General features: G+C 41.0%; 1 protein-coding gene across 2 annotated transcripts; it reads right to left on the reverse strand.

Moving 5' to 3' along the window:
- Positions 1 to 6596: 6596 nt before the first annotated feature.
- On the reverse strand, positions 6597 to 40278 carry SEL1L (SEL1L adaptor subunit of SYVN1 ubiquitin ligase). Of its 2 annotated transcripts, XM_086612642.1 has the most exons (21): positions 40191 to 40278; positions 32707 to 32744; positions 32126 to 32348; positions 29493 to 29660; positions 28761 to 28866; positions 26829 to 26991; positions 24955 to 25008; positions 24814 to 24873; positions 24110 to 24191; positions 23635 to 23789; positions 22799 to 22855; positions 21743 to 21811; positions 19514 to 19591; positions 18278 to 18340; positions 17399 to 17486; positions 16997 to 17145; positions 16276 to 16441; positions 14442 to 14516; positions 12830 to 13002; positions 9093 to 9221; positions 6597 to 7651 (listed from the first exon to the last, which is right to left on the reverse strand). In XM_086612642.1, the coding sequence occupies exons 1-21, from the start codon at positions 40261 to 40263 to the stop codon at positions 7448 to 7450; spliced, it is 2373 nt and encodes a 790-aa protein (XP_086468768.1). In that variant the 5' UTR covers positions 40264 to 40278; the 3' UTR covers positions 6597 to 7447. The 2 variants fall into 2 exon arrangements, with proteins under 2 accessions (XP_086468768.1, XP_086468767.1); XM_086612641.1 differs by lacking the exons at positions 32126 to 32348; positions 32707 to 32744; positions 40191 to 40278 and having other exon boundaries at positions 14442 to 14513; positions 29493 to 29649.
- Between the last annotated feature and the right edge of the window lie 31811 nt (positions 40279 to 72089).

The following is a 72089-nucleotide window of genomic DNA, read 5'->3' on the forward strand; positions in this document are numbered from 1 at the left end:
GTGATTGAGGGGTGGACCTAACTATGGACACTATTGCACAGGTTATTCATGCATGTGAAACACGTCCTGCAATCAAGCAAGCCAAGCGGTTAAAACCTCTCTGGTATGGAGGGCGTTGGTTGAAATATAAGTATGGGGAAGCTTGGCAAATTGACTATATCACACTTCCACAAACTCGCAGTGGCAAGCATTACGTGCTCACAATAGTGGAAGCAACCACTGGATGGCTGGAAACCTATGCTGTGCCCCATGCCACTGCCCGAAACACTATCTTGGGCCTTGAAAAGCAAGTCTTGTGGCGGCATGGCACCCCAGAGAGAATTGAGTCGGACAACGGGACTCATTTCCGTAACAATCTTATAGACACCTGGGCCAAAGAGCATGGCATCGAGTGGGTATATCACATCCCCTATCATGCACCAGCTTCTGGGAAGTTTGAACGGTATAATGGACTGCTAAAAAACACACTGAAAGCAATGGGTGGTGGAACTTTCAAACATTGGGATACACATTTAGCAGAAGCCACCTGGTTAGTCAATACTAGAGGATCTGCCAATCGAGCTGGTCCTGCCCAATCAGAACTTCTACGTACTGTAGAAGGGGATAAAGTCCCTGTAGTGCACATGAAGCATATATTGGGGAAGACAGTCTGGATTATTCCTGCCTCGGGTAAAGGTAAACCCATTCATGGGATTGCTTTTGCCCAAGGACCTGGGTGCACTTGGTGGGTGACGCAGAAGGACAGGGAAGTCCGATGTGTACCTCGAGGAGATTTGATGTTGGGTGAAAACAGACTATAAATGAATTGAGTTGTGTGATATTAATTGCTGAATAACCCTGTCGCTGCATACCATCATTGCTATGGTTGTCACATTATACTAATGCCATTATATTAAGAATCATCCAGGTTAATGAAGAATGAACTTCAACAGAACCGGAAGCAACTTCCTCGAGATCAACATCTTTAACCTGCAGACGGCGGACATAGACTGTTACTGGATACACCAACTATGAGCTCCAACTGTCACATGCAACAGAGACTACATCATCTGTTCTACCGACTGAGCGAATTCCACATCATTTTTCCTGCCCTGAGAGACTGCTACAACAGATGAAGCTCAGAGTTACAGACTAAATGAACTCAACACACATTTCGGAGGGATGACCTATTAACTAAGAGAATAGTATATAAGTATAGTATGCATATATATAGTATAGTATATATATAGTACATAAGGTTTGAACATGACATGCATGGTAGGGAATAAGGGGTGAATACTGCCCTGGTTTTAGCTGGGACAGAGTTAGCTCTTCTTTTTAGCAGCTAGAAGAGCTCCATGTTTTGGTTTTACTCAGAGACTCGCTCTGAGAAGAATGTTGATAGCACACTGATGTTTGTGGTTGGCACTGAGGTCTCAAGGACTTTTCAGCTGCCGTGTTCTTGCCAGTGTGCAGGAGCACAAGATAAGGGGGGAGCATGGCCAGGACAAGGAGTCCACGACTCTCCTTATGATTTGTACTTGAACTTAAGATTGAGGGCCAAACTGGCCAATTAGTATTCCATATCATGCAGCGTCATGCCCAGTATAAGAGTGAGGGACAGCAGAAAGAAGGGCTTTTGCCCTTCTGGTACTCTCACTTTCAGACTCTCGGGGTGTTCTCTCTCTCTCACTCTCTGTCTCGGGGCCTCCTGTTCGCAGTGTGGGGTTTTACCTGTTTCGGGATTGCAGCTTTGGAATGAGACGGGCCTCGGTCAAGGGGTGGTCAGCAATTACACTGTACATCACTCGTTTGTATATGTTTATCCTTGTGTATATCCGTGTATATATATATTGGTAGCGGTAGTAGTAAATTGTTCTTATCTCAACCCACGGGTCTCTTTTCTTTTTCCTCTTTGATTCTCTCCCTCATGCCTGGGGGTGGGGGAGGGTGAGAGAGGGACTGTGTAGGGTTTAGTTGCCGGAGCAGCCTAACCCATGACTATATATATATATATATATATTACAAAAGCTTTAAACAGTTCAGGGAAGGTAATCCTTTACCAGGTCTAAATTTCTGAAGCTCCTGCAACCAAATGCTTAACTCCTTTGTCTCTCAATATGTATGTGTAGGCATACACACACACACATGCAAACCTTCCCATGACCTTCAGCAAGGCCAAGTGCAAGGTCCTGCACGTAGGTTGGGGCAATCCCAAGCACAAGTACAGGCCGGGCGGAGAAGGGATTGAGAGCAGCCCTGAGGAAAAGGACTTGGGAGTGCTGGTGGATGAGAAGCTCAACATGAGCCGGCAATGTGCGCTGGCAGCCCAGAAAGCCAACCGTATCCTGGGCTGTATCAAAAGGAGCGTGGCCAGCAGGTCAAGGGAAGTGATTCTGCCCCTCTACTCAGCTCTCATGAGACCCCACCTGGAATACTGTGTTCAGCTCTGGAGTCCCCAACACAAGAAGGACATGGAGCTACTGGAACGAGTCCAGAGGAGGGCCACGAAGATGACCAGAGGGCTGGAGCACCTCTGCTATGAAGACAGGCTGAGAGAGTTGGGGCTGTTCAGCCTGGAGAAGAGAAGGCTCCGGGGTGATCTTATAGCAGCCTTCCAGTACCTAAAGGGGGCCTACAGGAAAGCTGGAGAGGGACTTTTTACAAGGGCGTGTAGTGATAGGACAAGGGGCAATGGATTTAAACTGAAAGAGGGGAGATTTAGGTTAGATATAAGAATAATTCTTTACATTGAGGGTGGTGAGGTACTGGAACAGGTTACCCGGAGAGGTTGTGGATGCCCCATCCCTGGAAGTGTTCAAGGCCAGGCTGGATGAGGCTTTGGGCAACCTGGTGTAGTGGAGGATTTCCCTGCCCATGGCAGGGGGGTTGGAACTAGATGATCTTTGAGGTCCCTTCCAACCCTAACCATTCTATGATTCTATGTGGCAATGATTGAAAGTGTGGAAGTTACTTCTTTCCTAATCTCTGAGTCCAAGTCCGAATCACCGTTTAATACCTGACAATACATTCTAATTAAACAGAGGTTGCAGGTTTACAAACTATACTTTCTATTAATACTTTAATTTTAGATGAAGTGTTTCAGTCTTAGACTGAGAGCAAAGCAACATAAAACCAAACAAAACCAACCAAGCCAGGAAACCAAAACAAATCTACTCGTTTTTGATCCAACAGTATTCAGTGGCTCTTTCTTAAAAGAAAAAAAAAAAAGGAAAAAACAAAAAACCACAAATAAACCACCCCCCACAAACTCCACAAGTATTTATATACCTGGTCCTTTATTCCCACCATAGAAAACAACTTCCTTTCGACTACAGGCTACAAGTAAAATAAGGTATCTATCTACACTTCTGAACCCACCTCACTTGAGCACATCAGCAATCGCATCTCAAGCCACAGGCTCTTTTGTAAGATGACCTCACTAAGCTTGAGCTACATCAGTCAGACTCAAGCTGGTTTTACTACCAGCAGTTCTGCTTCCTACCTGCAACAAGTGCTACTCGCAGCGGCAGACAATATGGGAAGCCATTGTGGTTTTTTTTGAAGAGGAATAGAAATGAAAGAAGTGTGAGTATCCTTATAGGAAGGGATGCATTTAGCAGTGGCATGTATCAGTGCATATTGACATCCTCTGTTATCATAACCACTGTGAACACTGAGGGTAACCACACAGGTGGTATCTTTATTTCACAAGATTAAAGATACAGTACAAAATGAATCTGTACATCTTTCTATTAACAGAATTTGTTTACACAACTATATTACATTTGACCAGCCTTTATACTGATTTTAAATACAAAATAAATTTACAAAACTCCTACAAGACCCTTTAAAGAACTGCAGCTGATAAAAACAAAGGGTTCCCCCCAATAGTCTCTATTTGCCATATGCATTTGCAGTAGTTCAAATCAAACTAAATCTTTTTAGTTTAATATTCTCTGAAACAAAAATAGAATTTCAGTTCATTCTTGCCTATCTAAAAAGGAAGCAACTTGCAAAGGTATGATCTCCTTTTATAGGCTGAAACTAGCATATAATAGGTGGGAACTAGATAATGCATAGTCTTAAAAGTCCTTTCACAATCCATATTTTAATATTCTCCTCCAAAAAGAATAACATTTGATAGGTTGTTTGTGTTTGGTTTTTGTCTTTTTTTTTTATTTTAGTAAGAGCAGCTGACTTACAGAAGATGACTAAAAAGTGAGTAAAATTGTCTCCTAAGAGTCTCATTGGGATGTTTGTATCAAAGGTCTTATCTTCCATTACATTGTCCTACGACAGACAATATAAAGCAAGGAAAATTATTTCAGACAGCTCTGGAACAAGTTTCACCAGAGCAATGAACTAGAATCCTGTTTTCTCAACAGCTCAGCATTTATTTCAACCAGCAAGAATAGCTAGTGCGTTTGATTAATAATTTGAGATGCAGAACAACATTTTCCCCCATATCTTTCCACGTTTTTCCTACATACAAAACTCCCACCGACAGCAGTTACTGCTCTGTAGTTTCATTCTCTGTGCAGGGAGAGAAGAGCATGAGTCTAGGAAGGTCAAACGGGCAGGCTCTGGCCTATGTTACTACAGACAAAGAAAACAATTTTTCCATTCAAAGCATGCTGAACATATCCAGAAAGGCTTCTCTTAAATCAAGTTTCCCTTCTAAAATACTCCTGCATATAAACTGTAAGACAACCTGTGTGCTACCAAAAGGGAATAGTACTTCACTGCAGTAAACTGAGCAACCCAGCTCCTTCAGGAAAAAAGCTGCTTGATAAACAAGAAACATATTGCTAGTAAGAGTTAAATATACTTCCCTCAAAATGCAAATTTGGTCACAGAATAGCTAGGGATTGTCACAAAAACTTAAGTCATGTCGTAGACAACTGATTTATAAAACTTATTCATATCTTTAATCCCTGAGTTAACTTGCCATTACTTATGGTAAGTACCTTTTTACTACTACCACTTCATTCAAATGAATGTCATCTGAAAAAGTTAGTGGTAGTAATTTGGTAGAAGAGGGAAAAAAACAGGAGAAAGACTTCCTTATTGCTTCTTCAAAAAGCAGTTCTTCAAAGTGAAATATCTTGCTCATCTTCAATCATTTTCTTCTGCTGATTTCTTAGATGTAAAAATGCATCAGGTTCAAAGTCAGCTATAAGACTGTCACGCAGCAGCAACGATGAGACATTCTCATGCAAAGAGAATAGCGCTTTTAGAATGTAGTTCTAGTAGATCAAATGGCCAAAACATTTTAATAATGCAATAACAAAAATTGTTAAATACCCTAAGACACCAATACCAATGAACCAATGGTATTTAACTGAAAAACATTTTCCGTGTAATCTTTAATTTATTCATGCCAAGCTAAAAAGGCAAAAATACTTCAAAGGGAGTGTCCAGAAGTCACAGATATCTTAGAAACGCAGCTGGGGAGTGCTGTACATCTTAGACACTACATTTAAGTTCAATACTGTTCCATCTGCTAATGATGATTAAGACTGAACAAGACATTCCTCTATCATATGCTGCAACCCTTCAAACTAAAATGAAAGATTTGCCTTCACATAACCAGCATAAGCATTTTGAAGTACTGAGTAGTTCTACCTGTATTTTAATACTAGTCATCCATGACATTTCAGTTTACAAAGACTGGAATGCTTATATTCTTTCCCAAACTACAGATCTATTGTGCAACAGTCTCCTTACAAATGTCTTAAGTAAATCTCAGTTCTAAATAAAGTGTGTTGATTTGTTGCTGCCAATCCACTGGAAAACAACATTTGCATGAAAGGAAGCCCTTAACCCTTCAAACACAACAGCTTTTGTCAGAAAGCAGCTAAAGCCTCCTCATTTGTATTTCATTCAGCTTTAAGAGAGTAGATTCTGAGGGTTTAATCCTAGTACAGAAACAAACACTTAACTGCCACTGGTAAATAAGAACAGAAACTTCTGCATTTCTTGCCCTTAAGCTACTCCCCCATGCTTGCCACCCCCAACTCCTGAAATTATAGTCCAATCAAAATCGTTACTAAGCGAAGATTCCTCTTGCAGTCTAAAAACATGAGTCCACAGGTTGTATTCTTTACATGCATTAAAAGGGCTCTGCACTGACCTGGTGATATCAGGAAGCCATAAACCATTTGTCTTCTTTCTCTTTGGGATATTCTTGTTACAAGGGATCCTCAAGATGGCACCGCCAGAGATATTATTTTTACTTTCTCACATAGGCCAGGTAGAAGAAAGGTTCGCGACAGCCAGAGCACTGCTGTAATCTAAAATAGGATTTTAATCAGTCAGCCAAACTTTGGAGTAGCATCACTGGCATAAGCCCATGCCCTTTTGTAGAGAGTATGCATCTTTGGGGCCCTTTTTTGTAGGTGCATTAAACAGATGCAGGCATGAGACACCACATACGTTTCCTTCTCGCAGAGATCACTTAGAGGATTGTTGAAAATTAAATATAGAACTTCCACCTCTAAACCCAAGAAAAAAATGTAAGCTAACTCACTGAGATTTCTGGATCTGCCCTTTCTTCAGTGTCCACAATAATACTGGTGCTTTCTGCAGTCTAGACTTCGACTCTTTGTAAGTTTAAGTAATTTAGGAACACTAACAATTTGGTTTTATGTCATGACATATTGCAAAGTACACAGGCTCCAAAAAATTTTTAGAAGGATGCCAGATATGGGCACTGTGTGGATAGTTTTCAAGTGATGGAGCTTTACAGACTCAACCTGTCCCAATCCTCCTCCTGGGCTACATACGGTCTGCTGAGAAATGTCTAATCTAAGGGGAATGGAGGAAAATACTCAAAAGAAAAAAGCACAAGTGGAGTGGCATGTTTGCTGGCTTAGTTTTACAGAGTTTATAAATAATCCATGTTAAATCATTCAAGACATCATAGAAGACCAAAGTGTAAGAAATACTAAGGAATAACGAAATAAGGATTGTAGAAATACTTGGGATGCAGATCAGAATATAAGTTCATACAGCTCTAGTCTTTTTAGAGGTTGAATACAGTTCAACTTCTTGGACTTAAATTGGCCATAAAATTACTCTTGTTATTACTTTTATATAGGGCAACTGCCATCAAGCAGGCAGAAACCTTCCAATGCTAGCTTTCTGCTCTTTCTAGGAGACAAAAAAGACTCTGAATAGAAGAACTAGATACAGCAGGCAACGTTTTTGTAGTAGCACTCTCATGTTTCCATGAAAAAAGCCATAGTGTTACTCCATTGGCACTGAAATAACATTCAAATCAGTTTCAAAAGAATTTTCTTATCCCTGAAAAAAGGCATCACTCTAAGCAGCTTTCAGACTTTTTTTTTTTAAAGAAAACTTCTTTTTGCCTCTTCTGGGGGAGGGACTGTTGATCCAAGTTCTAAATCACAATGAAAATTGTTCCTTTTGGAAAAATCCAGTTCTTTCACTGAGGCTTTTGTTGCTATTGTGGTGGCTGATGCTCTGGTGGTGGTTCTTGTTGAGGCACAGCTGGCCGCAGTCCTGCTGGTCTGGGAATTGCCTGATGTTGCCTTTGTCTGTAGGCTATAATTGTTCCCAGAAGCAACGCGATGATGGTCATAAGGTAAAGGTCCCACTCAGGCCCCAGCAGCTTGTCCATATCAATATGTGAGAATACTTCCCTTATCTAAGAAACAAAAGTCCACATTATCATGTCAAAGAGCAAGTATGGGAAGTTACTTTGATTTTAAATTTGACTTGTAACATTTTTCATGTACAAGTATCAGTTTTAAAACTTTAGTAGCTCTTTTAATCTCTGAAAAAAAATAGTATCACATCAGTGACATTCTTAATTTCCAGGAACTAAATGCCAATAGGACTAAGAACCATGCTATATAGGATGAGCTATTCCATTTTCTGTTCTAGAGATGAAGGTTCTTGATAAGTAGCTTTGTGGCTTTCACATACAGAGCATTAAAGTACACATTTTAAATAAGAATGAGGTATGTAACCATACTAATTGTCTTAAAGAAAGAAGAGCAACTACCACATAGGGAGAGAGGGTGAACTGATCAGTCCAGCCAAATTGGAAGCCATCAGCAGCCTATCATGAATGACAGAACATTAAGCCCCAGGATACTTATGTGGTACCATGCTGAGATTTGCGCACATAAGGTACAGGGAAGTTAAAGTGACTTACTGGTAGTTTTGACTGAACTGCCTTTTTAATCAGACTTCCATTTGCATAAGCATTAGCCAACATACACTTTATGCTTCCCTACTGTATCTGATGGCACTACAGAGTCATTGTCAATTTAAGTCTGCATGAGCAGGCTTAAAACTTGGAACGCCCACGTTCCGCACAGTAGCTTCTGCAAGTGCTACATTGGTATTTGTTCAATTGATTTAGAGTATTTTGACTGTCCACCGCTGAACGTCCTCAGTCTCCAGACTCTTGAATTTTGTCAAATTTAGCTGGATTGCTTGAACTTGCATTTGCTCTACACTGTAATAACTTTTATACCATTTGAATTATTAAGTAATCTGAAAGGCAGTAAGATGTCAGAATACTGGGAAATACTTCAGACACTATATGGAAAGAATTCATCTACATTCCAGGCAAATATTTTTTTCAGTGCCATCACTCAGCAGAAACTCTGCACAATAGCTAAACTATCTAATATAAATTATATTTTTTCCCCCCATAGAAATCAAGCACAATGCAGGTGAGATTGTTACAGCTGAATATAAAACAGCGTGATAATTAGGACTACAAAAAAGTATTTCTTTTTTCCTGAACAGGGATTATGTCATTGTAATCATCTGCTTAACTTTGATAGCAGATAGTCATGGATAAGAACAGTCAAACAGGTTAGGGAAATTCTCTTCAAGGGAAGAACAACACAGGAGAGCACTGGCTGTGCACATTTCAGTTTCACACAACTGCACAAACAAGAAATAGAAATCACAGCTTCAGTAACTTTCTTAATATGCAACAACACAAAACACAACTATCCTAAGTTTTCACAAGACTCAAGTAAGGCTGAAACTTAAGTAAGACTACAACTTAAACTTTTAAAAATGGAAAACACATTTGCCATTTTTTCTTTCAATTTTGCATTACTTACATTGATTTCTCGTACATACTGCAAAGAATAAATCACTCCAAGCTTGCACAGTGCTAGGAAGACTGGAACTTGAGCATCTGGGCTTGCTTCAGCTGCCATGTCATAGAATCGTTTTGCAAGATGAATATCCTAAAGTTAAGAATACACAAAGCTCAATTTTGAAGAACTTGAAAAATTAACCATAAAATGTAGAGCTTTTTCTATAAGCTATTGTATACTGTCATTTGAATATAAGGTTTTTGGTCAAGTTAAACAAAAACCATTCAGTAAAACTTCCCCTATTTTTCTCAGGGGCGTTCACCTTTGAATAGAGAAGCAAAGGGAAGCTTCCATCTGAGGATGAAGCTATCGTAACCGACGCTAGAATTGAAGCTCACAAAGAGATTAGTATTAACGTATTCAACCCAGGCACTGCAAACTAAGGCATATATTTAGGTAACTCCAGTACACTCGAAGGTTTCCAACACCACGCTGAACATGAAAGACTCACAAAATACAAGCCACAGAGGAGTACGCAGCAGCAACTCCTCCCAGTTGTACTACAGTATGCCTGCTGCATAGTACAGCTTCTAACCATTTCTGCACATTCTCCCAAATTAGACTCTACTCCTTATCCGAAACAGACATAAATTGTATTAGTGAGGGCAGCCTGGCAAAAGCATGAACACAAACAGCCAGCAACTTTAGGAAGAGCTTAAATTAGTGTTCAGTTCTGTGGTAGCTGGAACAAGAAGGTGACTGTTGCAAGAAGAACAGAGGATACGTGTACCTGAATAGTTTAACTTTCCTTGTTTGTTCAGGGTTTTTTTTTTGGCTCCACTTCAGATGCGTACTGTGCAATGTTAGGATACTTGGATACAAACTGCCTACGTTCACTCAGTGATGTGAGGGACAGGCCTGTGTAAGACTTACCTTTGGAAGTGTTCCAAGTTGGACACTTAAAATAAGAGAAATCTCCAGGACTTCATGCCACATGTTCATTTTATAATTTTATCCTGATTGTGAAATACCATGAGGATTTTCTGCTCATTGATACAGTAAAGCTTAGGTCCATAACGCATGTCGAAATTACAGCAAGAAAATCAACACATAATGTAAATGAGACATACTAGCTCACATTTTAGTATTTTAACTCAGTAGAACAACACTGAATACTCCTCGAGCCTGAAAAGGCTGTCTTTTGTATAACTATTTAAAATAGTTTCCTCTCCTCCTTTGTACTGTGCTAGTATCAGTGTAGAAGCAGATGGTTTATTTTCATTTCTAATTAGCAAGCACTTCATTCTGCTTATACATTCTTCACTCTCACTTGACAGACAAGTGAGAGAACTGTAGGAGTCTGAGCTTTAACACACAAATAGAACTGAAATATCATGCCAAATTTTAAGAGAAGACCATGAGAAAATTAACTCAAGAAAATCAATCTGTTTTTATTTTGAGCAGTATATGGAAACAGTCTTCATTGTGACATGCAGGCTCAGGAATTGGACGACATTAAATCTACAAAAAGTGTGTAACAGTGTACATGTGTAGAGATTTCTGAAGGGGCTTAATGTTTGGCATTGACCTGGTATGAGTCTGAAAATCATCTATGTACAGGAAGTATAGCACAGAATCATATACGTAAGAAAGACTATTTATTCAGTAAGGAGAGAATAAGGCAAAAGCTCGTTGGGGAAAAAACCCAGTAAGAAATACCAGATTATCCAGATTGAACAGTGACTTGAATTAAGTTGTGCAGGCCTCCTTACTAGATCATTCTCCCTAACTTCAGAGTGCTGGTAGTCTTAAAGACATGGACATAGGTGGGGAGAGAGTAAGAATACACTCCCCTTTCTTCAACAGAATAATTCTCCAATTTGTTAGATACTATAGTGCTAAAAATCTTTACACATCTCTTCCACAGGCCTCTAGTGGAAGAACAGGCTTCAGTGGTAGACATCACCTGCTACACTAGGAAGCACAACTTTAACTGCCATTTTCAGAGGTGCTCGAAATTCAGCAGTTTCCATTCTGGAAAAGGAAAGTCAAATATTCTTTTGCTTTATTCAAAAATCAGTCTTAGCCTTTTTCAGAATATCCTAGTCCAGCGCCATTTTAGTCTTACCTAGTCAGTCCTAAATCTCCATCCTCTCATCTTTACAGTTGTGAAGTTTTAGGACACAGCATGCACAACACATTACATATCCAGAATTCCTAAGACTGGTTTTATACATGGAATTTCCTTGCTTATACATTCCCAGTGCTTCTTTCCTATATCTATATTAACTATCTCCATTTCCCTTACAGTTCAACTCTTCTTTCCATAATGCATCTGTATGAGAGGAAAGTATTATTCACCTACATAAAGCAAGGCTGCATATGCTCATCACAAGCCCCTGTGTATCCATTTCAGCTATCTATGTGTAGCCATCTCTGCTTCAGGTTGGAGAATACTCTGTGCCAATGACAGTATTAGGATTCATTTTTTCTTAAATTCTTAGCAGTTATGCTGAACATGATGTAAAGACATTTCCCAAGTTTTTATTACTTGCTCTAAATTGGGTTGTTTCCAAGGGAGAAGATAAAGAAATAGAAAAAGGTCTATGTCTGAAACGTTTAGTTTTGTTTTTTTTTTTTCTTTAAAGAAAACCTCCTAACTTTAGCACTGTTGCTTTTAGCTGCGGGCTCATTTTCAGAAGTTAACTCATTTTGAAGACTCAGTTAAAAAGAGAGAACAGTCCTAAAATAAAATTTGAAGATAAGCTTCAGAAATAATGCTGCTTGTTTACTGTATTCTCACTTCCACAGCTAGGTCAAGTAAGCAGTTTTCAAATGTTGGTTGCTTCCTGCTGCCAAAGTAACAATATTGACCTAAGACTTGTCCTTCACTATTCTGACTTTTTGCCAATAATTTAGAGGAAAGGAAGGAAAAATTGGTCTTTTAATAGATCAACAGAATAATTAAAAGGTGCATACTTAGACAAAACACAAATGTTGAAGCTTTCTGAAAATAAGGAAAATGAAACATTTTCTTACAGTTTCAGGTAACCCAGAAGATATTACTAAATTCATATATTAATTGCATGAACTACAGTAAGGTAGGCTGCTCAAAATTACTATGTGTTAAAGTAATGTAATTAGTAATTGCATACAAGAGCATGTTGCTCTGGATTCCCTAAGTTTTAATTAAGTCATAAACAGCAATACACCATAGGCTTCCTAAGAGAACCAGATACACTGCCTTCTTTTAGGCAATGTAATTTGTAAAGCGCATTGTGGCCTAGCCTAATTTGAAAAAAACATAGCTAATAATCACATCGTTGTGGGTGCTTATGGTTGGTTACTTGAAGATGCACATAACTTGTTCTCAAAATGGTATGATATGGAAAACAAGTCAACCGGTTTCAGAGGACGAGAATAATCTTGTACTAAAATACTCTGAACCTGGAATTGATTTCCATTCATTTATTACACTTCAAAGTCTTGGAAGCATTACTTGGCATATGGCACTCTTTTTGCCAATCTTCACAATTTCAGGCAAATATTTTTTTCCCTGTCTATATCTCATTTCTTCACATAAGTAAGTCTGAAGTGGATATAGTCATCCATTTGCTATTAGAAGAACGTATTTGGAGACATGCTAATTCCTACTAAGTACTTATAAAGTGCCCAAAGCCCAGCAGTGGTTATGGACTTAATGCAATATTAGTAAGTGTACTGTAATGAAGCAGACTATCAGCCTACATCTTACTCACCTGCTTGATGCCCAATCCCTTCTCATGCATGTAGCCCAGATTAAACATTGCTTGGGCACTGTGCTGTTGCTCTGATGCCAGTCGATAGTGAATAAATGCAGTTTCATAATCAACATCAGTACCAAAACCATAAAAATGGTAATCTCCAAGTTTAATTCTTGCAACAGTGTATCCTATAAATTAGGAAACCACAAAAAAAGATAAAATAGATAGGCAAATAAAGCCTTTTAGTTTCACATGAAGATGCAATAAGAGCGTTAGTACTACTTTCCACAGTTTGCACAAACTGTTTCCCTTTCCCCCCACCCCTCTCGCATAAACAGCTTTTTTTGTTCATTTGTTTGGGGTTTTTTTTTTGTTTTATTTGTTTTTAAAATTGGTTTTAGCTAACCAAAACCACAACAAATTTCTGTTTTCAGAAAGTCCTTTCCCAGTAATCCTACCAACATTCTTATTGCTATTTAGTGCCATTAGTTGAAACGTTGTATCATGTTCTTCAGTCACTTACTACAGAAAAGCTTTTTATTTGTTATATGGTCATTAAGTGCTTCAGCTTTGTTTTTAAAACACTGAAAACTTGAAAAATAAAGTCTATCATGATCATCTGGTAACTGATTACTTAACCATTCCCATCTCTCAATGTCTAACTTTCTACTAAAAGCCAAGCAGGTCTAAAGATTTTCAGACAAAACTCTCGGGCTCCATATGCATGATACACTTGCTCTTAAGTAAAAAGCTAGTAGACAGACATTAATGTAGATGCACCCATATGAAAGTTAGAGACCTCACACTAAGATATTTAGTGATTAAGTTTAGTTTTGCTTATTTTTTCCTACAGAAAAGCTGGAGAGGGATTTTTTTACAAGGGTATGTAGTGATAGGACAAGGGGCAATGGATTTAAACTGAAAAAGGGTAGATTTAGATTGGGTATAAGTAAGAAATTTTTCACTCAGTGTGGTGAGGCACTGAACAGGTTCCCCATCCCTGGAAGTGTTCAAGGCCAGGTTGGATGAGGCTTTGGGCAAGCTGGTGTAGTGGAGGGTTTCCCTGCCCATGGCAGGGGGGCTGGAACTAGATGATCTTTGAGGTCCCTTCTGACCCTAACCATTCTATGATTCTGTGATTCTATGATCACAAGCACCAGAGTTTTAACTTGGGTTGGCTGGACATCAAGACTATATTCCTCAACACTGAGCTTTGCTTGCTTTGAATGGGCAATTACATTTCTTATAAACGATGACGAGTACAAAAATCCTAAAGCGTACTTTGTATCTATTTTTCCTAGTGGATTTATTTTTAGTCAAGTTGGTGTAAACACTACTAATGCCATTTAACACTGCTCTATAATTCCATATGGAACGGCAAAAGAAACACACTGTACACTTGTGTTTTAATCTTCAAGATCTCAGAACAGCTCAGAACTGCAAGCTCATTGTAATGACATTATAGCTACCAGTGGAACAAAGAACAGCAGCTCCCCTGTGTGGAATATAACTAAAGCTGAACAGAAGGAGGTAAGCTTTCCCTCCTCTGTTTCATAAAAAACATGAAATCAAACATTAATGGGTCTACTAAAAATAAACTAATTGGAATAACGAGGTACAGACATACCTTGAGAAGCTGCTCTATTCCAGTGAAGCAAAGCTCGAGGATAGGTTTCATTTTCTTCTACTATGCTAGCTTCTTCTAGAGAATAAAGTAATTCAGTTAAATAGGAGCCGGTACATGCACACAAGACCACAAAGAAAACCTATGCTTATATTCAGTCTGCTGAAAGGAATTAAAAACTTGAGTAATCTGTGCTATAGCACAAATGAAATTCAGCTAATCTAAAACTTATAAAAAACCCTTTCATTTATATGGTCTTTCCACAAGACCTAGGAACAAATTGTACCATTTCACCCTGAAATATTGCTTACCAAGTGTCTCTCCCATTCCCTGCTCTAGGAGATTCTGAAGCATACTTGAGGAACGCCAGAAGATGCGTCAGTCTCACTGAAGTGTTCAAGGCCAGGCTGGATCAGGCTTTGGGCAACCTGGCGTAGTGGAGGGTTTCCCTGCCCATGGCAGGGGGGTTGGAACTAGATGATCTTTGGCGTCCCTTCCAACCCAAACCATTCTATGATTCTATGATTCTGTGCAAGTCTTGAGAGCACACAATTCAGTCTCTGACAAAGGTGCACTCAAACACAAGGTTAATGTATAAACTATTTTAGTTTGACCATTTAAAAAACAAGACTAGTCAAGTAAAATGAAGACTTAAACTTCTTAACCAGCCAGAGACTGCATATTTTACGCAGCAGTGCTACAGCTATTTCAGAACAGGTGTTATTTCACTTGTCCATGTCATAAATTGAGGGTTGCTGAAGTATCAGAGATTCAGACAGTTCAAGGGATTTTTTACTTTCTTGACTTGTAATTTAAGTATGGTCTCAGCTACACTATCTTACAGTTGACATACAGATTTTCTGTATAAAGCATATAAAATAACTTTAAATTCATCTCCAGTCAAGATGCAAATACATCTGGCTAATGACAATCGGAATTTTAACCCAGGGAAAGATGCTATTTCTTTGCAAGAATGCACTCCCAGCCAAGACTGCCATTGCTGTAGCTTATCTAAAGACGAGTCACTAAGGCACCTTTGAAAAATATTAACTGGAAATTAAGATGTTAGATTAGCCTATCAGCCATTAATAGCTGATTTTTTATATTAAGATACAAAGCCCTAAAGCTGGTAATGAGACATCTAGATTTCTGGATTTGAGGTCCAGAAAGTTTAAAATACTGAGTTTTGTAGTTTCTAGAAAGATTTGTTACTCGTACTTCCACTGTTTCCCTATATCCTCAAACTGTGAGAAATTCAAGTTCTAGCCACCTAGTTGCAATAAGAGACCCAACACAAGTTTTTTCAAATCTAACAGAACCCACTGCCCAGCTCTTCATCCCTGCTTCAAGAGAAGTACAAGTAAAGTTACAAAAAGATTTGGGGGAAAAAAAAAGCGCTGAGAAAAGACATTGCACGATAAAGAACAAAGGAAACTGAAGTTTGTATACATAGTAAAGGCCAAAGGTAAAACTAATGCAATTCCTATTTTATAGATTTAAAAATAAAGTGTTAAGGCTGTGTTTAGAAAGTCCAGGGAAGAATATTTTTGGCACTGTGCAAGTTTCTAAAGCATTCTCTCCCTATCCCATTTTTTAAATCCCGTAAGTCAGAATTTAAGGGTATTCTAACTTCTAGGTCAGAAAGCTATCCTTAGAAGTGAAAATTAAAACTGATTGCTTTTCAGTGTCAGGAGCAGGAAAAAGGACAAGAGCCTCACTGAATTTCTACCTGAACAAGAGCTATGCAATTATATCTTCAAGCATTCTAGTGTTCCACTAAATGGGCTACTGCAGGCCAATTCCAAAACAACCTTCCAGTACAAATTCAGGTCCTTACTCTGATCAAGTATGAAAGCAGCATTGCTTTGTGCAACTTCGTAGCCTTGTTCTGCGAGAAGAAGATACTGAACCACAGCAGAATTTGAATCACCATCTTTATAGCTGTTGTAGGCAGTCATCAGTCTTTCAGACCAACGCCCCCGTTCGCATACGTTCTTAAAAAACTGCAGAGAAATAAAAAGGGGAAGACGACTGGTTATCAGGAACTTCAGAAATTTACGTTTTTCAAGGGATAAACCTTTAATATTCAGATGCCTGTTCAACATATTTACATTTCACAGGAAAAACCTGACAGACAAACTCATTGCTTAAGACAGACTTACTTTAAGATACATGTTATTAAGGAAATACATGCCAAGATTCAGATGCTTACTTAGAATTATTCTTAATGTCAGCTTATTTGTTATACTTAAACCCATATCTAAATGAAGAATTCAGTACTTGTTTTAGGTACCAATGTTTGCTTTGTATTAATTTTTTTTTTTATTTTCTTCAAAGTCTATAAAGCAAATACAAACTTGCCATATCAACATAAAAATAAAGATTTTTCTCATGAGATACAAAGGAGTTTGATAATACATCACTTTTCTTTTGATAGTGTTGACTCTGCAGTCACCAGTGGATTTTAGCTAAGACAAATTTCCTATGTAAGCTTATGTAGTTATATCCAACCTTTTGCAAGTCAGTATTATTTGACCTTTACAAAGGGATGACCTTACCTCAACAGCAGTATGACAGGATCGCATCACTCCAGTGCCAGTAGCGTGCATCTGAGCCAGATTATAAAAAGCCAGAATGTGGCCACCCTGGGAGGCCAAGTTAAAATATTTCAAAGCCTGTTTATAGTCTCTCTTGACTCCAATGCCATCTAAAAGAAAGAGTAAGTCATTGCTATTCATTCCTCTTGATAAGCAGAGTTGTATGTAATACAGTATGTGCTTATCTTTAAAATTGTTAAAGAAACACGTTATGAAAGCATTAGTAAAAACCATAATAAAATACAAATTCAATGCAGTAAGACCACTCTACATGCAGCATATCTACACTTCTAGTGCCACCTACTGAACAGTTACTGAAAAGGCAGATGCTTAGACCCAGCAAATCATTTCGATGCCACTTACTGTAGTACATGGAACCTAGCTGAAGCTGTCCATCAACCCATCCCTGTTCTGCAGCCTTCTGGAAATACTTCAGTGCTAGCTCGTAGTTCTGCAGGAAGATTTGGTCCAGTAATTAGAGTCTTGCAATACATCACAATTTAAGTAAACAAAAAAAATATGCGTGTGCGCATGTGTTAAGTGCCTGGACAGATCCCTATTACAGAAAAATTACAGCGAGATGTTCTAGTGCAAAAATACTTACCTGGTCAAAATCTAGAACAAAAAATGAAATAGCCTACAATGATATTAGCATGTCTTAAGTTGGCAGCTGTCTCAAAGTCAGCATTCATATACAGCATTGCTATGAATAGTTATGCTTAACAGAACGGATGCCCTCTTCTGTTTCTAGAAGAATTATTTAACTTATTTCCTCAACTTTGGACTAATTCAACTTTTGAATATCTGTTTGCATAGCTAGAAATAAAACGTTTGATAGGGAACCTTCTTATGGGAAAAGCAACATGGCAAATGGACTAATTAAAAGTTTCAGTGTTCCTCCACCCTCACAAGAAACACAAAATGGGGACAGTTCGGATTTGTTTTACTTCACAAGAAAATTAGAGCCAAGTTCAAAACTCCTATTAAAAATTCACACTGTTATGCATTTCTAATAGCTTCAGCAACATTTTCAAACTTATCAGAGGGAATCCAGCATGTTTCATAGCTGCTAAGTCCATAGTGAAATTTTTTTTTTGCATTACAGATTTCGTCATCAAGTTGTGAGTGTAACAGAAAACTTCACAATGAAGTCTTCTACGGTACATCCCTCCAGAGAAAAAGTTTGCTAACATGAAGTTACACCATCACCTATGATTAGAAAGACAACTGTCAACAGCTTACCACTGGAACACCTCTTCCGTAGAGGTAAGCCATTCCCAATCCACTCTGTCCAACTGGATTTCCCTGAAAACACAAGAAAACACTTCTGCAAAGAAAGGCAAAACCTAAAGCTATGTCTTTAACATCATTAAAATAAATACTGCTCAACACAGATTTGCTTTGTAACTTTGTTCCTAGTAAGTAATAGCTATTTATGGAGAAAACAGCATCTTTGGTAACTTTCATTCAGTAACTACACAGGTGATTAACAGGAAAAAGAAAAGCTTTCAACACTAGTTATGAAGGTCTACTGTGCACTTTCAAGATGTCATACAAGATGTAGAATCCACACCCTCAGAAAGGTGGGGCATTAATAGCTTGTGCACCTTGAGTTTTTCCAAGTTTGAGATGTTCTGGATGCTACAGAAGCTCCCAAAACAACTACAGGAACTCTGAGGATCTGTCTTAATTTAAGGGCAGATTGATGGCTGTCCTGTGGGCTGCATTAGTCACCACCGCCCCAGCAAAACATGCACTATGGTATTCCTTCAATGCCAGGACAGGCAATGGGGCACATCAGAAACCTTCAGTGAATGTTGGAAATTGGCAAATTGAGAGATCCTTACTCTAGGACAGAGGTGCACAACAGCAATCTAATTGTGGGATGGAAGAACCATGAAGACAGTTATCTCAACAGTCCCTTCAAAATCTCTTCATCTACTGTGTTTCACATGCCAAACGTCTTTCCTGAAGGACTACTCATGCTTTAACTGTACAAATGTTACCATAAGGGATAGGTCAAAAACAGACACAAGGGATTAACAGCCAAAACCCAAACACTCCAACGAGATGAGAGGTATAAAACCAAACCCAGTATCTACTTGCTGACAACAAACCAGAAACAAATTAACATAGTATCAGTGCACTGTAAGTTTCTGTGATAACAGAACTCGAGTGCTAATTTCATTAATCTGAACAGGACTGCAAGATATTTAGGTGGACAGTATTTCATATTGACGCCAGCACTCATAAGAGTTAGACTCCTTGTGCTGAACACAGCTTCATGAAGCACCATGACCAGAACTGAAGGCAGTAGCTGACATCTTAGACACAGGTTTAACTGCGGGCTAATCTGGGACAGAAGTTGGGAGTAGGTGTATACACAAGGAATTGCACAAAAAGAAGCATTTTCAGCATTTCTGAGTTAATTAACTTTTTAGTGCACATGCTGGATTTCTAGCTTACAGATAGTCATACCATATCAGCAGCTTTCTTGAAATACTGAAGAGCCGTTTCATTACTCTGAGGTACAACATCACTTCCTTCTGAGTACATCTGAAGGAGAAAGGCAATATTGAAGAACAGCTGAAGAAGCCAGTTTAGTGTGGAGATCATGATGCATCTTCATTTTCCATATGAGAGGGACTCTGTTGTACTATTAGACTATTCTGACTATTGCATTACTGAATAATCATTGAAACACTTGCCCAGAAGCAGAAAACATCCGTATGTTGTAAAATTCAGATTCAGAGGGTTTGGCTTTCTAATGAACTAACCATAAAATTACAGAGTTTTCATGAAAATACACTTAATTTTTGAATTCTACTAGTGTGCAGCGAGGAACACAATCAGGCAAATATCTTGCAAGATCAGTGAAGTCAAACTATATTGGCAGTTAAAATTCTTTTTGAAAATGAAGCAAAAAATTGGTTACTAAACCCTGATTATTTCCGCATTTATTACAAAAAACCCACTCAAGCAGTAGAAAAAGCAGAAACCCGCAATTTCTCCTATCAGGTGCCTTGACCAGCACATTATGCTATTTTTGTATGTTCGGAGGACATGAATTTTGCATCCTCTACTGCAGTGAAAGCCTGAAAAAGATGAGCTAGAGCTGCTGCTTATTGCAGTCTAACCTTAGAGGGTACTGAAATGGAGTAAAAAGGATTTAGCTTCTCACAGGGTGAAGGTAGCCTGCAACTTAGATCTCAGACGAGAGACCTAAATACTCTTCTAAACAGAAACACATTAATATCACCAATAGCAGCTTGTCAATCATGTTTAAAAAGACTTAAATCTGTTTGCAGATGACACCAAGCTGTATGGTGTTGTGGACACACTGGAGGGAAGGGATGCCATCCAGAGGGACCTTGACAGGCTGGAGAGGTGGGCCCATGCGAATCTCATGAAGTTCAACAAGGCCAAGTGCAAGGTCCTGCACGTGGGTCGGGGCAATCCCAAGCATAAGTACGGGCTGGGCAGAGAATGGATTGAGAGCAGCCCTGAGGAAAAGGACTTGGGAGTGCTGGTGGATGAGAAGCTCAACATGAGCCGGCAATGTGCGCTGGCAGCCCAGAAAGCCAACCGCATCCTGGGCTGCATCCAAGGAAGCGTGGCCAGCAGGTTGAGGGAGGTGATTCTGCCCCTCTACTCTGCTCTCGTGACACCCCCCCGGAATACTGTGTTCAGCTCTGGAGTCCCCAACACAAGAAGGACATGGAGCTGCTGGAGCGAGTCCAGAGGAGGGCCACGAAGATGATCGGAAGGCTGGAACACCTCTGCTATGAAGACAGGCTGAGAGAGTTGGGGCTGTTCCGCCTGGAGAAGAGAAGGCGCTGGGGTGATCTTATTGCAGCTTTCCAGTACTTAAAGGGGGCCTACAGGAAAGCTGGAGAAGGACTTTTTGCAAGGGCGTGTAGTGATAGGACAAGGGGAAATGGCTTTAAACTGAAAAAGGGGAGATTTAGATTAGATCTAAGGAAGAAATTTTTCACTGTGAGGGTGGTGAGGCAGTGGAACAGGTTGCCCAGAGAAGCTGTAGATGCCCCATCCCTGGAAGTGTTCAAGGCCAGGTTGGATGAGGCTTTGGGCAAGCTGGTGTAGTGGAGGGTTTCCCTGCCCATGGGAGGGGGGTTGAAACTAGATGATCTTTGGGGTCCCTTCCAAGCCTAACCATTCTGTGATTCTATAAAACTGATACTACAGCCCACCTTGCAGATAGACTCAGGATTTGGTTCAGAGCAGACGCAGACCTATGGCAACTCTGACTCAGATGTCCCAGTTCTCTACATAGAATAAGAATACAGATGTCTTCCCCCTTTCCTTCCTAAACTTAGTATTTCCCACTAGCAAAATTTTGAGAAGCCTATTTTTTCCCCACGTACTGTATGGAAGAGCACAGATGCCTACTCAGTTTTGAACTCCACTACAGAAAAAGGACATTTAGGTATTTGACTATTTAATTTTTTAGGAAAAATCTAGTTCAAGCACTATTCAGAAAAAAACAGTTCCTAAAGTGAAGGAGCAAGTAGAAAATTTAGTCTAGACATAATAGACTACGACACTCAAATCTTGCAAGACAATTCAAAACAGAAGCACTTAGATGGCAGCATTCAAGTTTTAGATTGCCTGATATCAGAAAGTAAAAAGTATTTGTTAATTAAAAGGCAGCCAATTTGCTTACTTTTGAGGGTGTTCATATCTTACCTTTCCTAGAAAGGCCATGGCATGTGAATTGCCAGCATTAGCTGCTTGATTGAAGTACTCAAATGCTCGCTGCAAGGAAGAAAATAAGTATTTTAGCCGTCACGACTATGATTTGAGTACCTTTTCTTGCAAACAGAGCAGAATCAAGGAGGTTATTTGCTGAGTTACCCGGTTCTTCTGGGTTATCAATCCCGCCTAATTTAATATACATAATGTGGTTCTCTACTTATAATTGGAATATTGAGCAGCAATCTTTCTCAACTTTGTACTCCAAAAAGCAGAGGAAAAAACTAACAAACTACAACCGCTACTATGCACAAGCCACACAGGTAAGTCTTACTTCCTTACTGTACCTCCAAACTCTGTCTAGAAAAGGAGAGATCTGCCAGTTTCTATTCCAGTTTTATGCAGAGCTTGGTTATACTCATTCTGACCACTTGATATCATCTCTGAACCTTTACAGAGCAGTCATTTTAAGGTATTTTAAAAGTGATGGCCATTACATAATTTCTGGTTGGTAGTTGAGTCTGAAATAATTGTCAGCTCTCCGCTTTTTTCAATATAGACTTTAAGAAGAAGCTATTTTAACTTCTATAAGCAGTAGCTAGGTTGGCTTACATCAGCACTATTTCCATTTTCTATGCACACTTAATATCCTTAGTATTGGAAGTTGCACTGGTTTGTCTACAGAAGCAAAATATTCTTGCAAGCCACAAACTACACTATCATCGCTAATGCACGCACATGCATCATGAAGATCCTACTACATGTACAAAAGTTCAAGTACTACTTGATGAAAACCTGGGCTTTGTTTTGACTTCCTTTTTTTCTAAAAGGATTATTCTTAACCTAACTGTCTAAGAAAATCAGCTCCATGTACTAGGCACATAAAGATTCAGTTTTATTGAATGAATTAAGTTTTATTGAACACGACTATTGAAGTCATTAAATACTTTATGGTGGTACTTAAACCACTTTTGCTTCACTGTGGTCTCAGCTATACTTCCTCCCCCTCTGCAAAACATAATATGCATCAGAGATATGCAGAAAGGGTACCTGATGATTTTGCTCTACTCCTCTTCCTCCGTGCAAGTGCAACTGTCCAAGGCCAACCTAAAAATAAATTTTATATTGCAAATAAGTCACTTTTCCCTAAGGACTTTATTTTTCTAGTAATACAGATACCAGTGAGCTAATTAGAGGCACAAAGACAAACCATATCAGAGTTAAAGATGCCACGAAGTCTGAAGGCACAGATTTGCTTCAATAACTACAGTACAGTCCTACTTTTTCACATTAGCCTAAGGGGAAATTTATCCTAGATAAAAGTGATGTGACTGTCCTAGATACCAAATAATAATTGTGCATTTGAATTCTGCCTACCTAATTCTTAAGTCATATATGACCAAGCTGAATTGTAACAATTCGTTTATATTAGTCTCCTCCTCTCCTGCACTGTGTGTAGAAGAGGTCCAGCCTGCAGCACACAGAAGTCATGTAAGAGCAGAAGCAGCAAGAAATGGAGGTCTCCTGTTAGGGTCAGCTCTTTTATTAAGGCCTCCTCCACAACATCTAAAGCTATCCTTAAACTAGTCTGGCTGGTTTCTAGTGAAAGTCAAGGTTTCTAGTGAAAGCCAAGGTCCTCTTTCCTAAGACACTGAAGTTGTAATGTTTTGGACTTATTTTCCACAAAAATTTGCATTTTCTGTCCAAGCTGTACCTTAAACACACTAAAATATAAGCCTCTTCTCATAAAAACTAATCATGAAATAGCAACCAGTTTGATTTAGGAGGAAGAGGAAAATGAAGCTCCAACATCCTTCCATATTTCATAAACTTGTTCCTGTAATTCTTGGAAATCTCTGCACGCCATCAGGTGAACTTAATCTTACCTGCGCTTGTACATCTCCTTTCTCTGCTAAAAAACGGTAATACTGAATCAAGTCTTCTTCTAGCATCCCACTTGCCATTCCTGGATTTTCTAATTCATCTGCTAAGCGAATTCGCTGAACCACTGTGCCACCAGTCAAAGAAATGTCACTAGCAACTAGAAAATAGATAAGAAGTTTTCAGACAGTTTTGTTCAAAACAAATATTACACTGCAACTTAGTGAAAACAGATCTCTATGGAGCTTCCAACTGTTACTCAGAATGAATCACTTTGACACTCTAAGCATTAAAGACATTTCAATAGATAAGAGAGAAAAATACTATATGATGATTCAGAGCCAAACAGATTACTTATTTAATAGCAGGAATTCTCTATTTTCACATTACTAGTATTGACAGTACTTCCAGTAGTTTTTAAGTGAATGATGTAGAAATACATAGTCAGTCAAGAACGTTAGCCTAGTAAAAAGTTTTTACCGTGATTAGCTACAAGTCGATAATGAGTAAGAGCAGATTCACAACTTTGAAGGACTCCTATTCCAGCCCAGTACCGGTAACCCTAAAGAAGAAAATATAAAAATATGGAACTATTGGTTATTTGACAAAATACCACTTACTAGGTTACAAACTTTTTTCACATTACTTGAGCAAGATTTGCAAGACAATAGGCAAAACAAAGGCTACAAGTCCACTGTGTCTGCAATCAAAGCAACTGACTGATACCATTAAAGACTAAGTGTGGCCGATATACTTCAGTTATTACCCAGGAAAAAGTAAATAACAGAATGATACTTATGGGTGAAAACCTAAAGCCTTTTACTTATACACGTTGCACTTTATTTGCCTTAAATCTCACAATACTGATTAAAACAGGATCTTATGTAAAGATCGCTGGCTTTCACATTCTCATTAGCCTATAAAAATTAAAAGTCTGACACTTCTGCTTTAAGTCAAGAAATGTAAACATGGTTCATCTAAATTCACAGTGGTATACAGTTTTAAAATGAGCAGACTTCCTTAAGTTAACAAGGAATAACAGGGAAGGTAGTATTGCCCACCCAATGCATGCATGACGATCTAATATTTGGATGGTGTAGTCACATGAATGCAAGTCTTACATTAAAAATTTAAGACTACAAAAAAGTTCTTGCATGTGTAAAGTTATTAACTATCTCACTTACCAAGATCATATGGGCGATTAGATTTCCTCCTAAAGCTCCAAAAGTGTAATACACCAGGGCCTTAAAACAAAAATCATTGGTTATTTAACACCTGCCTCCAAGACAAAACACAGGAGAACACACTGAAGATTTCTAAGTTACCTTAGCTTGACTAGAATTGACTCCTAGACCAGATGCATACAGAAATCCAAGAGCCTAGAAATAAAATAAACTTTGTCATTACATCCTTTGAAGAATCCAAGATCAATTTTCCTGGAATACATAAGTATAAAGTGGTCAAACAACAATTCAAAGCTGCAAAGAACATGTCAAGCTCTACCTTCACTTTGGTACCTACTATATCTAGGCCCTTCCCTGTCCCTTTTAAAGTATGAAGTTTCTGAATTATTCAGTTGTCTTGGACACTAATATAAATACATCTCACCAGAATTCAGTCTAGTACTTCTTCCCTGAATGCCAAATGTAGATCCCAAAGGTCCTGGACAGTAAAAGTATTCCAGTTTAAAGACCCTCAAACAAAGATCAGCAATATCTGTCAGGTTATTCTTCTATCCTATTTGTCTTACTCACCAGTGCAAACATACATGAACCATGGCCTCCTCTAGAAGAGCCTTACTGTTTGATTTATTGGCTAACAGATCCTATGAATTTATCATTTTGCATCTGTGCTGCCATGGGTTAGTTGCATTTATGACTATAAATATAAGCAGTTAGAATGCACAGAGCTGCTTGGCTGAGTTTTTTTTCAGAAGTTATTTTTATTCTTAAAATTTACATAATTACTGCTCTATCTATAACACCTGTTGTGTGGCTCAGAGGAGAAACTAGTAGCACAGAAGGTAACAGTTTTTATAAAAAGGTGTCTGTATTTCACAGTGTTCTAAGACTATTCTAGTCAATTCTGAAAGTACACATACACACACACACAAAAACAAAAAAATCACCTCAGACAGTATTGAATTTTAGACCAATAAAAGTTAAGGTCTTCATTGAGATATAAAGTCTCTAGAGAAAACATGTTCCTGCTGTCTATAGTAAATCGGCACTCCAACATTAAACAGGGAACAGCAGGAGCCTTGGTAGTCAAACAGCTAAAAGAAACGGGATGATTCCTAGAGAAGCTGATACTTCCAAATAAAAAGAGAGAACTAAACAATAAGTATATGCAGATATTTAAACATTTAAATTGATAAAACCCACATTTTATGACATTACATGTGAACAATTACATATGAACAATTCCATAGTGTTTAAAGGTACATGGACAAAGTGAGTCCCATTCCACTAAACAGCTTTCAAGATTCCTAGGAGTTTATAACTTCCTTGATTATAAACTTGTGTGTGTATATATGTACCTATCTCAAAGATAAAACTGCAGACAAAAAGCCACAACATCCTACACAAACGACAATAAAATAGCAACACAGATCTTCAGAGAAGATTTGTTGGCTGGAGTCACCTGTATCTACCTGTTTGTTTTACTTATAAATCCAATCTAGTCAGTCAGACAACAGATAAGAAATTAAATGAAAAGACCACCACCATACTGTATTACTAGTAGTTTAATGCTGTTTCTTTAAACTCAAAGAGAAGACCTGTTTCCATATGTTTACCTTGAGGATGCAGGTGCCATCTGTTACTGCACCCTCAGTAATGCTAGCAGCATGCAAATGCCAGGTAAAGCAGAAGCATTTAGGGGACAATCTTTGAACCAAAGCAAGGCACTGGCGAAATTAAAAAGGTAAAGGCAATGAGCAGCCAGGATTAGGAAATGCTTAGGCAAGCATTAATAAAATACATTTCCTGAATCGGAACCTGAACCAAATGTTTCACAACAAATTTTCAAACAATTTAAATAAGTAGAACGCTGTCTGTTGTCTTTTTAAACCAAGCACCAGATACCACTTACTGTTCTCATTCTATTCTGGATGCAAAACCAATCTATAAAACCATCTCAGAATAAGTACAATCTATAAACCTATAAAAACTTATGTAGAATCTAAGGACATACATACCATTTGTCCTTTAGGAGAACCTTCTTCTGTTAGTTTTTCAAATAGTTCTTTTGATGACTGGATGTTCTGCTTCAGGTAATCCCCAAACAACAACGCATAAGACACTTTCTCCATTGCCTTGGTATGATTCATGTCAGCTGCTTTCAGAAGATACTGATAAGCTCTTAAAAGAAAAAAATTTCTTAGTCACCTTGAGGCAACGAAACAGATTCCATTCATAAACCTGAAGATTCTGCAGAGGTGTTTTCCTCCTCCGTTTTCGCCTGTACTTTCTACAAATGCATCTACCTACAGTTGTTTGTTCCAGCTCCGAATTGTCCATCTATGCAACAATTCGTACGATTTAGCTAATAGCCAAACTGAATCTTAATGTTCACTCTACTCCATATGCGTTTCCTCCCCTGGAAGATATATCAAAAGTTTAAGGTCAAACAACCACATTTTTGTAGCAACAATTTTAAGTCCTGTACTAGGTATCTAGTAGGACAACTACTGACAGCTTCACAGATTATGACAGAAAAAAGAAGCCTGAGAAAGACTATGGAGCCTCTTTAATTTGTTGAGTACAAAATAATTCCAATGAAAAAAATAGGTGCTGGGTCCAAGACAACTGCATACATGATCAATTTTGTGATGAAACAGTCATGCTAACAATGAGAAAGTTCTCTGGAAACTCGCCTTTCTATTTCAGCCTCAGAACTTACAGTAGTCCTCCAAAGTAACTTCACAGCAGCGGGTTTCACAGCAATTTAAATGCTATAACCTTAAACATCATAACACAGTACTGTCAAGAATGCTTCAGCTTGATTTCTCATGGACCTCTGATAGCATTCCAAGACTTTTCTTTACCTCGCCTCCTTCCTATTCTCAGACTTGTTTTCTTGCTTTAGGACAGGCTGAGACACACCTGGTTCCTCACATAATTTCATCTTTTAAAAAAGTGTAAGGTGTTCAAAAGAACTAAGATCTAATATTGTTTTACAACTTTTACACTATTTTGCACAAAAGAATACTTGTCAGTCTAACAGATACTGTCTCCCTTTGTCTTTGGCAAGGTGTCATTGACAACCTCTAGGTGTGCTTCAGTTTCCCTGATACGTAAAGTAGAAACATGCTCCCTTATCTTCACCAAGAAGTTTAGCATGGTAATAGCGCTCACATAATATACTATCAGCAGCCTGAAGTCACCACTTACTGATGAAGTTGTCAACATGAGTACCAGGGAGTTCTAAACTAACATAGCTATTCTTAATTATAGTGGTAAGCTGACAACTATTTCATCAGTAACTGGATATATACAGAGTAGAAAGTAAACAGACCAGAACGAATAGAACACTCATTTCATTCTTTTTTTTTCTGGCTTCATCTACAAGCATTACCCTCTTCTCTCGTACAATGTTAATTACTAGATTTTTAAGAATTGGTTGAGAGTAAGTTTAATGCTATTTTGATGGTGACCAAAAACATCAGTACATCAGTAAGCAGTAAGAAAAACAGAGCAGGACAAGAAATGCTGATTTCTTTTTCCCCACTTAACCTTTGAAGCAGAACAAGAATCAGACTGTAAGAAATATTTGAAACAAGACAATTATCTTGGATCACATTCTCAGGGCTTTTTTCCTGGGCAGTTGCTACATGCAAACTGTAGCTAGGGAACTGCAGCACCATCTTGCATTAAGTCAATGTTTTGACGATATCCGCTGTTCAGAAATTAATCTTATACAATTTTCCATGTATTCAGAGGAAGTATTCAGGCATAAATTTGTTTTTCTCAATACCCTGAAATTACTATTTATTTTCAGTACTATCACTGCATAGTTTGATACTAAGTCCAATAAAGTGCCAAGTCCCAGGGCAACTCATTTAAGTTGTTAAGCCAGGGTGACCAGCCATGTCATCCTTCTCTTGTGGAGGTGAAGGAGGTAGACTTACTCTTTCTTCTGAGCCTTTTTAGTGCTTTCATTAAGAATTTTCATTCCAGTCTGATAAACATCCTCAGCTTCTTGCATCTGCCTTCTCTTATTGGACTGCTCTTCGGCTAAAAAAAGAGAATAGAGTACATTAAGAGCTCAAACTATACGGTTCAAGACTATTCTCTCAAAATTCCTATTGATTCTAAAGGGAAATACAGCCAGAAATATGTTTCTGAAGACCACTAAACAATTCAAATGACTACAAAGAGCTGGCTAAAGGAGGTGTTGGATATCTTGGTAGATGGTTTCTTTTCATGTAATGTCTCTTATGTACAAGTTTGCTGTTAAAAATATTCTTTTCACTGCTCCAAAGCAAGCTGTGCAAGGAAGAAAGGTTCCTCCTTCAGGAGGATATTTCCTAGAGAAGGCTTGCTTTTGTGCAGCATATCAGTGAGTATAATGGGAAACATTGTCAAACCCCTGTACTCCTACAGCCTCAGAAACTAAGAGGTTTTTTTATAGATGCTTCCACTGCAAGATTTCACAAATAGCTTTGGGAAGTGGCATTTGCATTATAATGTTTTCCATCATGAGAACTTTGCCTTTAGAACTACTTGTATATCACAGTATAAAGTGGCAATTAATAGATGACAAGGACTTCTTCACCCTGAAATAAAGGGCATTACGAGGACTGAAAACACTACCTTAAGAAAGCAATCCTTGGACAAGAACAAGACATCAAGTTACTTACTTTCACAGAAGCCCCACTTTTGGTCTTTCTTGTAATCATAGGTTGTTGCACACCAAAGCCTCCCATCCTCCCTCCCATCTGCAGTGCACTCTGCATACTCCTTCTCCATAAACAAAAAGGGGAAATGGCAAGGTTCCCCATCTGCAGTGCCTCCAATAGCTGTCAAAACTGAAAATACATACCCAGGAATTAGACTGCTTTCCTTTATTTCACCAACTAAACTCATCTACTACATACAAGAAAGCACTCCTACATTGGTTTTCATTTCTATGAACTGCATTTAATTAAGTTTTCAGTAAACTTTCTGATTTACAAAAGCCTGAAAAAGCAATTAGTTTTCTAAATAGCACTTGAAAAAAATATTATTCTTATTTTTAAATAAGCAGCAGAACAGAAGGTATGTGGTTTCTTATATTCCTTAGTTCTAAACAAAGAAAATATTTTTGTTTAGATTGAAGAAGGCAAATCTTGTTTACATTTTTATTGCCTATCAAAAGAAAGAGCCCTTCCTTTCATTTTCTCTTCTCTGCACTCCCTTCCTCATGCAAAAGGCTACCCTTGAAGTGCATTCCAATGCATATATTCATTTTAGGCCCAGAGTTAGAAGTAATCGTGACAGAACCACTCACATTGCCAAATGTGACACTGAAAGTACTTGAATATCAGCAGGGAGTACACTAGAACAGACACCTGTAAGGAAGGACTTTAATGAAATCACTATGAGTCCAGTCATTTTCTACTGTTGCACATACTTATACTGAAAACTTTATTCCACTTTGCCAATATATTTAAGTTGCACTCAAAATTACTTTGAACGGCATGAATTATCATTTCTCATGCACTAGAACTTCAAAGGTTACTGATTCCAATATTGCAATATTTTAAAATAAAAATCGATTTTCTATGAAGACTAAGAATTATCTTCATTTTTTGAAAATGAAATTATTTTAATTAACCTTTTATAAAGGTTTTTCTCTTTCACTAAACTAAATCCAGCAGCTGGGTTCAGGTTCATTTGAAGACATTTGCAAAGTCATGTAATTGAGAATGTAAATTACGGTGTGTTTTCAAGTTTAGTTCGTAATTCTTGTGGTTATAGAGAAAGCTAGTTACAGGGTCTATAATTGTATGACCTACAGATCATGCTAATTAAAAAATTTCCTGTTGATTTTTTGAAGCATAAGGAAGTCTCCAGGATTAGTCAGCCTGTTCAAACTGCTCTTCATAATTTGATTCCTTGGCAGATGTTCCACCACATCACTCCAAGTTAATTATCCCACAACATGCAAGGGAAAAGTGTTATTTTCAGAAATTGCATTCAAAACTAATGTGTCCAGATGTGACTAGCCTGGAATCATTTTGGACATCTGTTAACCACAGAATAATGCACAAAATCATGCTAAGGGTACATATAACTACAAGTGATGGGACCTCTTATCACTGTCATTTGAACAAACTCCAGGACATTACTACCACTTGAGAACCTGAAGTTTTACTTGCATTGTTTAGCACCTTGTCTCCTGTACTGAAAGCAGTTGGATGCAAACCATTTACCATGGTCACACCTTTCTGATGCAAAATACAAAGTATCTTAAATTTTACTTTTGAAATAGACTGCATGGACTAAATACAGTGCTTAGCTGACTCTTTTGTGGCAGCAGACTATTTAGTGGATTTTATATACTTTTTCTGTACACCACCACAACTATCGACAGCTCTACTGAATCCTATTGCCGAGTTTTTACAAACTGTATACTAGCTCTGTATTAATACGGAATGCTTATTAGCAAACACTGAAAGTTAGTATACAACAGAGCTCACTTCATAACTCCTGCTTTCTTTTGACATTTGACTCTGAGTTGAGAAGATAGACAAATAGTCATATTACCACGTAACTACATTCAGTAAAGTTGAAGATTTACTTTTTATGGACACGTGAAAAGGAAAAGTCTTTTCTGCACAGGCTAGGGTACTCAACTGTGCCATCTAGTTATCACCCACTACTAACTGCAAGTAAAAAAAAAAAATCATATTACATTTATATTTTTATTAGTAATAAAAAAGAAATGCTATAATTTCCGGGCAATTTAGGCACAAGCACATAAGGTTTTACCTATACTTAAAACTCACTGAAGTTTACGAGCAATTTAGATGTTTCCCTAAGGTTCCCAATGCCTTCCTAGGAAGCTTGTCTTTGCATCACAATTTGTTCCTTCTCTGTCAACTGACTCTCCAGGCAAACAGCCAGCAGGCTGAAACACTGATACAATTTCTCCTCCTATGGCTGGTATACATACATACAGCACAGTATGTGTACTTGAGCTCTATTTGAAGAAATCAGGTCTTTCTCCATTTGATAGTTAAAGCTTTCCAAGAAGATGGAAACAACGAGAACTACAGAAAATCCTTTCAAATGCATCTAAAAATAACCACTTGGATTTCAATCACAATATATCAGAAAACTTTTTGATGTTACTTTCTAGTAGAAAAGGTAGCAATTGATCTTTCTGGAATGGAATGGTAAGCCACTGGTTATTTCATATGTTCAAAATTACTATTTGTGTTCACCCACATGCCAAAATTACTCAGATGCATCTTTCCTGCCACTTGTTCAAAAGCCTGTGAGCAGTTACCTGGACTCTGTATTTCTGATTCTTCCAAATCCTTATTTAATAGATTTGATATTTCTAGAGAGTTCAACTCTTCCAGCGAATTCTCTTTTTCTTCCTCTTGACTGTGAAAGTTCTCTTCATTCTCCGATTGAGAGTCCGATTTCCCTGACTCAAGGAAGATCTGACCGGCTACCACTCGAGTTCCTGTGGAATGGTCCTTTACCTGGTCCTCTGCAGATAAAGTCTGAAGGAAAGCAGCCACATAATTTCAAAGATTAGAAACTGAACAGCAGGCAGCTGGCAAAAAAAGAGGTTACTTTTTATAGATACAATTAACATATGAAGTTTAAACAGTAGCATCAAAAGTAAGTTGAGCTACCTCTATCAGTTCTAATTGACTCTATCCCTTTCAGTTCTTTAAACAAAAAATTTATTTTCAAAGATATAACACAACATTAATTCTTCTGATGCACAGAAAAAATTAATGAGACAGTATGAGATACAGAACAGCCTAAACCAGGAATCAAATCACAGTTGTGAATTTCAGACCTTTGCTCTCACTCCACAAGAAAAACAAGATGACTAGAAACTTATTTCCTCACCTTTGACTCCAGTGATTCATCTTGTTTTCCTTCTTCATCTAGAAGAGATGTTGTAAGTCAGTAAAAAGCTTTTCTACGAGTAATATTTCTCAAAAACAAAAATAAGTTTAGCTATAATATTGTACCATGGTTCTGAAATAAATATTCTAGTGTATTAAGTTGACTAATGCACTTCAGAAAGACCTTATTAGTGTTGTCAGGAAAAATGAAATGTTTCACAAGCAATCGTCCTCGTCCTTAAATAATGCCAATATAACTGTGTGTTCCATACTGGAAAAATTTGGTTTGTGTTTTGTTAAACCCAGATCAATCCTCTAGATCACTACACAGCCTGAATTGTTCCAGTCCAACCTGAACTACTAAAAAAGGTATGCATCGAGCAAAAAGGGCCTATGGAATCTAAGGTTTCTAGCCACCAAATCAGCTTTAGTATGAACAGCTTGGGCGGCAACCAGAAAGTTACATTAATATCACCCCATTTGTATTTAAACATTGATCTTCATAGAATGCCAATTAATTTTGCCTGACCAGCATATTCAAACCTCTATATAGATGTCTCTTCAGAACTGTGAGAAATTAGTTTGTCTTAAAGATATCATTCAAAAGCTGCAAGCCTTGTTTAACTGTCATCTTTCTGATCTGAATGGGCTATATATGTTTGATTAAAAAGATTAGAAAGACAAGAAATAGTTAAGAAGAAAGGCTATTACGCAGAGACCTAAAGGAAGAGGTGAAAAGGAGGGAGAAGATAATCAGAAAAACTTATTTATGAGTTTTACCATTGTTTTGCAGAATCGTGCCTCTTGCTCACTACGCTTTGAACAACTTGGATTGCACTGTCATCTCGATTGAAAGCCTCTAAAATCATCATAGCCAAAATGTGACTGTTCCCAGTCATCAGTATATCTGATACCACCTCATTTTGGTAAACAAAACTCTCTCACATATTAAAGATGATGCTACAGGCCTCCCTCTCTCGTACACAACTCAAACCGAAATAAAAGCTCAAAATACAAACAGATGACTAAGCAAAGCTGCCGCTTGTAATACATTTAGAAATCCTCCCTCTTCTGGAGACTCTGGGGTGTGGAATGCTCTATAGCAGTGGTAAGGCATTGACAGGCTGGAGACCTGCATTACGACTAGAAAAGGTACCTAAACTGAGAGAAGCTAGTGCCCTGTACATGAGATGCACCATTTAGTATGTTATGGTTAGCTATTAAATACCACCTGCACAAATACTGAACGCCAACAAAACTCTCCAAAAGTTTATAGAGCTCTGCTGACTTTCTGTAAGCATTTGTCAGCAAACAAAACTTGCATACTCTACATCCTCATGGAAGTAAAGTGTCTTACCAGAGATAAACCATCTCTGAAGTGCCAAACTACAAACACGACTTCACATTGAGGGTGGTGAGGCACTGGACCAGGTTGCCCAGAGAAGTTGTGGATGCCCCGTCCCTGGAAGTGTTCAAGGCCAGGTTGGAGGAGGCTTTGGGCAACCTGGTGCAGCGGAGGATTTCTCTGCGCATGGCAGAGGGGTTGGAACTAGATGATCTTTAAGGTCCCTTCCAACCCAAACCATTCTATGATTCTACGACACTTTATCAGTTCAAGTTTTGAAGACTATAACAGAGTAACTGCAGATATTTGCAATGAAAGGGCCAATCTTGGAATCTAGATTGTTCCACATTTGAAGTTTACATTTGAAGTAAAAGCTTTGTTGATTGTTTACAGTTGAAGTAAAAGCTTTGATTAGAAAAGTAAGTAAAGAGATGAGGATCAACTTTAAGCTGTAACAGCACAATAAAAATCAAGAAAAAACGCTAAGACTTGTAAGTGAAGCTGCAAAACTAAGGTGACAAGAAGTTTGACAGTACAACTGAGCCAAATAGATAATCATCTGTTGAACATACTGAAGATCATATGAAACTCAAAAAGTTTGACTGCCAGCAGACACAAGGTTAAAAAGTATCTAGAACAGTCGGTGCGGGTAAGCATCGGTACCCTACAGGTCCTGTAGAGCCCTTCAGAACAGTTAGTGGAGACAGCACAGAGCACTCCAGATGAAACAGATCCTGCAAGCAGCAACCAAGACAGCATAAGAACAAACACCGATTTAGAAAAAAATGTCAAAAAAGGCATAAGAAAAAACAAGGCTAGCTGCATTTTTGGCAGGAACCAGTGCTTATCATCTTGAGGAATCTAACAAATAAGGCTGATTGTAATGTCATAAGAAGTTCTACCACTGAACTTCGACACTTCACATCACCATATAACAGTTGGTTTTTAAATACAGTTAACGTACATATGCATTTAGGACACTTGCTGGTCCTTCCTATTTTGAAACTATGAGAAAAATACTAGTTTCCCACAAATTACATTCTACAATCCTAAATAATTCTGATCTGAAACCAAATGTCACCCCTACAACTTCAAACTCCAGAGCTTGTCCAGAGATGCAGACATGCTTCTGGAGTGAGGGAAAACCAACACAGGGTTAAGCAACTCAGTAGTTTGTATGCTGCTATTAATATATACAAAGCACTTATACAGTATCTGCTACTGCAGTAACAAGCACCATGTTATTTTTAACAGCTATACCAGCTAGGGTGTTTGTTTTTGTCTGCTCAAAGTCAGCCTACATGCCTGACAGCACTAGACCATCCTAGTTTTGGGGTAAAGGCTTTGCTAACTGATTTCAATTTGTGGAAGATTGACTTTACAACAAAAGATCACACAAAATCAAATATAAATAGGCTATACTATCTATGCAAATATATGAAAGGACAATTTTATTGTAATTTCACATGCAAAATAAAAGCTTTACTAAATTGAAAGGCAAGAGACATCTGAGCAACATAAGACAGAGCTCATTAAATGTTTGCTCTTCCCCCATCAAAGTAAATAAACCTATTTCGTTTCAATTGCATCATTTAAATTCTCTCTGAAGGAACCAGCTCTGCGATTAAGAAATTGACTTAAATAATTGTTTTCAAAACAGTGGTTCCAAAACAGCACTAAAGCACTAACAAAATATTAGTTTAACTGTTCTTAGCTCTGGGACTCCCTTCTAAGTCAGACAGATGAGGTTTCAGTGATGACCAATAATGCGACCAGAGGAGGGATCACTTACAGCCTTGTTATTTTGCAGAACTGCTGACTAATACGCACCCACTACTCTCAGAAGTGTGTCTACTTCTAAGAAACATTTAAGAAAACTATCCTGAAAGCATTAATGAAAGATCTACAGAAGGTCACGGTTTGATATAAGAACAGCTCATTAGTCAAGGCTCAACTACTGAACAGAGTCACAGATGTTATGTTTCTGCACCTGCTTCAGAGATTAAAGTTGATAGTTTAGTTTGTTTTTCCAGTTAAATTAAAAAAAGTAACTGACTTTTTTTTTTTGTTAAATTTGGGCCTGTTACCAAGGCTGCCTAATTCTACAAAAACCGCTTCTGAAAATGTCAATTGGAAATTAATCCTACCACTTGTTAAACAAATTAGGGAAATGCAATGATATATTTAAAGGAAAAAGTAGGCAAAAATACTTGTGGCTGAAACAAGCAGCTGACAAGATTTTACAGAATGCTTCACCTGCAAACAGTGCTGAGCTGCAGACACTGCTGGGGGCTCTCATGCCCAGTGAGGGCTCTAGAGCACTTCATACAGCTAAACACTTGTTTCAACCATCCACCACTTCATATATAATTAAAATCAGCTTTAAAATATATTCATTTTTCCTCAATCAGAAAGAACAGTGTTCAATCAATCTATTTAAATACAGCAAAAGTACTCTGGCAGCCTATGCTAGATAAAAAGATCCTACCATATGCTGGATAAAGATCCTACCATTTTGTGAGAATTCCCATTTTCAAGAGAGCACTACAGAGAAAAGAGCAGAAACAAGAAGAGCTGTGGCAGTGTGATCCAGCAAGAGGAATGTCATTAGCTTGAGGGAGCCCAACAGTTCAAAAGTTTTGCTGTACTGGAAGAACAAATCATCTGACAGCCAATAAAGCTAAAGGACTGCTACTACCACACAAGGAATACTATTAGTTTCAGTATCAGAATGGTCACTCGCCTTCGGGAAATTGCCAAAAATTCAGTAAGTGCAAGCAGCTGGCAACCTCCCAAAGCTCTAACAAATGTCCTAAGTGATCACTGTAGTCAGTTTCCTTCCAGTTTCTACCAAAGTCTTCAAGCTTCAAACACTATTACAGCAAAGCAACTAGTAACAGTTTGCATGCTGCAGAGCAGTGATCTCAAAGTGGGGTGTGGACACCCCAAGGGTGTGCCAGCCAACCCACTGGGGGTGCAGGAAGAAAATACTTCTTGCACAATTAAAAATAAAACTTTTCTTAATACAGTGTTCATTTCACCTTTATCTCATTCTTTTTTCATCTCTGTTTGTGTGCATGTCTTATGATGTACATAATATGTGAGTACAGTAATACATACATGTATTTTTTTTATAAGTCAAACATTGAAGATGCATGCTCAATTTTTTTTTTTTACCAAGAGCGGTGCACGAACACAAAAGGTTTAGCACAACTGCTTTAGAGTATCCATCAGAGATTTTCTGTGGTGTTTTTAGTTATTTCTTTCAATGTTCTTTTTCTGCAAGTGACTAGTCAGACTTCGAAAGAGAATGCAAACCCTGTTTATCCTATTCTTGTAGGAAAAAAGGAAATCTTAAGAAAAAATTATCTGACATGCTTCTCATCAAATTTTCAACTGCTAAATTGCTAAATTCTGCAGAAACAGATTCCATAGCATAGATGCTATTCCTAGATGCTATTCCTATTACATGAACCTCCAAAACATGCAGCGAGTTAAGCAAAATCCTTAAGTGGCATCTATTCAGCAAGACTACTTTCAAAGTATCCTTGGCAGCAAGTAAATTGATCCCAGCTACAATCTGTGCAGCATAATCTTATAGTTGCACTAAAATGAGGAAGATACAGGTCAACTCTCACTCTGAACACAAGTCTTTTTTCTAGTCTCCTCACAATTGCCGGCTATATATGAAACTTACTCTCCAGCAGTTCCTCTGTAGGAACTGAGAATCCCTATCAGGCAACAAGCTTAAGGAATGTTTTTCAGTTAGTTAAGTAAAATCAGAAGGGTCAGGGAAAGACATTCAGCTCTGTCTTTTGAGAGACTAGATGTAGAACTTTCCTACAAGTATATGACTGCTCATTTGTCCTACCAGTTAATGAGACATTATGAAAACCTTCAGCTATCACTGCAGCTAGTCATGGAAGGTGCAGGATAGTCAGAGGAAGAATCACTTCCTCTCTTCAGGCAGAATGACAGAATTTCTACTTCTTAGTCCGTGAACAATAGAAAAAAAACCCTGAGAATCAAATCAGAAAAAAGTAAATTTTTTTCAACATTCTTACTGAACAATCAACAGAAGCAGCAGAAGGCCATTGCTGCTGTGATAAGCAGAAGATAGCCAGCCTCAGATGGAGCACAGTTACTGTTTTTTTACCTGTTTTTGCCAATTCCCCATGGACTACTTAATATTCTTTCCCCAGCCCCCAATGTTCAACTTCTTTATAATCTGTATTAGTATTACATCCCTAAAAAACCCCACCCATTTCTTTAGGCCTGAGGTTTCTTGCATTCACCTCAAGTTTTCAATAAATTGATTTAAGCAAAGTTTACAATCATAGAGTTAGGGTTTAAAGCTATAGCTATAAGACTCACTACTAAAAAAACGCCTCATTAAAAACATCTTCTGAAGTCAGGAAATGTAATACTTGAACCATTTTTACTCATTCTTCTTAAAACTCCTCCCTTCAATGTACTCACATTCCAGATGAGTGTTTCCAGACCAGAGATGAAGAATGAATTCAAGGAAGCATTTAACACACGGTCTCTAGGCTTGTACCAGACTCTACTAGAGAAAGCGGTACTGTTACTGTAGCAAATCGAAACATCAATGAAGCGATGATGACTTGTTTTCTTTTGGAATTATTCTTGACAAACATTGGAGCAAGAAACATATTCTGTTATAATCTGCTGCCAAAAGCAGGAATCTGAACGCTCTCTCCTAATTAATTCTGGACATTAATGAACAGTTTTACCTCATAGTAGTGATTGCTTGACAACAGCTCTTAATCCCTCAGGTACTGTACCATGTGCTTTCTTGGGCCTACTAATTGTATTAGTTCAATTGACTATAAACATATGTTTTTTAAAGGCTGAATTAAGTTATCAGAATTTCATATTCACAAACACAACTTCATGATACTGGAAAGGCAGTCAAGACAGAAGAGTTGCATGGGAGCACAGCCACGGATGCACACTTGAACAGCCCTTAATTTTGTCGCCTAACTTCCATGTACACAACAGCTGGCTTATCTGACATGAACAGTCTCCTCTCACCTTAGCTTTTTTGTTTATACACACTATCAGTAAGAACACATCATTTAGAGTCTGGGTACATCTCTCTGGCTTCACAGAACTTGTCTATATGTTTTCTACACTTTGGGAAGCGCCCTGCTGGCTTATAACATTACCTACAAAGGTCATGTAACTATGTTTCATATCTAACCTAAACTCCAGTAACATAACTTGAAATTTCAACTTCTTACTACATACATGAAAATGAACCCCAAACCACAGAACTTACCTCTAGAGAAAACATGAAGTTCCTTTCCTGACATATCATTGACAGCCTAAAAGTACACGCACGCCCAGTAGCACTGGATAAGGGCATCTATTAAAGGAGTGCTTTCTGGCTTTAGAAACACTATATAAATAAATGCATTGCACATTCTCCCCACCTGCCCATGGTGAGAAGAAGGATGTGGGAGGTAGAAACCTCAGGAAATGAAGCAGATGACAACATAAGAGAAGCACACAAACCCCAAGCTAACAACAAAAGAAGCGGGGAAAAAACTATTACAGCGGCACAATGCAGGCCGCAGAAACACTCTAAATATATTTGCGTGAGAAAACTATTCTGGTAACACTAACATCAGCATTATCAGCTCCTTAGCAGGAAAATGCGTACTAGGGAGGAAAAGAATGTCCAATTTCGGTTTTGAGCAGAGAAAGCATTACAAAGTAGGCTCCTAACGAGCTGTTTAAAGGCAGGAGCCAGCCTAAACAATGCGTTCGTCCCCATCGGGCCTACCGAACAGCCCCCGGTGAGGCAAAGCCAGCAAGCACAGGGGGTGTGTGCAACGGCGAGCCGGGCTCCGCCACCGCCGCCGATCGCGGCCACGCAGCTGACAGGAGCCCAGCTCCCTTCCCCTCCCCTCCCCTCCCCTCCCCAGCTGCCCCCATGCACCCCAAAGCCCCAGCCAGGACACGGGGTCCTCTCCCCCGCTGCCGCCGCCACCTCCGCACCCCGGTGCGGGCGGTCGCAACACGCCCTCCCCTGCCCCGCAGCAGGCCACGGGGTGCGCGGCCGTGGCAGAGCTCAGGCCCAGCGGGACGCCGTGAGGCGGAGCCCCGGTACTCACCGGCCGCGGCCAGTCCTCCGGCCCAGAGCGCCGCGACGCACAGCGCCAGCCCGAGGCGCGCCCACCGCCCCATCCCACCGGGCTCCTAAGGGGCCGCCGCCGCCGCCGGGCTCCGAGTCCGGCTGCCTCGCCCACCGCCACCAGCCCCCGGCCGCGCCACCGGCCCCGGCCAACTACCGACCGACCGCTGGCCGCGGCACACGCAACCCTCCGGGGAACGGCTTTCTCTACATGGCCCGCTCCCATTGGCTGGGGGGAGGGACGGCTCATCGGTCACGCCCTCCTCTTGGCCAATGGAACCACAAAAGGCAAGCACGTGCCTCAGCGAGCGCCGGCTGCGCGAGCGCGCCCTTCCGAGATAACGGCGCCGGTTGGCTCGCGCGCCCGTTCCTACAACGCCCACAGTGCCTTGCGAAGCCACGGCCGCAGCCCAGGGCCGCGCGGCAGCGGAAGGACTACAGCACCCACAACCCCCCGCGCCAACCTGCGCCGGCAGCGGCCACAGCGGCGCCCTTCCCGTGGGAGCCTAGAGGGCGGCTGGGCTCCGTGCCGCGGGTCCGTCCGTAGGCGAGCGGCTTTTCGGTGGCCGCTTGTAGCCGTTCGGGAGGGCGGGGGCGGGGCAGCAGGGAGGGGCGGGGCAGCGGGGAGGGCCGGGCCGGGCGGCACCGAGTGCGGAAGTGCGGCTTTGCCGTGCCCGAGGGACGTCCTGAGAGCTCGAGCGGCGGAGGCGGAGAGTCGGGAAGGGGAGGGCCACGGGCCGGCTGCGAGGAGCGAACCTTCCGCCCTGGGTGGGTCTTCCGACCCGCCGGGGTTTGTGACGCAGGCACAGCTGTGGCTGCGGCCTCTCTTAAAGGTTTAGCTTACTTTGCGAAGTCTTATTTTTCTTCTCTTACAACATGCTTACCCTCTGTCGATAGATTTCTATATTAATCTGTTTTGTTTTGGTTTTTTCCCGCCGTGGAAAACTGTAGGGCTTAGGACTTTAATTTGCTTGTGAAAGCAGCAAGGAGGTCTGTTTCAGACAACAGACTTCCAGGCAGCTGAACACACTTCCTTGATTAGGTGTGTGGGAAGCAGCAGAAAATTAAATATATGCCTAAACCAGCACAGCTGAAGCACGTGAAACTCACAAAGGATGTAATTACTTGAACTTTCCCTTTAGAAAGGTGTCAGCTCCTGGAAGGGGCTGAGGACTGTGAGACACAACTCTTCAGTCCTTGTAAGAGTCATGTCTTTCTGTAGGTCAGTGAAAAAGCAACAACAAACGAGGAAGGAGAACCAGCGTCTCAACCTGTAATGGGCTGAAACACGACTGGGTAATAAATGTTACTGTGTTACAGGACCGTGCTGTTGCACCATGCTGCGCTGAATTACAAAATGGGTTTGTCACACGCTGTCTTAATAGTGTTAACCCATTTCATCCTTGCAGCTCTACAGTTGTGGTCTCTGCAGGGTGGAAGTAGCCACCAGTGGCCATGTTTCTCCCATGGGAGAGAAGAGCTGAACGTGTGGAATGTGCGGAATGTGCAGTCCCACCTGGGGCTGGCCAAGGGGTTTTCTGCCTGCTGGAACTCAGCCTACAGGCAGGGGAACTCCAGTACTGCTTCAGCTGGGAGGCTTCTGAGTAGCATGTAAGTGCCTTGCACGGACCTAGTAAGTAGTTCAGATTCTAGTTAGGAGAATATTAAGTACTAGTCACTTTTTTTCCTAGCTACAATACAGCTATGACAGCGTCCAACAACTGAGGCACAACTAAGCTGTGCTGTGGTGTGGGAGCGCTGTCATGTCAGTACAGGCCTGGAGGGGTTTCACATTGGTGTCTGCGCGGCTGGGGCACGTAGGCAGGGCTGTGACGTGACGTGGTGTGGTGACAGGTGTGAGGGCGTTTCAGAGGTGCTGGGGCTGGCGAAGGGTGCTCGGATACCACAGCCCTGCGGCTGTGCTTGTGTCCCTCTGACCAAGGGGTGTCAGGGGCAGAGGTGGACTGCTCAGCCCTGAAGGTGTTGAAGACAAGTGAACAAATCCCTCCTCAGGCTGATGTAGTCAGCCCTACTGCAAACAGGGGCTGGACTAGTCGACCTCCAGAGGTGGCTTCTAACCTAATTTATTCTACATCTAAAGCTGTGTGTGTTGGGTTAAGTGAAATGGATGGACAAGAGGAATAATATAATGAGAGAAGGATATACTTCTTTTCTGAATTAATTAATCACCTTCCAAATAAAAGATAAGATAATATTGTGGACTGAGTTCCAATTAATTTAGTATATGCTGTACTCTAAGAGTGAGGTAAATTTATTGCTGCCTTTCCATTTATGTGTGCAGCAGCCATAAAATTCCCATTACTTTTCTTAATCAGTTTTGCGTTTTCTTCTATGAAGCTTTGAATGGAAGCTTATTTTTTTTTGCTGTGTTCCTTCTCTCAATTCTGTGCCAAAACGTGGTGGTCTTTTGTGCACCAGACCAAGTGACCAGACGAACAGTAAGGGCTCCGATTGCATGCTTTGTGTTTTAGGTACATTTAGGTTTAGTTTCTCAAAGTGTTAGCTAATCTAAATTTTCAAGAGGTCTTTGAATTGGACCTATTTAAATACTGCCTAGTATTTGTATGCCGTGATGTAATATTACTCATTTGCCAAGTAGGAGAATGGAAGTGTGCGAGTTAAGTTTTGAGTGGTTTAGTGATATGCATAATAACTTTCTGAGTGTTTGTCATACTTTCTTGTTTGTCTTTTGTCTCTGTAGTTTGATCACACAACTTTCTCCTTTGTAGCAAGGCTGCCTTTTACTTTGATTGTGGAAACTTTCTTGTGTGACTCTTTTAAAATGCAAAACTGCAGAAGTGGGAGAGGTGTGAAACTTGGTACATTTTGAAGAGCAATTTCCCAAGATTCATCCTTGCAGAGTATTCTCTTAAAGTCTTTTCAGCTTGCTCTAAAAAAATAAGAGGGAGCAAGCTTCAGCCACTTCTCAGGGAAGACTTCTGTCCCAATTTGTAATGATTTTTTTTTTCTTTTCTTTGTTTTACTTTGTGTTCTTAAAGCTTCTGGAAACTTATTTCTGAGGAAACAATTACAAGGAGAATAATATTCCTAAATCTCCAGTATTCATAGCTGTAGGAGAATTATGATTCCAGCAAGGCCCATGTGCAAAGAAAGAGACACAATACAAATGTTAATTGAGCAGTCTGAGGGAGCAAAGGTGAAAATTACCAAGCTTAATATCACCTGATCTGTGATAATCAAGTGCCCAGTCACAGGGAATGAGGGAGAGAGAAGCAGTGATGGGGAGAGGAAGGAACATTCTTCCATTTTATGTTAGAAAACGTTGTTGGCATGGCTTTTGTGAGAACTCCAGTCAAAAGGAACAAGAAGGATGTAGGTCTAAGAGCTGTCAGCCAGTCTAGACCAGTAACAAATTGTAGAGGTTAATTAGCCAACATGATGAACTACCAGCATTCACATAAACAGAAATACAGGTAGACTAGTCCTGTTTCTCCTTTCCATCTGCTAAGGGTTGAAACTCATTAGTGAAAACATCAGCCCTTGCTCTCTAGCTTCCCAAGTACATCCACATTCACAGATGTCTCTAATATCAGTGTGAGCTCTAATATCTGTGCCTAGACCCTTGGCCCTTACCCAGTCTGTGGGGTTTCCTCTACTTACCAGGTAGTCTGTCTTGATGTTCAGTAGGAAAACAGATGCACACACTCCTGCACTGTGCTCACATGCACCCCTTGCTCATACATCCCTCAAATATTGGATCACTGAGTGGTGATCTGATGTCTGTGCATGGATCCTGTGTCCCGTACCTGGTTTCTGACTCAGACCTGGAGTCTTTCCAGACAGATTTTCTACCTCCTGCCTAGTCCGTCTTAAGGTTTGCTAGCAAAGTATGTCTGTGTGTACACATGCATGAACATACATGTATGCACAATTAAATTCCCTACGGAAATATGAACAGTCTGGTCTCTCCAGCCACTGACACTTAGACCTATGGGCCCTGTGAGCCACAGTCCCTGTTCCAGTTCTGGTGCTTGGACCCCAGCAGCACACACCCCACTCCCAATGGTGCATGTTTCCTTCCCCAGTTGCTGGCACCCAGATTTGTGTTGTGTTCTGGGCTCTCTATTGTTGGCACCTGAATCTTCAGCCCTGGGAAGCTGTGGTCTGTTCTCCAGCTGCTGGCAATTGGACGTTATAGCACTCGCATAGGATACAGTGAGATTACAAAGGCAAAATCATTAATAGGATTTAATAAGAAGCTAGGATACACTGTCTTGGTCAGGTGTAGGGCTCAGGCAAGTTTCCTGTGTTTGTTCCTCTGCTGTCCATCCTTATCCCTCACTTTCCTTGCCTTTGTCACTTCCCATAAAGATCGCATAATTTTTACATAACCCCACAAGTTCTATTATTCCATATTTTTGGTACACTCCCGCAAACCCCCTCAAATATCCCCTTATACTCATGAAAATCTTGATTTCCCCCACCCCACACACACTCCAGTCTATGCCTGAGTAGTTCCTTTTAACAGCCCATCAATCAGTGACTGAAGAGTTCTGGTCTTTGTCTGCCTTATTACCTGCTCGTTAACGTTTGTGTGTCTGTTTGCTTTATTGCTTTATCGCTTTCCTTGTTGCTTGTTATTTCTATTACACTCAATAGTTCTTAACCAGATAGCTTAATGAACCAGATGCTCTTACATTCTACATACTCTTACAGTGGCATGGAGAAAAGTACTCTTGTTTGTTTAAGGTCGTGGAATCATGCCGCTTTTTGTATTGGTTCTGGTTTTGTCTCTGCTATTGAGTTACTGCTATCACTTGCTTTTTTTGACTGCCTGTTTTCTCGAGGGAAGAGCTCCAGTTATCTTCAGTGAGATTTCCTGTAGGATTTAATGAAACCTGAATACTACATGCTTACCAGAGTTGTAATGTTACAGTCCCAGGGGCCTGAGTTACTTGCCTGTATAGATTTCTTCTGTCTCTGAATTTTGCTAAGAGCTTCAGCTCTCTGCCTAGTGTGGAAACCTTCTGGCAAGGACAGGTGGTGTGCTTGCACTAAAAATAATGTTATCCAGTCAGCTGCGTCAAAGTTCTGTCTGTAGACGACAATAGCAAACAGAAGTGAGTTTGGTGTGACAGCGTAACAAGCACTAGCCTACTCTAGAGATAAAGTGTGGTGACATCAGGCTGATCTGTGTACAAGTATGGTGAAAACATGGTATTTATAATTTAAAAACCATTTTAATGATCGAAGTAATGCTGTGTGAAATCAATAGAATTCTATTCTAGCCCCTAAATTTCAGAAGCTGAACAAAATGCAGAAAATAGTTTTGTTCAGAAGAAACATAGTCTAGTGGTTAAGGGTTTATAATTGCAAATCACAAGAGATACTCTGTTCCCTTTCTGAACTGTTGCACATATATGTGAATTCAGGTATATTAGAGTGTTTTTGACATGATTTCCTGAGAGGTGTCTCATGAGTTGCAGTGCAGATGCAGAAGGAAATTAAAACTAATGCTGTCTGCAACCTAAAAATTTAATATACGTTGCACTTTACTTGCACTTATGGATGTAGCCATGTCAGTTATATTAACAGCAATTTCTAGAGTAATCTGAATTACTTTAAAGTAAGAAAAGCTCAAAGGGACTGAAAGCCTTCAAGGTAAAACAGGACAAGATAACTAGTACAGCATGGAGATGGGTTCAGGTGTAAGTGGGACCTGGATGTGGTGTTTTCCTTTCCAGCTTGAGTCCTGTTCTTGAAAATTTCTGTGCTGAGTGCAGGCCCAGGACCAAAGCAAGAGCTCTGGTCTATGATCAGGTGAGCAGGCAAAGATGCACACAGAATATTCGTTATGGCAATAGTGTTGGGTATTAACTGGGAAACATCCTCAGAGCTGTAATTCTGGGGGAACACAAAGCCAGACAAAGAAAAGTGCATTTCTGAGAACATCGTATTTTGCTATATTGATGGTCCCCTAGCCTTCTGTGAACTCTTGGGTATGTAATTTGTGTTTACATTGTGGCAACACTGTTATTTCTGAAGCTTTTTCACAGTTAGCTCATAAGTATGGTTATTTACTATTCATAATGCTTTGCTTAGAATATTCAGGCTGTTCAGCTGGAAAACAGAAAACAATCACAAGGTTTAGACCATCAATCATAAATAAACAATCTTAGCACTCGTGCAGGGTGTAATTTAGTCAGAAAAATGATTCAACAAACACTTGCAAATAATGAACATGCTTGGGGGAGTCATTTTTTCTGAAGTTATTCAGGAACAGGAAATGGTAAAAACTAATCAGCTGTATATATTTAGAAACACATCTGTAGAAACAACTTACATCTAAAAGAATCTAAGACTTGATAAAGTAAGAGGTCAATATTCAGGATAGATGTCAGCCCACCCAAGACCATTTGGAGGGCATCATCGGAGAACTAACTAGGAGTGTGAAAAATAGGACTAGTAGGAGGCTGGGACTGAGGTGTATAGATGTGGTGGTTTAGTCCGGCCGGCAACTAAGTGCCACACAGCTGCTCATGCACCCTCCCACACCACCGGGGAATGGGGAAGAGAATTAAAAGGGAAAAGGGAAGAAGACTTGTGGGTTGAGATAAGAACAATTTAATAATAATAATATACAATTTTAAAATAATTATAATTATTATATATGAACATATATATGTATAATATATACCAACAAGTGATGTACAGTGTAATTGCTCACCACCTGGTGACTAATGCTTGTCCTGTCCTGGCAAGCGATCCCAAAACAGTTAATTCCCAACACTGTAATACCGCACAAGCGAGAGGCCTGAAAAGAGACTTGAGAAAGAGACATAGCATTCTGATAGACCAAGAGAGAGAGTCCCCAGAAGAGAGTTCCCGGATGAGCAAAAGCCCTTGTTCCCAGTCAACGCTCCTTTATATACTGGATATGACGTTGCATGATATGGAATACTCCAGTGGCCAACTTAACCCTCAATCCTAAGTCTAAGTTCAAATCATAAGGAAAGCTGCGGACCCTTTCTCCTGGCCACGCTCCCCCCTATGCTGTTGTGCTCCTGCACACTGGCAAAAACATGGCTGAAAAGTCCTTGAGGTCTCAGTGCCAACTATAAACATCAGTGCGTTGTCAGCGTTCTTCTCGTAAGGAGTCCCAGACTGAAAGCAAAACACAGAGCTCTTCTAGCTGCTAAAAAGAAAAATTAGCTCTGTCTCAGTCAAAACCAGGACAACTAATTGGGCTCTGCTCCTCAGGAATGGAATAGCGACACAAGTTTTGCCAAGGGATATTGGGAAGAGGTCTGAGGAGGACTTTCTCATTGCAGGATTTGGCTGTAGTCATGCCTTGATTCTGTCACTGCCATGAGGTGGTGTAACTAATTGTGTGCCTATGGGGCAGAATGGGCCACTGGACTTTGAAGAAGGCACAGTGAAAGTCATTGGTTGTGCTGGCTAGATGGGCAGCCTTATTTCATTGCTTCCCGCAAAGCCTGTACTGGTCTTACCTTGCCACCAAATGGTAGTCACATTTATCCACACAAAGTTTCTCCTGTCATCAGTTTCATTGTCTTTCATGTCAGGCCCCTCATGCACTAACAAGCTGGCCTGCTTACAGCATTCAGATAGGATTCTGGTGGTAAAAGCATGTGGTAGGGAGTTGGGGAGTGAAACCAGGCAGAATGTTGTGCTATTTTGTCTTTGTTTTGGCTGTGAAAATCAATGTTCAGTTTACTAAAACCCATTAAAAAGGCATTTCTCTGATCAGACATCTGAGACTTGAAGGAAAGCTGGACTGTTGCCCTGGGGGAAATGGTTTAGTGATCAGATGTCTAGCGAGAGAATAATGGAAGACTGTCAAACCTATTTTATTTTAAATATATTTGCTTTGGTAAAAAGCCTGTTCTCTCTAATGGTTTAGCTGCTCTTGTTTATGGTTTAGCTGTAGTTACAAGTGTAAGCTGCAAAGTGAGAGGGGCCGGCATGCAGTGTGTAAGTGAACTGTGGTTGAGTTTACACTGAATTTGACATTCGTGAATTCATATAATCTAATACAGGGCTAAGTGACTTCATTTTCACTGTGTGCTGCTCATACGCTTGAGAGAGAATTTTTACATACTTTTTAAACAAAAAACGTCTCATGGGAGAGAAATAGAAAGTTCAAGGACAAAAGAGAAGTCAATAATTGAACAGGGAGACAAATAAAGGAAACAGCAAGGAAAATGAGAGTAATAATAAAAGTATTTGGGAAGAGAATGTGGTTGAGGAGTGATTGCAAGAGGAATCTGCAACAACATGGAGGAAGATCGCTGTGAAAAGCTCTTTTAGGAGAGACTGCCCTGCTGTTTCCATGTGCAGATTTGTGGTGTTGGTGGGGAAGATAAAGAGGATTTACAGAAGCTTTAGCTTCCCACTGCTTGGCATCAGCAAGTGTGCCACAAAATGCTGTGCTGCATGGCTTGGCTGTAGCCTTACAACAATCTTTGAATTATCTTTAATAGTTCTCTGAATATGTCAGTTTTGTGTTCAGCAACACTAAGGCAGATTGAACATTCAGAATTCCTAGGAAAATAATAGAATATCAAAGGGAATGTATGTCCAAATCTTTACACAGTCCTGTTCACTCTATCTTAAAAAGGACGTACTAGAACTTAATAGAAGGTACACAGGCACTGAGGAGGTTCGGAAAGATGGACCAACTTCAGTGTGAGAGGAAACTAAATGGACTGGAACTTTTTGAAAAAATTGTTAAAGGTTTATGAAAATACAAGTAGAATGGGGAAGATAAAGTAGAGAATGATTACTCATCATTTCTAACACAGGAGTTCAGCAGATATCCAAAGCAATGATGAGCAAGTTTAAAACGAGAGGAAGGAATCCTTTTTCACCCATTGTGAAATGAAGGTTAATGGAAATTCTTTTCCCATGAGTTTTGTGATGAAGTATTGAGGAGGTTATAAAGAGCAGGTCTGTTGCTGGTGATTAAACTTGACGACCTGGGTCTGGTCTTCACCATAAACAGTACACACTTCTCTGATCATAGAAAGCTGGAAACGACCAAGAGAAACTCTGTTTCTGATACTTTGTTCCTTAGGTGTTTTGTGCAAACCATCGCTGAGGATAGGATATTGTTCTCAGTGTACAACTGATCTTGCACTGTATGGTTCTCGGTATATTCATATATTCTCAGTGTGTTAGTCTGTTCCAGATGATTCTCCTTGAAAGGTAAAAATTATAATGCTGTAGAGCCATGTGCACATAAAGTTGGACAAATAGGTCAAAATAAATAGTGATGTATGAGATCCAAGGTGTGAGTGTAAAATTGGAAACCAAAGCCTGCTCATGATTTTTATCCTTAACTTAAAAGTTTCTTAATTGTCATTAGTTTTTTTTAAGAGATCCAAGAGGCAGCAGTAAATCAAAGGCTGGAAACAGCTTAGCTAGTTCAACTGAGAGCATACAGCAAAGATGCATAGTCTTTTTATAAAGTCTGTTCATAAAAAGACAAGGGAAGAGAGGTTTGTCACAATTTCAGCTGTCTGCAAAGTGAACTTTCTGTAGTTGTTTGAGTAGAACTTCTCCAACTCACAAACCTTTAGAATGACATGGAAATTAATCATAGCAGTGGAAGCAGGGAAATAGGTACATTAAATTAAAGAAATTTGGGCTCTGATAACTATTCCATGTATTTGTTCCTATTATACAGTTTCCTTGGGTGCTGTAAGTGTAATTTAAATAAAAATTAAGTTTCTCATTGGCTACAGGGATGATTTCCTGACTAAAATGCATCAATACTTTCAGGTGTTTTCACACACCACTATTTCTATGCTATCCTTAAAAGCAAGAGATAAAACCACTAAATGTCTTAGTGAAACATTAAGTGAGGTTGGGGCCTGGTGGGGGTAAAAGTAGTCACTGGTAGGATATAAACTGTCTGGAAGAGAATTTAAGTACCATAAACCTGAGAAGGATGATGGCCTTCAGTAAGCCGTATTTGTTTATAGTCAGACAGTGCTATAATGACTGTATTTCTCAGTAAATATTGGTCTTAATGACTTTGAATTGGCAAATTTCTGGAGGTCGATACTGGTGTGCCCATGCAGAACTTCAGTAACTCTGCAAATGGTAGCTGAGATCAGTGTTATAACTACCTCCTGAACAATAAAAGCTGAAAGAGTAACTGGATAATGGAATATGCTAGTGAGTGCTAATCCATGATGTGGGCCATGCAAAACTTCTATTTCAGATTATTGCAGTAGATTATGTTTTTATAACATGCTCAAGCATAACAAAAGCTGGGTATATAGGTTTTTGGTATGCTTTTGGTTTTGCATTCGTTGGAGTATAGACACACTTCAGAGTTGTGTTTTTTTGGGGAGGTGGGATGGGGTGTGTGTGTGTTCAGATCCTGTATGGAATGCTCAGACTGGTTTGTGGTGAGACAAGCTGCAAAAAATGCATGACTATAGTTTAAAATTAATGATACTTTAAAAATGTAATTGTAGTGTCATATCTACTTGTTTTTTGGCCCTGTGGAATGATTCATAATGTTTTCAAGATTTGCTCTACAACTGCTGTGGTTAGAAGCTTCAAAAAAATTAAAATAAATTCAGGATGCTAGATGCTAATGTCAAAGGCCTCCAGCAACTGGAGATTTATGATACACAGTTAATCTCTTCGGATTCTAATATTTAGGAATGAGTTGGAATCCTGAATCTGAACTTCTGGTGAAAAAGGGGAAGGTAAGTTTGAGCCTGTCGTGGTTTTTTTGGACTGAGGGTCGAGACAAGAACCGAAAGGGAGCACCCACCAACCATGGTCTCGGGCAAAACATGACTCAGGCTTACTTCTTAAAACGAAATAATTTATTAACAGTTACAAGAGACACAAGGGAACAAGAAAACCGGTTACTTGAGAGGAGAAAGAGAAAACAAGGCCCGATCTTAACACCTCCCCACCCCCTATTTTCCTTTCGTTCCTGGCTCTGCCTTCCCCCCAGCGGCGCAGGGGGACAGGGAATGGGGGAGTGCAGGTCAGTTCATCCATGTTGTTAACTGCCGCTCCTCTCTTAAAGGAGGAGGAGTCTTTACACCATTTTTCCCTTGCTTCGGTGGATCCCCTACTCACAAAGAAAAAGTCCCCAAACTTTTCCAAAGTAAGTCCTGCCCGCAGGATTGCAATCCTCCCCATGGATCGCACCAGTTCGGGCTTTACCAGTCTCGGCCTCTTAGGGAGCTGCTGCCACTCGCGTCGGCGTGGGTCGTCCCACGGTCTCCAGATGCCTCCACGACCTCGTCGTGCATTCCATGCCCCATTATCAACAGTACCTGGTCGCGCATCCCCTGCTCCACGACCTCTCCTGGGCTCAGGCATCTCCTTCCCGACGTGGGTTTCTCCACAGGCCACGAGTGGGTCGCTGCTCCGCCGAGTACACCCTGGCTGCAGGGGGGCCGCCTGCCATCTCACACCGATTTGCAAGGGAAGTCTCAGCTCCAGCACACCTCCTCCTGCTCCATCTTTGCTGACCCGGTCGTTGTGGTTGTCTTCTCTTAGATATTAATCCTCTCTGGGGGAGCTCGGCCCGGCGGGCACCCCGGGAGCGGGGCGCTTACCGAGCCCCCATGCGGCTCCCCCGGCGCCATCTTGAGCACATGGCGCCGGCCCAGGCCCGAGCGGCCGCTCGGCCGGGAGCCGGGAGCGAGGGCAGCACCCTCCTGCTCTCTCCTCGCTCCTGAGCAAAAAGCCCTTTCCCGCCCCTTTGTCCCAACTTAAATAGGGCAATTCGCAGAGGCGCCGCCTTGGCTCAACCTCCCCCGGGGGGGATGGGACTCAGATCTGGTGGCACAGGGAGCAAATCCCCTCCCCTGCCACCAGAACACCCCCCCCACATCAAACTATCACAGAGCCAAATTCTCTGGTTTGTGTTCCTGATGCTATTTATATTTTTTTTTGCTAGTGAAGGCAATAAAAGTTGCCAGATTACTAATACTGTTCTCTGTATTCTTATAAAAGACGTATATGACCTTAACTGGCAAAGCATATTTAATTGGAAGAAGTGGAGTTAATCATCCTCTGTTACCAGTAACAGTTCTTGCAACTGCTACTTGCCTGATTAAGATTAGAAGAATCTCCTGTGCTCATGATTTGCCCTCCATTCTGCAGGGATTTTTTTTTCTCATTCTCATGTGTTCTAACGTAGGTCTTCCTACGTCTTGGTGTAAAAAAAGTCTTATTAGGCACAGACCAGATCAAGAAAGATGGGGAGAGGCTGTTCAGGAGGACCTGTTGTGATAGGACAAGGGGTAATGGTTTTAAAATAGAGCGAGGTAGATTCAGGTTGGATATTAGGAAAAAATTTTTTACCATGAGAGTTGTAGAACACTGGAACAGGTTGCCCAGAGAGGTGGTGGATGCTCCATCCCTGGAGACGTTCAAGGCCCGGTTGGATGAGGCCCTGAGCAACCTGATCTAGTTGAAGATATCCCTGTTCCTTGCAGGGGGGTTGGACTAGATGACCTTTGAAGGTCCCTTCCAGCCCTAACGATTCTATGATTCTATGATTCTATGATTCTAAGGTATACATTAGCTCCTTAAGGCTAAGTGCCCTTTATGCCACCACACATAATCTGGAGACTTTACAAATTCATGCCTCAGCAAAGAAATTCCATATCTCTGAATAAAGTGGGGAAACAATTTTGTTTTCATTTTATGAACTTCCATTGGTGTCTGAATAAGGTAAATAATACACAGATGCTTTTGCCTGCTGGAGAATCACAGCTGTATCTCCTACCAAGCAATTGAGTGACCACATTAGTGTGTACATGTTGCTGGTCTGTTTTAATGGGCCGTAATTTCTGTAACAATCATGTTATTTTTGACTGAGACAGAGATTGTGCCAGTGAGTCAGGCTTATTTTGTCCATTCAGCATGTTCTAAGGAGACAAACTAAAGACAACTGAGATCTGGAAGACATAACTGTATGTCGTGGTTTTAGGCTGATCCAGCAACTAAAACTCACACAGTCTCTCCTTCTCCAGTAAAGTAGAGAGGAGAGAAAAAAAAACAAAGGGACTGAGGGTTGAGACAAGAACAGAGGGAGCACCCACCAGCCATGGTCCTGGGCAAAACAGACAGGGCTTTCTCAAAGCAAAACAGTTTATTAATGATTACTTAGAAGGACAAAGGGAAACAAAACCGATTACTCGAGAGGACAGAAAGAAACAAAACCAGATCTTAAAACCGACACCTTCCCCCCCTACCCTTCCTTTTCCTCCCGGCTCTACCTCCTCCCCCCGGCAGCACAGGGGGCAGGGACTGGGGGAGTGCAGGTCAGTTCATTCCGTGCTGTTACTGCTGCTTCTTTCTTAAAGGAGAAGGAGTCCTTACACCCTTTTCCCCTGCTCCAATGGATCCCCTACCCACGAGGAAAAATCCACAAACTTCTCCAGCGTGAGTCCAGCCCACTGGAAACAATCCTTCCCCACAGATTGCTCCGGTGTGGGCTTTACCACAGTCTCGGATACTTAGGGAGCTGTAGCCACTCGCTCCGGCGTGGGTCGTCACGCAGACTCCAGATGCCTCTCTGCCTTGTCGTGCCCCCAACACGACCATCCTCAGGCTCAGGTATCTTCTCCCCACGGGCTGCAAGTGGGTCTCTGCTCCACCGAGGCCGTCCTGGTTGCAGGGGGGCCGCCTGCTATCTCACCATCAGCCGCAGGGGAAACTCGGCTCCGGCACACCTCCTCCCGCTCCATCCTCACTGACCTGCTGTCGATGCGGCTGTTTCAGATCTCAGTCCTCTCCAGGTGAACTCAGCCCAGTGGGCACCCCGGGAGTGGGGTGCCCCCGAGTTCCCCAGCTGGCTCCGCCGCCGCCATTCTCCGTGGGCAGTGCTGGCCCGACGCAGGCAGCTGCCCAGCCGGGAGCCAGGGAGTGTGGGCAGTGACCTCCTCCCTTCTCTCCTCCCTGGGCAAAGCACCTTTTCCGGTTCCTTTGTCCTGACTTAAATAGGGCAATTCGCAGAGGCGCCCTATTGGCTCAGCCCCAAGGGGGATGGCAGTCTGATCTGGTGGCCAGAACTAAGCCTAACCCGGTTCCAAAACCGGGGAGGTCACAGGGACCAAAACCCCTCTCCTGCCACCAGAACCACCCCCCCCTCCACATCAAACCATGACACTGTACCATTATAACACTGTTCAGCTTTGTAAGCATGGCCTTTAGCAAGGTAGATCTAATATGGTTACAAAGCTTTTGGCTTATAAGCGGCTCATATTTCTGTTTTTTGAAAACAGAGTTAAATGCTATGTTTGTAAGAGACAACGAGAAAATAATTTGGAATTAATTTTGCTTGTTGCTGCGTGCCACCTCGTAAAATTTTGGGCCTTGTTGAAAGACGTACAGGTGTCACAAATAGCGTTAATGTTACGGCGCTCAGGTTAAGGTATCACCAGTCAGAGATGATTTAAGATGAGCTACTCATCTCTTGCTCCAGGAATTTGGGCTTGCCCAGCAGAGCAAGCGTCCATCACTTCATGCAATGAGTAAATGATTCTCACAGTGGGAAGGAGTACAAACTGCAGTTTAGATTTTTTTTTTTTGGTGGTGTGAGTGTGAGTTATAAGTGTTTGGCGTACCCGTCTGACTTGATGGCGTTCCCTCAGGACGGCTGGATGGGTGATCAGCTTACTTGTCACCGCCTTGGTTTTTGTCTGCTAAACTGCTCTGTAACCCACAGCACATAAACAGTTTTGATGGAGCTCAGCGTTCATGTTACAAACTTCAGTACACTCAGCTGTAAACTGACTAGATTAGAGATCCAACTATCCGTTTGTTGTGCAGGAGAGCATGACAGTTGAAGTTTAAGAGCAATTTTCACGTCAGCAGAAAGCTGTCCTTGCTGCTGCTTCTGCCATACGTGCCACTTGAAGATTAGTAATTGGCCATCTTTCCTCAGTGGTGCCTGTTCTAAACATTGAAGTTAAATCTTAACGATTTAAAGAAACTTGCTTGGGGCGTCAATTGGATTTGTCCTGAGTTACAGGGGTGTCCTCTCTGCTGAGGTTCTCGCTGAAGTTTCCTGTTAGGTAAGAACCTAAAATACCAAGTCCCGATACCGCAAAGCTTGTGAAAGCTGTGAAATTTGGACACCGCAAGATAAATATAACAGAAAGCACCACGATTTGAAGGTGCTTTCTGTTAGGTTTGTCTCTAGTATGGATTTTCCACGCCCCGCTCCCGGCCCTCCTGCGTCCCTGCCCGCGAGGGGCCCGGTGCCCGCCCGGCGGTGCGGCGGGACACCGCTAGGTGGCGCTGCCGCCTCAGCCGTGAGCCGCCCCGCCCGGGCGCCATTAACCCCGCGCAGCCCGCGCCGGGGCCGCGGGAGGGTTTACGGGCGTCCGCGGGGTTAATGGCGTCCGGAAATCGCGGGGCGGAGAGGGGGGGTGCTGCAGTTAGCCTCACCTAAAATTCTGAAAAGCTAGCGTTTTTTTTGAGGGGTTTCCGTTGTCGGTTATGCTTATCAAGCGGGTCTCGTTTTGAGTGTCTTAAGAGCATCTCGAGCGCTGCTACTGTGAAAGGTTGCGGAGTGCCGTAAGCTGCAGCAGGGGTGCTGCCGCTTGGCATCCCGAAAAACAGCGGGAAAAGCTTTGCTGGTTCAGAGTCCACTTTTTGAGAAGGCTTGCCTTGATCTCTCGAGGCTTTCGTTGCTCGACTGTGAAGTGGCATTAGTAATGTATCCCTCCTTTGCTGAACAAGAACTTGCTCGTGGAGAGGTATTCAGATATTTTAATAATAAGGCTATTTAAACCTCTAGGTAAACACCACAACGAAAGTAAATGCAGGGCAAAATTAGCTTCAGTACGGTAAATAACATGTAGCATCATTCTGCGTAATCTGCTTCACTAAGTTGTGGAATTATAGCAGTTTTCTTCATAATGATTCAAGAGACTTAGATATTTCCATCACTAAACGTGTTTGAAGTGCCTTTATCTCACTTCTGGGACTGGGAAGTGTTTGTATCAAAGACATGGGGAACAGTTTATGCTTTTGTGGTGTTATACTTTCTCTTTGACTCTTTTTATTAATCCAGATGGAACTGACTTCCTTTGGTATCTTTGTTTTCACTTTTGAATTCTGAGCAATTTACGTCTCAGTAGGATTTTATTTTGAAAACACGAACTTTTCTGGTGTGGGACAAAAAACAGATGAATGTGTAATTTTTATGTAACACATTCCAGACTAAAAATTGCTAAGGCTTGCTCTCTAATTTTAAACTGGTCTTTCAGAGTTACTGGAGATACAGCTGAAGCTTGATGTTACGAGTTCATCCACTTTCAGTTTTGTAATGATTAGTGTTCGTTTTTATCTCTGTGTTCCTAGTTGTTTATTGATTGCTGAAGTGAACTTGCGTATTGTGAGGGCAGAAACGGATCAGAATCTAACCTGTACTGTACCTGCTGAAGATAATTTGCTAGGGTTTTTCGTTGTTGTTGTTTAGAAGAAGTCATCTAGGCCCGTATGTGCTACTCTTTTGCAGGTGGAAGACGTAGTATGGAGCTTCAAATTAAATCAGCTGCATGAACACTTGTTGACTATTTTTGTCCATACAGCTCTATTACGTGTTCAGTTCAGATGCTGCAGAGGACTGATTCTGCACCTAGTAACACCTGTTGTGGTGTCTGATTTCAGCTTGCGTGTCATGCTTGGAGTGGAATTTTGGATTACGGAGATTTTGCTGATAGATGTTTTAGAGAAAAGATTGAGAGGAAGAAAGCCCTGTGTAATTTAGGTGGTCAGTTACCCCTTTCATGGGAAAGGATTCCTTCAGAATTTCTTGCATCAGTAAGCGGACAGTTGAGCAATGAAACATATAATTGGTTACTGTCTCTAGCTATGTAATTGTTTACTACTTCAGCATGCAAAAATGTTAGGTTCTCAGCTGAACAAACAGAAAGGGAGAGAATAAGACATCAAAAGATTGCAGTTATATAGAGACTTTCTTTATACATAATGTACATCATACAGATTCCTGTGGACAGTTGCTTATGTGGATGTTTTATGTAATTTTTTTATTCTCTTGCTAAAGAGAAAGAGCAGGTTACCAAAAGATGCTGTGACTTTAAAGAGAATAAATAAACTCTAATCTCAAGATAGCAGTGTTATTTTACATGTATTTTCTAGACTTATATTCTGTGGAACAATACGGTAGACATTTTGATTGATATATTCTCTTTATATTAAATGTCTCAAGAGGAGGAGGAGCAGTTAAAAGATTAGAATGTCTTTGGTTATGAGTGTTATAATAATCCATTTTTAAAGAAGAGAAATGGGGTTGGAAACAGCCCCAAATATTTAGGGCTATATAATTAAATGGCTGCAACTGCTGCATCACAAATATGTCCTATGCTTTTCTGGATGTAATGGACTAGAGACACTTGCGTTTGTTTTCTCTACCATGCTGAGAGTTTGTGCCTGAAAAATAGTGTAGTCTGCTGATTCCCTGCTTTAAACTCAAATTTTCCCAAAGTTTGTGGAGAAACAACTCAGCTCTAGAATTTATTTTTTAGTTATGTGAAGTTAATGAGCTGAGCCTTGACTTTGTGCTTGAACTGAGAGTCACTTTTGTTCTATGGTCTGATTAGCTAACCTGTATGCATAACAGCTATTTTCCAAGGCCCAGTATTATGATTTAATGGGTAACCTCATTAGATCAGAAGCCTCTATCCTTCCTTTCAGTCTAACTTGCAGACCAAGAAGCTATTGGCTTCATAATGAGACACTGGTCAAACTACTGAACAGATAACTAATTTCTTCCTAAAGTCTTCCTGATGAGTAGACTGCCTTTACTGCTTACAAGTAGCTTAAAGCAACAAGGACAGAGCAGCCTGCATAGCAGGAGCATTGTGTTAAGTGGTTACACAGTTGGGGTGTCATAAACCTGGTACTCCTGCATAGTTTGTATAATCCGCAGGAAATGGCAAAGTTACCTCTTTGTTCCATTCTTCTTTTGTGGATGTCTATAAATATGTAAATATAAATATGGAACATGGTTTAGGGACCCTGACAATGCAGGGTGAATGGTTGGACTCGATGATCTTGAGGGTCTCTTCCAACCAAATGATTCTGTTATTCTATGATGTATAACCTCAACAGATATTTAGTCCGAGATGAGCAATGGTGATAGGAACACAGGTTCCTATGATATCCATGGACTAGTCATATAGACCACAATGTCTAGTAGTCAACTCCTGTAATTTTTAGCCTAGCCAATGGATAAGTTCCTAAAAAATCGTTTTGACATTCAAAGATCCTGAGTACCTTCAGTTCTCAATGTGAATATAGCTGTCTGACTATAGGACACCTAATTTGAAAATGTCAGTTACGTCAATCTCCCCATCTGTAAAACAGAAATATTAATTAGGTTAAGATTAATACATTTGAAAGAGACTTATGATCCCTGAGTAAACTTATGGAAATGTAATTATTATAAAACCTCTCATGCATTAAAAATCTCTTTATAGCTTTAGAAAAGTAGATATTGCTGTCAAACAATTTTTTGTCCTTATGCTGATGTATTTATTTGTACTTTTGTCTAAGAAAAAAGAAATAACAGACATCTGACTTTGTGAAATAGAATATTGTTTATATGAATTACAAGTAACAGACTTAGCTCGTATCTGTTAGGGCTGCTAAAAATCTTACTCTGAGATGAAATTAGTGAGACAGATTTTTCTGGGATAGAAAACATCAAGTTAGGAAGCACTGTAAGAATTAGCATTGTGCTAGTGAAAGCATGTGCCTTGGAGGTTTAGTAATGGGATACAGTACCTTTTAATTAGAGGTCACTGGTTTGAATCCAGCTCAGGATAATTTAGTCATTTGATGTAATTTGGTTGAGAGGCCTATGCAAAATGAGTCTTAGGTCAGTGTAACTGTATTTTTAATTATCTAGAGTCACAGTATTGTTGATTTTCTTAACTGTTTATATATTTCCAACAATAATAAACAGACAATAAAATGTTAATATAAAAAATATCTTTCTAGTTGATAGCAGGGTAAAGAAGGACTGAACATGTAATGAAAAGTGATAGCCTTCTCATTCAGATACCTGGTATCATTAATACAGCCTTAATGTAGGGAGTTTCATTCTGCAAGAACTTAATTATGTTGATCTTCTGAAGCAAACCTTGAACTCCATGAACTCTTATGCCGTGTGAATAGTCTTCTGGAAATGCATGGCATCACTTGCATGTAAGAACAAAGTGTGGTGAATGCTTTAGTGGGTCAGGTTTATTAAAAGAAGCTGATTATGAGGAGAATCTTTATTAGATCGGAAGCAAGTACAGAGTACAGTGCGTACCTTTTGTTTTTCTTTTCTGTTCTATTCAGAGGATCCATGGTGTCTGATGACTGATAACCTTCTAATTCTGAGATAGCGTAATCCTTCTTGAACTCTTCCAGATATCTTTTTTAAATCTTCTACTACTCGATGGACCTTTTATCTAGTCTGTTCTCCAATGCCAATTTACAGCAGACCTTTTTTTTTTCTGTTTCAGCATCTAGGATTCGAACAGTGTTTAGACCTTGTTTTCCAATTTTTATCTTTAGTTTTATTTGTCTTACAGAAAGCAGAGAAGTATGGCATTCTGATTTGCACAGAACACACAGTTTTATTAAAGAGCATTGTATCTAACACTGGTTTTTTACTATATGCAGAATTGTATTATTCCAGAGATTCACAATCATGATGCGAGAGGAATGTATTTCCATTGAGACTCATTCTAGGAAGAAAAAAAAAAACCCAAATGCTAGTGCACTCAGTGATTTGCATGATGTTTTGAATCAGGTCAGAAATGTGCCTTGCATGTTGCTGGTTTTGAATATATGGATATATTCATCTACCTGGACTTGTGCAAAGCTTTTGACGCTGTCCCGCACGACATTCTTCTCTCTAAACTAGAGAGGCATGGGTTTGATGGATGGACCACTCGGTGGATAAGGAATTGGCTCAGTGGCCGCACTCAGAGAGTAGCGGTCAACGGCTCGATGTCCAAGTGGAGACCGGTCACGAGTGGCGTCCCTCAGGGGTCCGTGTTGGGCCTGGCCCTCTTCAACATCTTTGTCGGTGACATGGACAGTGGCATGGAGTGCACCCTCAGCAAGTTCGCCGATGACACCAAGCTGTGTGGTGCTGTCGACACGCTGGAAGGGAGGGATGCCATCCAGAGGGACCTCGACAGGCTGGAGAGGTGGGCCCGTGTCAACCTCATGAAGTTCAACCAGGCCAAATGCAAGGTCCTATATCTGGGTCGTGGCAATCCCAGGCACAAATACAGACTGGGTGGTGAATGGATCGAGAGCAGCCCTGAGGAGAAGGACTTGGGAGTACTGGTGGACGAGAAGCTCAATATGAGCCGGCAATGTGCTCTTGCGGCCCAGAAGGCCAACCGCATCATGGGCTGCATCAAGAGGAGCGTGGCCAGCAGGTCGAGAGAGGTGATTCTTCCCCTCTACTCTGCCCTCGTGAGACCTCACCTGGAGTACTGCGTCCAGTTCTGGAGCCCCCAACATAAGAAGGACATGGACCAGTTGGAGAGGGTCCAGAGGAGGGCCACGAAGATGATAAGAGGGCTGGAGCATCTTTCCTATGAGGACAGGCTGAAAGAGTTGGGGCTGTTCAGCCTGGAGAAGAGGAGGCTCCGGGGTGACCTTATAGCGGTCTTCCAGTACCTCAAGGGGGCCTACAGGAAAGATGGGGAGAGGCTGTTCAGGAGGGCCTGTTGTGACAGGACAAGGGGTAATGGTTTTAAAATAGAGGGAGGTAGATTCAGATTGGATATTAGGAAAAAATTTTTTACCATGAGAGCTGTAGAACACTGGAACAGGTTGCCCAGAGAGGTGGTGGATGCTCCATCCCTGGAGACGTTCAAGGCCAGGTTGGACGAGGCCCTGAGCAACCTGATCTAGTTGGAGATATCCCTGTTTGTTGCAGGGGGGTTGGACTAGATGACCTTTGAAGGTCCCTTCCATCCCTAACCATTCTATGATTCTATGTATATATGTATTCAAGCTCTAGTGGCTTATGTATGTGCTGTGCCCTGTACTGGGTCTGAACTTAAGGATGCTTATTGGAATCATGACTTAGTGTTACTTAACTTCAGGTAGCTCTGATCTAGAAATATGGCTAAACATAATCTGATTTTGTGCAACTTCTCCAGTCCCGATGAGAACATTTAGAAGCTTTCTGTTATTATTTTCGGGTCAGCTTTGTGTGGTTATTTGAATCACTCCCTATTAGAAGTTTTCCCATCCCATCCCATCCCATAGATATGGGATTTTTTTTGTAGTAGTAAATATAATAGTACATCATAGATCCTTTTAACATGAACAGAAAGTTAAGGAGGACACATTAACTGTCAACATACTGGCACGTATGAGTGCTTTGTGACATGATTGCAAAATGTAATTGCACAGATTTCATCTCTCTTTCTGCGTTTTTTTCTGCATCTACAATATGAGACACTGATCCCCTCGTCCCTGCCAAAATAAGCCATCATCCCCGTTTTTCCACAGAATAGGATGCAAAGTCTCTTTTATTTTCTTTTTTTTTTCAGTTATCAGATGAGAAAATTACAAATGCAAAAATATCATATATATATATGCAGCTAAGCTACCATGCAGCCACTCACTCACTGCCCCTCACCCCATGGTGGGATGGAGAGGAGAAAAATGTAACAAAACCCCTGAGGGTCAAGAACAGGGAGGGATCACTCACCAACCGTGGCCCTGGGCAAAACAGACTCAGTTTAGGGAAAAATCAATTTGTTACCAGTTCATTCAGAGAGGATAATGAGAAATAAAGCCAGATCTTCAAAACACCTTCCCCCCACCCCTCTTTTCTTCCTGGCTCTACTTCCTCATCCCAGCGGTGCAGGAGGATGGAGAATGAGGATTGCAGATCAGTTCGTCACATGCTGTTTGTGCCGCTCCTTCCTCCTTAGGGGGAGGACTCCTCACACTTCCCCTGCTCCAATGTGGGATCTCTTCCCACAGGAGACAGTTCTCCATGAACTTCTCTGGCATGAGTCCTTCTCACAAGATCCAATCCTTACCCATCAGATCACTCCAGCACAGACTTTTCCCACAGAGTCACGGCTTCTTAAGGCACAGCCACATGCTCCAGCTTGTCTCTAGCAGCTCCCACGGACTCCAGATGCATATCTGCTCCACCGTCAGTCTCTAGCAGCATGGGGTCCTTCCTACGGAGACAGCCCTCTACAAACTCCTTTAGGCGCAGGCGTCTGCTCCACCGTGGGGTCCTCTCACACAGGCTGTGGGTGGGTCTCTGCTCCACCATTTCTTCCATGGGTGGCAGTGGGGCCGCTGCCGTCTCACCACGGGCTGCAGGGGAATATCAGCCCCAGCACTCCTCCTCCCACTCTGTATTCACTGACCTTGGTGTCTGCGTAGCTGTTTCTCTCAGATCTCAGTTCTCTCTCTGCTGCAGCTGTGCCGGGCCTGACAAACCTTGGCAGTCCTGGTAGGAATGAATTCTGCCTAGCAGGCACCCCAGGAGCGGAGTGCTTTGCAGCTCTCCAAGCCGCGCTGCCATGGCCATCTCCAGTTGAGTGGCAGTGGCCCAGCGTGGGCAGCTGCCTGCCAGAGAGGCTGGAGGGGAGGGAAGCCAGCCCCCTCCCGCCTCCTCCTTCTTTTCACTGCAGGTCCTGCCTGGTTCTGGTTCCTTATTCCCTTCTTAAATATGGCATTCGCAGATGTGCTCTTTGGCTCGGCCCTCTCCAGTGACCGGTCCGACCACTTTTGGAGCTGGGGAAGCTTCTGACATCTCCTTACAGGGGCTATCCCTGCAGCCCCTCCCCTGCTACCAAAGCCCCACCACATAAACCCAGCACAGCAGTTTTCAAGAATCTCTTTGCAGTTTTTTCAATATTCTGCAGAATTGCAACATTTGTGTATTTAAAAAAATGTCCAAAGCCCTTTGTATCACCTGTGCATTGCTTCATCTTTTACTTACCAGTCTGACAGAAAAGTACCCTAAGCCATGCCAGCAGCAGTAGTATGAACTTGGTTATTTGAATTAATGAAGGCCAAGGTATGGCTACTGCTGATGTAGAGCTACCAAACTGGCGCTGGTACTGTGGTTATTGTAGCGCAGCAGCATGGAGCCCAATGTGGGTAAATTTCTACTGCTTCCTGACAGATTAAGGTAGTCTTTGCTGAGCTTCAAGTGCATCTGGTAGTTTACCACAAATACAGTGTTAAAGCCAACCTGAGTTATTTTGTTCAACACTTTGAAAACATGTTAACTGCCTGCTATTTTCAGTAACCACTGTAGTGAAAAATGCTAGGTTCTAGCTGATCCGCAGGCTTGGAACAAGAGTCTTAGCAAATTTATTTTCCGTTTCCCTCAGTTTTCTATCATTTCACATGATTCTTCTCTCCCTACTTAGGCAAGTGTGCCTTTGGGAAACAAACAAGTCTACATTGTAAACTTGCTTCCAGAAATTTAGCAACCTGCTTCTGGAAAAGGCAATTGTGTTGATTCAGTGTGAGTCTTTGAGGTTGCAGAGGAAAATGCGAAGCTCTTTCATGACCCATTGGCTTCATCAAGAATTGATGAACCTGACCTCACATGACTGGGAACTGGAAAAAAAAAATCTTACTATTTCTCTATTTCTTTTCTATCAGTTTCCTAAAATTGTAGCGCATAACCCCCAATGGTTTTATTCTTTGACGCATAAGTACTTCAACAGCTGCAGCTTAATATGAATAAGCAGAGTATGCCTGTGAACTACAGTGACTGTACGTCAAATTACCTGCCTCGTACATGATGTCACTATGCCGTAATCCTGAGAGCTATATGAGGTCTTAAATCAAATTACATTTAGAAAAGTAGCTGTGTGATTCTTTTACACTTATACTTGCCTTCTGAAAAGATAAATCTCAGAGAAGAAATGTTTCATGCGTATTCTGGTTAAGATTTTATGAGATGCTATCTCAGCAAACAAGAAATTGAATTTCAAAGAGTAGAGGAAAGGGACAAAGCAGATATGACAAAAAGGACTATTTCTACCTGTCTTGTCCCTCAGACTGTCTACTAAATTCTTTTTCTCCCTGTGTGGTTTAAAGGAAAGCTGGAAAAATGAATAAAAAAATTGTTGACTAACCTTACAGTAAAATCTTGTGGTGACTTGTTTTTTGCATCAGTTGTGAAGTACACAGAAAGAACAGGGGGTTTTATGCTAAGGTTTGGGGAGAAATAGCCCCAGGCCTGTAGATGGCAAGACAGAACTTTCGGAAGTTTGTAGTTCTGCACAAAGGAGTTTAGGTCATGCAGCTAAGCAGAAGCAGTAGAAATTTCACCAGCTGACTTGCCTGAGCAGTTACAGTGCAATCATTGTGAACTCGGAATACTTAAGCCAACACTTGAACTGACGTGGACTAGAAGGAAATACTTGTCTGGATAATTACAAATAGCAAACATCTATAAAAATGGCATGGTCTTTGTGGGCAGTTTGAATAGTGAAAGAGCTACGTTTGGAGACTAAGTTGTTTATTGTGAAATTGCTCTCCCAGCTCCTGTAGTAAGTGATCTCATGTATCAGTGTTCAGTGCTTTCTCACATAAAACAGAACAGTCTGGCGCTGTGCCACTGCCTCACTTCCATTCATATGCTATTAAGTTTACCACCAGCATGCGTCTTTCTCTCCTTGGAAAATATATGGATGGGCAGTACTTGACATTCTTTCTGTTTCCCTTTCCTTCTCTTAGTTTGAGTCAAGCTACCCACACACCACAGTAATCATACAATTTTTTTAGTATAATTGAAAAATGTCAGGTGCAGCTGTTCTTTGAAGAGTTGCATCCAGAACATTACTTTTTCTACCTCCTTTTTTTTTTTTTTTTCTTTTCTCTTTAGTATTCCCCATCATGGCAGGAGTTTATTTTGTTCTTGCTTTTTGTCTGATAGGGACATTTCACAGGCTAATCCTGAGATTGTGGGTAGGAATATTTGAAGTAGCTTCTAATTTCTGAAAATATAGTTGTGACATTGCTGAGGTCTCCTGAAGCAATCACTCTACACAACCATTGTCAAACCATGGGGTTACTGTGGTCTTGCAAAGATGAACAGTTGGAAGACAAGGGCTGTTCAAAGATTGTGATCATAGACCCAGTAGACCCATAGTGCTCATTGGCTGGAGGTAAGTAAGGATTTATGTATAGAGCAATGGCTAGATGGACACTTACACTCCTGGCTTTGCACAGGTGATTACAAATATGTAAAACCTGCATCAGTTATTCAAGTAATCTTCTCAGTCTAGTGATCAGCAGATAAGTGAGTTGTTCAGGTGGACAGGACTGATACTAGGTTGAAGTCGGTCAGTGTGTCCACCATGTGTAATAATCTTGTCTATGTATTGACTTGAATGGAAAACATAAAATGCGATTTATTTTAGTGAGACTTTGGCATATAGTTGGGCAAGAATGTGCTTGTAAGTGCTTTGCTGAATCAGGGCCAATGGAAAATATTTCTGAGGATTAAGCAGCAATTAAACACAATAAAACCAGTTCTGTTAATTTGAATCTTTTCGTATATGCTTATGAAACTTTTATATTTTGCATTGCATCTAAATGGTAACACAGTGAAAGCCTGAGAAATTAAATGGTTAACTTCTCAGAGGAGGATACAGGAAAATTCATTAAGGTTACTGTGCAGTGTAATTCAACTGGAGAATTATACACTCTTCCCTTGATCTGTTCAGAATTTGTGATCTGTGGAGTGCTGAATCTGAAATGGATGGTGAAATGTGTTGGACTAGGGAATAGCCTCTCAAAGGAGGGAGGAGAAGCTTTGTCCACCAGGGTATTTACAACTACATAGTGAAAGCACTGGAGTACTAAGCTTATTCTTGTTCTTAAAGCATGGTTTATTCTATAATTCAGACACAAGGAAGTAATGCTGAACCTGGCACAAGGCATTCACAGGAGTGGGTGGAGGGAAATAATCCAGATTTTCTTTAATTTGATTGAAAAGATACTATTATTTTGTTGAGATAGTTTAAAAAAGCCTTCCCATTCTCCTTTTAAGGCAAGGGGAGCAGGCTCTTCTCACTGAAGACTGGACTTTGTTGAGGTAATCTAATTTCCTTTTTAGTCAGGGTGTTTGACCACATTGAGAAAGAAATCGAATAAATGAGATCTCGTGTAAGGTGTTTGCATGATTATCAGAAATGCTACCTGGGAGAAGCCTGTCACGTTCCTATCACTAGCTATGGAATGGGAATTCTTTAACACTGGTTGGGAAGAAGAAAATGCTCCAAGTGAGATATTAGTTCCCAAATTGGAGGCATTTGAAGGACAATTCTTCTGAGTTCTTTTGGGTCTTGTTCTGCAAAGTATTTCCATGAGGGTTCAAAAAGTGTTCTAGTCTTGCCCTTCTAATTTGTAAGTGAGGATGTAAAAGTTTTAGGATGATACAGACGTTGAGCTGAAGATAGAGCTAAACCAGATCGTGATACTTGGTGAAAGTGTCCAGCCTTTATAACAAGAAATAAACTAAAAAACAGAAATTAAGTCTTTTTTTGTGTGTGTGTTTTTCTGCCTTTGAGCTCACTGACTAGAGGCTAATCACCTTTAATGCTTTGACTTTCCTGTTTTTGTCACATGGTTTGATATAGAGCATTGATATTATGCAACAGCATTTTCTAATCCCTTCCAGCCATTGCTCCACTGTCCGATCTGTCCTCTACAAAGGCAAAACCGAATAGTTTCTAGCAGGATTATTTTGTCCTTTATCTTGATGGATGTGCCCAAACACTGGGAGCTCTATGGGGAAGGAATTGGCAAATGCACAAATACAAAGTGGGAATTAACTGGCCAGAAAAAAAATTCAGGTAAAGGAGTTTGTAAACAGTCTGCAGGATTAAATATTGTTCACCATTCAAATAACTTGGTGAGTCCTTACAATGCCAAGATGCAAGGTTAATTCGCAGTGGATTTCCAGATAGCTCGCAAGATTGTTATCTACCATTAGTACTTTACTTGCTCTCTTGCTTTTCTGTAAGCTGTGTGGACCTTCCTCTTTACCTCTTGGCTTGCCAAGCCTGCATGAATGTTATTACCTAGTGTATTCATCCCTGGCTGCTTGGAGTAGTGCCACACAGGGAAGAGTGTTTGCCTTCAAAGAGTGACTGTATTTCCTGTCTCTGACTCCTTGATCCGAAAAAACAAAGCAGCACAACTCCTTTAGGAAGATGTATGACTTTTTGTGGCACCTAGTAGTCAGTCTGCGGTCAATCTATCTACTAGGTGCAGACTTAATTTGAGAGAGTAGTGAAGTTTTTTCTAGTTCCTGGGCATGAAAAGCTGCACAAGTTCTATTAGAGGTGCTTGGTGGGATTTCAGTTAAGGTGAATGACTCTTTGTCAACCAGAGACAAAGAATTGTCTGATAAAAAGCAGTTAACCAGCCTCCAAAAGACTTTTTATGGCAGAATGTATTGAAGACATCTGCTAAGCGGGACACTGCCAGCCCCCGGGCCATATGCTTCATGTCCTTGGCATATGCACAGCTAAGCACAACAGCACTGAACATATTGGGAGAGGTATGGATGCCTCTCCTCCATTTCCTCCCACTCCTCAGAGAAACAGGGTGGAAGAAACTTTTGCTGCGTAAAAAGCTGTAGTAGAAATTCACCAACCCTTAGGCAAGGATCTAATCAAGAGAAAGTGTCGGAACACCTCTGTGTCTGTCCAGCTCTGACGGTCACTGCTGTCCTTTTTAATGAACTACAGCTCGGAATCTGCGTTTGGTTTCCGTTTGTGTTGGAAAGGGGTAGAGTTGCAGAGTTTTCTGCCTCTCAATTCCCTGTATGCCACTTCAAAACCAGGAAACGGAGAGTGTGTGTCAGGGCTGTTGGTATCTTAAGTATTTTCTGATTCTCTTAAAAGTGGTTTCTTTTGGCAGTTTCTCACAGGCAACAGTTCTGGTTTTATGTTGTAAAACAATTGGGCAACTTCTAGGTTTATATATTAGCCTGTATCTTATAAAAATAATAAAAAGTAATTCCCAACATTCAAAGCGTGAGGCAAGTGAAAAACATTGAAGTAGCAGTTCTCAAAATTTTCTTGCAGTTTCATTTGATTTTTTTTCAATGAAATGTGATTTCTTCCGTACACATTATTGCGTAGACAATCTTATTGTATCTTTTTTTTTTTGACCTGTGTTTTCAGGATAAAGCTGACATGACTACATTTTGTCTAACTTAATTTATACCTTGTCCCTGTGTTAAAGCAAGCCATGGGGTGAAAAAGTGAATGCCAAAAGCTATTAGGATTAAAAGTAGTAAGATGGCGTTTTTAAGGTATATTAGGAAAAATACCCCTCCAGTTGATTGATTTAAATTGGGTCAATTGAGTTATCGGTTGCTAAACCGAAAGTAAAATTATAAATAGTGATGCAAAACCGATAGAAATATTCAGCAACTGTTACTACTCTGTTTTTTAACCCTCCTGTGATATTAGTATAAATACAGTATAAATTTAGTCATTGTAGTCAAAGTAGAATGTGGGGAGCACCAGCTAAAAGTAAGAATTTTATGACTAGCAGTTCTGGAATCCTAATGAATAAATAAATAAATCTATAATTTAAATTCTCTGAGCCATTAATTCAATATTAAAGAGTGTTGTAGAACGGGGAAAATCTGTAACAGTGTGTCATGGTTTAGCCCAGCTGGCGGCTAAGCTACCACCCGACCGCTGGCTCACTCCTCCTCCATGGTGGAATAGAGAGGAGAAGAACGTAACAAAAGGCCTGAGGGTCCAGACAAGAAGAGGGAGAGATCACCCACCAACCATGGCCCTGGGCAAAACAGACTGTCTTGAGGACAAAACAATTTAATTCGTTAACAATTCATTCAGAGAAGATAATGAGAAACAAAGCTAGATCTTAACAACCCTTCACCACCCCCTGTCTTCTTCCCAGCTCTACCTCCTTGTCCCATTGGTGAAGTGGGATAGGGAATAAGGGTTGCTGGTAAGTTCGTCACATGCTGTTTGTGCCGCTTCTTCCTCCTGAGGCGGAGGACTCCTCACACTCTTCCCCTGCTCCAATGTGGGATCCCTTCCCACAGGAGACAGTTCTCCATTAACTTCTCTGACATGAGTCCTTCCTGCAGGATGTGATCCTTACCCATCAAATCGCTCCAGCGCGGGCTTTTCCCATGAGGTCATGACTTCTTGAGGCACAGCCACCCACTCTGGTGTGGAGTCCCTTCCCACAGACTGCAAATGCATCTCTGCTTCATTGTCAGTCTTAAGCAGTGTGTAGGGTCCTTCTCATGGAGGCAGTCCTCTAAGAACTCCCTTAGGCACAGGCATCTCTGCTCCACCATGGCCTTCTCCATGGGCTGCAGGTGGGTGTGGGTCTCTGCTCCACTGTGTCTCTCATGGGCGGCAGGGGGGCCGTCTGCCATCTCACCATGGGCTGCAGGGGAATCTCAGCTCCAGCACACCTCCTCCCTCTCCTTCTTCACTGACCTTGGTGCCTGCATAGCCGTTTCTCTCAGATCTCAGTCCTCTCTCTGCTGCAGCCATGCCAGGCGCCACAGCGGCTATGTCCAGCCAAACAGTGGTGGCCAGGCACGGGCAGCTGCCCGCCCTAGAGACTGGGAGAGGGGTTTGGGGATGGAGAAGGGCCCAGTCCCCCGCCTCTCCCCCTCTCTTCACTGCAGATCCCACCTGTTTTGGGCTCCTTTGTCCCCATGTTAAATAAGGCACTCACAGAGGCGCTGGTTGGCTCGGCCTCGGCCTGAGGGCAGGGGGATCTGACCTGTCCAGAGACCGATCCGACTGGTTTTGGAGCTGGGGAAGCTTCTCTCATCTCCTTACAGGGGCCGTCTCTGCAGCCCCTCCCCTGCTACAAAAGCCCCATCAAATGAACCCAGGACACAGTGTGTGAGTGCCGTCGTAAAACTAATATTTATTGTAAGGGACTATCCAACACCCAAGAGAAGAGCTGCTTTCACATAAGTCTTGGCAACAGAGCAGAACAGTTTGGACACCATCAGCAAAGGTTAGAGACGAAGAGCATATTATTGTCAGTCAAGATGGTTTTATGGAAATGTGTCCTGTCAAACAAAACTGTCATCACTTGACAAGATCACAGATCTGGCTGATGAAGAGAGCAGAATGACTATAGTGTACTTGAATTTCCCAAAGGCATTTGTCTTATCACTCTAACATCTTGACTGGGGGGGGAACCAATGAAATTTGGCTCTAAGAGGTTATATATTAGATGGATTAAAATCTGGCTTCGTGGCAGATCTAAAAAAGTTGCTGTTGGGAAGAAGGTAGGGTGTCTGTTTCTGACAAGGTCCCTCAGGAATCTGTTTGCTTTTATATTATTCAGCATTTTAGCAGTGTTCCGAAATGTTATTTAAATTATTTATTAGCAAATAATATTGTGATTATACTGTTGCATTATTACAGAGTAATCTGAATTATCTAAAACCTTGAGGAGCTATTCCTTCCACTTACTTTTTTTCTAACAAGTCTTTGTAACAGTGAAGCTGAAAGACAAGCTAAAAATCGCATTCATATGCATGAAAAGCTTTTGAAGCAGAGATTTTTTTTCGAAGTTAAACCATGAAGACTGTAATAGAAAAAGAAGAAAGCACTTTTCTTCTACTGAACTCTCCTTGTCTATTAAGATTCTTTGTGCATTTGTAACCAGCTACACACCGATGCCAGCTGTTCTGGAGGGAATTGAAGCGTGCCAGACTTTCTCTCTAATTTGAACATGTGGAACATCTTCACGTTTCAGCAAAGGCATGTCTGATAGGCAAAGCAGTGCTTCTCAGAGAAAAGACTAAAGGGGGAGATGGCTTGGTGTGCTTCAGTCCGTCACCTAAAATATTTTCTGATAGGTGGAAAGCAATGCCATAATCATCCTCTGGAGAGAACAGCTGCTGCTGAAAGCATCTGCATAAGATCTTTCATGGGTCTTTACCTGAGAGTTGTCCAGGCATATGGCCTTACTGCTGTATCAGTAGCTTTTGCAACCATTTCCCATTGCAGTTAGTTTTTGGCTTGGATTGTGTTTGCACACAAGATCACGGAATCTTAGAAAAGTTGGTTGGTAGGAGTCTTAGCGTAATTTCACTGTTGTGGTTCAGCCCATCCGGCAGCTCAGCCACCACGAGGTCGGTCACTCACTCCTCTCTCTTAGTGAAGTGGAGAGGAGAAAAATGTAACAGAAGGCATTAGGGTGAGATAAGAACAGGGAGGGATCACCCACCAACCATGGCCCCAGGCAAAATGGACTCAGTCTGGGGACAAAACAGTTTAATTTGTTAACGGTTAATTCAGAGAGGATAACAAGAAGCAAAGCCAGATATTAAAAACACCTTCCTCCACCCTTCCTTCTCGGCTCTACCTCCTCCCTTACCAGCACAGGAGGATGGGGAATGGCGGAGTTGCAGGTCAGTTTGTCATGTGTTTTTTCTGCTGCTCCCCTCTTAAAGGAGGAGGACTCCTTACACTCTTTCCCTTGCCCAGTGGATCCCCTCCTTATGGGAGAGTCCATAGACTTCTCCAATGTGAGTCCTTCCTGCAGGATGCAATCCTTACCCATCAGATTTCTCCAGTGTTGGCTTCTTCCTCACAGAGTAATGGCTTCTTAGGGAGCTGTCACCTGCTCCGGCGTGGCGTTCTCCATGGGCTTCAGATGTCTCTCCGCCTCTTCATCAGCCTCCAGCCACTCTCAAAGACCATTCTCTATGAGTCCTTTCAGGCATGGGCATCTCTGCTTCAGTGTGGGATTCTCCAAGGGCTGTGGGTGTATCTCTGCTCCACCGTGTCTCTCATGGGCAGCAGAGGGG

This window comes from Tauraco erythrolophus, chromosome 6 (assembly GCF_009769465.1).
Source record: "Tauraco erythrolophus isolate bTauEry1 chromosome 6, bTauEry1.pri, whole genome shotgun sequence".
NCBI classification, from domain to species: Eukaryota; Metazoa; Chordata; class Aves; order Musophagiformes; family Musophagidae; genus Tauraco; species Tauraco erythrolophus.

What these genes read in the sequence shown, in the direction of transcription:
- SEL1L (XM_086612642.1), bottom strand. Translation starts at nt 40,263, where the DNA reads ATGGGGCGGTGGGCGCGCCTCGGGCTGGCGCTGTGCGTCGCGGCGCTC. An exon ending in TCGACTTGTAGCTAATCACG is followed by an intron (nt 23,790 to 24,109) that starts GTAAAAACTTTT and finishes TCTATTTTCTAG; the next exon opens with TTGCTAGTGACATTTCTTTG. An exon ending in ACGGAAGAGGTGTTCCAGTG is followed by an intron (nt 17,487 to 18,277) that starts GTAAGCTGTTGA and finishes ATCTTCCTGCAG; the next exon opens with AACTACGAGCTAGCACTGAA.